This window comes from Chenopodium album, chromosome 13 (genome assembly GCF_948465745.1).
Source record: "Chenopodium album chromosome 13, dcCheAlbu1.1, whole genome shotgun sequence".
Taxonomy (NCBI): domain Eukaryota; kingdom Viridiplantae; phylum Streptophyta; class Magnoliopsida; order Caryophyllales; family Amaranthaceae; genus Chenopodium; species Chenopodium album.
This window is the reverse complement of record NC_137846.1, coordinates 15,884,287-15,956,375: the sequence shown is the minus strand read 5'-3', so window position 1 is coordinate 15,956,375 and position 72,089 is coordinate 15,884,287. Positions and strand designations below refer to the sequence as shown.

Sequence of the window (72,089 nt, the reverse complement as noted above, 5' to 3'; positions counted from 1 at the left end):
TAAAAAAAATTAACCTTTTATATCGATAATCGATCATTGGGATTGAAGAAAGTAAACACCACCTAAAGTTCGAATTATTTTACTACCTCCGTTTCATGTTTTTTGCAACTTTGAGCATTATTTGTGAGATATAAAATATTGCAAAGTTGCAAAAAACCTGAAACAGAGGTAGTAGATTTTTAGAATAATCCAAAGTTGGGGAGTATTTTAATATAAGCCAAAGTTTGATTTATTAAAAGAAAATTGAGCAAAGTTGAGATTAATAAAACCAATTTTTTCTTATTAAAACACGAGAGAGTTTTGCAATGGCTACAATAATCTTGTAGCCATTATAATATTTAAATATGAACCATTGATATGTAATATTAAATCATAGCCTTTCATTAATTTGACTACATAATTCTAGTAATAATAAAAAACTATTTATAAAAACATTAGTTTTGATTCCATAAAATAAATATATCTAACAGTACCAGTTAAAATTATATACTTCATCTTTCCTAGCGAGTCGAGCGAGATACTCCAATCTGTTAAATGCAGCTTTGTATGACTTGTAGTTTCAATTGTATGGGTAGAGTTCATCTTCCCAAGTAAGGTATTAGGCATCTAATATAAGTGAATCAAAAAACATAATACCTTTATTGACATTTTTCCATTTTTTGTTTATGATTTTTTTTTTTTTTAATATATAGATGAGGAAGATGATGATTCGTATTAATTTTGATGAAAATTGTAGACCTTAGATACTTCTATGGTTATTAATTATGAAACAACAATCAAGATTGATTCAAGATACGTTCTTCATAATTTGAAGGTTAAAACTTCACAACAATGGTGATTTTGCGATTGTAAATAGCAGTTTTTTTTGTTTTTTTTTTTTAATAACTGAGAACAGTGTTTTAATTTATATTTTGATAAATGTTTAAAGTCAATTGAATGGATGGACAAGATTGGTCTTTAAAAATAAACGATTAAAATTAAAAATAATTACAATGGCCACAATTTCTCTGTAGCCATTGAATAGTCTTCCTTAAAACACGGGGAGAGCAAGTTTTTTTTTTCTTTTCCAAAAAAGAAAGTGTAACATGTATTTAAAATAAACGGTCACTTTTAGTAAATGTAACACTTATTAAAACACAAAGAGGGTATCGAAATTTAATTATACTTTATACTCTACTGTTGAAGTAATCGAGACGAATCTAAAAAGACCTCGTACGGTTATATTTTTTACACCATTTAAATTACGAAAAATCAGTCGAAGGAGTTTGTATGAACAAAAACTCTCATATTTTTATTTTTTTTGGGTGTTTAGAGAGCAAGAAGGGCAGTTGATGATTATGAAAATTGATCCCACGATCCCATATAACTGGGAGGAAAGTTCTAACTACATGAGCTATCCCTTACCCTTGCAAAATCTCAAATGTTACGGTTAAAGCATGGAGGAAGTATGTTATAGTTTTATAGATAGATGTCTCGTGGAAAAGAGAGGGAAAAATAAAGATAAAGAGTAGATACTTACTTTTGCATAACGGGGCAAGGTGCAAAATATTGTATTGATTTCTATGTTGATGATCACGAAGTAGTTGAGTCCAACTGTGCCTATCTACGATCTCCAAAATCATTTTGGCAACTTCATGACACCCCAGCCTAATAGCCATGAACAAAACATTCCTCTTACATGTAACAATCGTATTTGCATCCAACGACAAGATATACAATGCTAATTGTTCAAACCCACGGGCTATGGCCGACGACAAAGGTGTTTCTTCAAGATCATTGTGCATTAACCAGGGATATTGATCTTCTGAAATTCCCGATTCTGGAGGTGATGCTTCTTGTTTGTAAGTTTGTACGAGCAATTCTGCTATTTTCATAGCATCTTTTTCAATAGGAGCCCATCTAACCAAGTAATGTAGTGTGTTGTAACCTTCTTTGTTCGTTGAAGAGACCAAGTCTGCTAAATCCCTTTTTACATTTGGGATAATATCTTGGGTTTCTAAAAGACATTTAAATGGCCATATTTTACCATCAAATGCCCAATAATGGCATGCCGAATTTCCTCCATCATTTGTTTGCTTATACAGCGCTGGGTCTCGTTGAAGCAACAATCGAAAAATTCTCTCTTTTTCCTCTGCAATTTAATACATTTGCCATTAAAATAATTTTTTAAATGGGATGTGTAAATGTTTAAACTAAGGAAATTTTGGAATTTGGTACCTCAAGATTGGGGAGTGTTGAATTTTGGTACTCGTTTAAAATTTTATTTTATTTTGGTACCCATCAAACATTAAAAATATAGCTTTTGGTACTTCCGTTCATGTTCCGTTAAGTTTTCCGTAGTGGAGCCCATTATCTAATTAATTGATAATTTATTTTTGTAAAAAAAAAGAAAAAACTTAAAAAAAAAAAAAAAAAAAAACAAAACCTAGCCACTGCCACCTATCGATCTCCCCTCCCCGTCAGCCACCTTTCCCCCTCCCCTTGCCGACTGCCGGTGCCCAAACGTTCCCCCAGCGCCGGCGACCTCACCCCCTCCTTTCCCCCGCCGATCTCCCTTCCCTTTCCCACTCTTGGTTGCCCCCGAAACCACCCCTTACCCCTTTCCCCCAAATCAATTTTTTAGGGTTTAGGGTTCAATTTATTTTCTCTCTCCTCAAATCATACAAGTTTCGGTGGTTTTGTAGGTTGTGTGTTGGTTTCGATGGTTTTGCAAGGTTGTAGTGGGCTACATTTCACATGGTTTTGTGTTGGTTTCGGCTGACAGCTTTAGCGTTCGTGGTGGTGGTTTCGGTGGTTTTGTAGGTTGATTGTGTGTTGCGGGGCTGCTGTGAATTGTGTGTTGTTGCTCGCCGACAGTCAGGTGGAGATGGGGAGAAGGGGAGATGGAGGGTGGTTTTGGTGGTTTTGTAGGTTATGATTAGTGGTATTTGCGGTGGCTTTGTGTATTGGAGTGGGTTGTAGTTTGTGGTGAGGTGGAGTAGCTAGAGCTGTGGTGTTGCTGCAATAAAGGGGCAGTGACAGGTGGTTGTTGATGCGGTTGTTGTTGTGGGTTGTATTTGTGGTAGGAGTCGGTGGTGCGTTTGGAGGTGAAGGGGTGGTTTTTGGGGTCGCCGGCAGCCAATACGGGGAGGGGGGCTGACAGTGTAGTGGTTAAGGAGGAGGAAGGGGTGGCTGGAAGGTGGCAAGACTATAGTTGAGCCCCACTAACGGAAAACTTAACAGAACATGAACGGAAGTACCAAAAGCTATATTTTTAAATTTTGATGGGTACCAAAATAAAATAAAATTTTAAACGGGTACCAAAATTCAACACCCCCTATTTTTGAGGTATCAAATTCCAAAATTTCCTTAAACTAATTATACATGCGACTAATTAGAAAATTACTTACATTAACTATTCATGTATTTATTTTTATTTTATTTTTTTGAAATAACTATTCATGTAATGCAATATAATTAAAGAAAATATATACTCTCTTGTAAAAAAAAAAAAAAAAAAAAAAAAAAAAAGAGAGAAAATATATACTCCATACTTGAAATTAAAAATTAGGTGAGAACAAACCGTAATTCAAGTGAGAACCAAGTGAGACTAAACCTTTTATCCTATTGCATGAAATCATTAGGGCTGTACACGGTTTGATTTGGTGCGGTTTGGGGGTAAAACCGCACCAAACCGCAATTATGTGGTTTGGATTTTTCCCAAACCGCACCAACTCATAATTTAAATTGCGGTTTGGTGCAGTGTGATTTGTGGTTTAACTGCAATTTTAAAAAGAAAAAAAAAACACCTCCTCAAATTTATTTGACTTATAGCTACTTATCAACTACAATAACAAACAACAATCAACAATGAATATAGCTTTCAACTTACACTTTTACAATCAAACACTCAAAATTTGATAATATAATACCACAGGTACACAACTAATTTCAAAAGCGTTTGAAAGTAAAACAAACGGTTATGATTATACAAAATCTAATCGAAAAAGGGTATAATCATACTATTAATTGAACTAATTAATTGATGATCTAACATACAATTAAACTAATAAGTTAAGAATCTAACATATAATTGAAGATCTTACGTTTCTACCATATGATATATCATTGTATTATACTTCGTATAAAAATGCGGTTTATATTTGCAGTTTGCAGTTTTGTGGTTTGCGGTTTAAACCACAAACCGTAAAATTGCGGTTTGCGATTTGGTTTGGTTATATTTTTTTGGAAACCTAAACCAAACCGCAATAATACGGTTTGGAAAAAATAAAAACCAAACCGCAAACCAGACCAAACCGCAAAATTGCGGTTCGGTTTGCGGTTTGGTGCAGTCCAAACCACACTCTGTACAGCCTTAGAGATCATCATTTGTCTTCTTCTAATTGATGAGCATTCTAATATATATTTGGTTCAGTGGAGGAAATACTGGTTGATCTTCATGATCAACAAAATTTGTCAATCATAAGGGTGTAAATGAGATTTCCATCATTTAATTAGGGATGGTATGGTAAATTTGTCATTGACAGTTGGCATTCTTGCCATATCACTACTCCAGCTCACAGTTACACAATTCACGCTGTTAACAAAACATTTCCATCTAACTTTCTCTCTCCCCACTCTTCTCAATCTCTCATGGAGGTAACTTCCAAGAGAAGAGGTCACTCAATCGGCGATCGACATCAAACGTGAAATAAAGCACTCCACCACCTTCACAACCACAACCATCATCACAACCACTGTCATATATATTCCATCCCCTCTCTTCGCCATCGACGACCTCACTTCTATCATTAGGGACCCATCTTTGAAAATCAAGCTTAATGGAGGGAGCTTGAATGGAGGACATGGTCACCCCTACCCTTAGGGGTTGACCATGTCATTAATTTCACCCTTTATTCATAGGGTTTTCGTTTAAGATTGGGGAAGGTGGGTGGATTTCGGGGAATCTTCGATGGTGGTAGGTGTCGGGAAAGCTTCAAAGGTGGTGGAGATGGGGAAGCTAGCTTCAATGGTGGAATGGAGGTTAATGAAGCTTTAATGGAGCAAGAAAGAGTAGGAAGCTTTTCAATGGTTAATGTCTAGTAAGTAGTAACCCAATTGCAGTTACGGTGTCAAATAAAATGATGCTTCATCTTGTTGATTCATCAAGTAGGGGTCACAAAAGCTGAGGTGGAGAATATGATTGACAAATTATGTCAATCATGAAGATTAACCGGGCAAGCCCCGGTTTAGTGTTCCTCTTGTACGTGACCCCCTTTTTTTTGTACTTTTCGTATTATGTTGTGATGATTTGCATGCAAATGATGTAATGTATGATAAACGTAAAAATTCTACAATGTCATTCTTTAAAAATGACACCACAATTTGCTGATGTGGCAAAATCTGATTGGGCCGTATTTTGTATTTTTATTATCATTTTGAATTATTTTTAATGTCCATAATGTATTAAAATTGTATTCTTTTTTGAATTCTTTTTAAGACATGTATTTTTTCTTAGAAATACATAATTATAAATTATGAAAAACTTTTTTTATAATAAAAATTAATTTTCGAATTTATTATTATAATTATAAATCATAAAATTAAATTCGTTCATCATCTACGTCAAAATTTTTCATCATCGTTTATCATTGTTCATCATCTACGTCAAATTGTTCATCATCGTTTATCATTGTTCATCATATCGTTCATAATCACTTATCATCGTTCATCATCGCACATCGTTCATCATTTTATCATTCATCATTGTTCAACAATCATACTATAGATTAGCCCCCCATTCCCAAATTCAATGTTAATTGTTGATAATTTCGCAAATAATTGCAAAAATCGTGATAAAATTTCGAAAACAATTGTGTTTTTGCAGTTTTTGATTTTAGGTTTTCATTCATAAAAAAATCTCAACAACAATCGCATTTTTAATTATTTTGCAAATGACGAATTCCACTTTAAATGGTTCGAAAATATGATTTATGTGGACTCAAATTGTGCAATTTTGTCAAAGAACAAAGAGTATCAAGTCTGTAGAAGAAGTGGTCGCATTTTTTTAACTATCGCAACCCCTGTTTGATCTGATAAATGTACTCAAGTTTTCTCGAAATCGTTTGTGCGTTAGGTAATGACCTAAACTATCTTTGGTCATTACATAAGAAAACAGTCTTTTTTATATTATGGTATTAACCTTATTATATTATGAACCTGACAGAAAATTAAATTATGATATACGGTTTCACTCTAATATAAGATACTTATACTTTGTCAAAAAAAAAAATAATATACTTATATATTTGTAATTAGACCAAAATTACAAAGAAATTTAGTCCATACTTTTTTTTTGGTACTCAAATTTAGTCCATATTTTTTTTTTTGGTGCTCAAATTTAGTCCATACTTACAATATACGCTCAACACTTCTCCTAGACCGTCGTCGTCTCCGAGATTGTGTTTGGGAAGAATATTAAGTGGAGGTTTATTTTTATTGGAAGGGGTTATTAAAATTTCTTTTGTTGTAATCATTCGTTCACTATTATATGATATATTTTCCACAAATACATATCTTATATTAGGGAATTTTTATTTAAAATTCTTTGTTAATCACTTGTTATTCACCTGTTTTTTTTTTTTTGACACTATCAAAGTTTAATTATTATTTATAATATATTGTGTATATTTTCCACAAATTAATACTCCTTAAATAATGCCTATAAATGGTTTCAAAATGCCTATAAAAGCGTCCAACATCTTTCCATTAATTTAGAAAAACTGTCTATTGTAACTGAAATCTTTGTAAATTATTTATATTTTCTTAAACTCATATTATACAAGATAATTGCCATATAAAATTTTTTACAATATTTTACCATATGCGGAGTATTATAATATTGTTTATAATATATTATATTATCAGAGTAATATTTTGGTAGAATGAACCTTTCAGTGAATTAGTGTTACGTACGAAGTGTTAGTAATAACTAGATTAGTGCCCGTGCGATGCACGGATTTAACCAAAAAAATTAATTTTGCATAAATTAAAGTTGTATATTATTATTGAAATAGTTTTAAAATCAATACATGACTTAGTACAACAATAATAATAATAATGTATGATACTCTAGTCCTTAATTCAATGGTACGTACGGAGTGAAAAAGAAAAACAAACAAAATAGGGAGGTGATATGGAAAAATGGGATTAATAGAGGAAATGGAGTTTAGCTGATAGTCAAAGTGATCTTGCAATTTTTTGGAGAAAAGAAAATAGTCACATTAGTTTAGTTTTCCCAGCACAATATAAAATGCATCTCATTATATAAAAAAGTATAATTACCCAAAAAAAATAACCAAATAGGAAATCGATTATATTATACAAATATTATTTTAAAAAATTTTGGCAAGAAAGATACGAATTATAATATTTAGAATAAAATTTGAGTTAATTGTGTATACATAGAAGGTATAAGAAAACCAATAACAAATCATATCATATAAATATTCTCTAAAGCATTTTTGGCAAGAGAAGATGAAGGATGATTTTGGAGGGAAAATGACATCACCAAGAAATAACACGTGTCATTCTTGGTGTCTGTTTTACTATTATGTTATTGATTCTCAAAAAAAAAAAAAAAAAAAAAAGGCAAAACAAGAGGACATAGATCTGAACCAACAGAAAATTATCATAGGCAATAACCAAATTATCAACAAGTCATAACCTAAATAATTCCAAATTAATAACCAAATTATTAACAGGCCAGAACCTAAAACAAAGTTAATACCATAAAAAACATCGAACCAAAGTAAACATACACACAATGGTTATAAAAATATTGTATTAATATATATTTATGCAAGACTTATTTCTATAAACTTGTATAAACGGTCACTTATAAGATTTGTGCATCAAAAGCATTCATAACAATGTTGTTAGGAGTACAAACCCTTTTTATTTTTTGTTATTACCTTTTGTCTATATCAAAAGGTTTTGCAAGAAAAGAAATATATCAAAAGGTTTACTAGGATAATATTTCAGGGGATTTTTCTTTTTTATTTGTTTTTCCAACCTACAATACTCTATTTATCAGGATTGGATCACTTTGTAGCTACAAAATATAATAGTTTGAGGTATCAAGGTAAGATAATTGAAATTGTACCTTACAATTTAAGATGATAATTTATTTTAAAAAAATTTAATTAGGAAGCATAGCCACTCTTTATCCTGAATATAGTCGTTTCAAAATTGAACAATAGTAAAAACCTTAAAATTGTAATGTGATATGGGACAAAAAAAAAAGTCTAGATCAAGACATTGCTAATCTTGCTCTTAGACACTCTATATGAAATTAATTTGTACACCCTCTATCCCCACATCTATTTCAACTAGGATAGATATACACAGGGAAAGCTAAGACCAACTCCAATAGTAACTAAGTTTTCAAGCTAATCTCTTTTGTATATAGGGCCTGTTAACTTAGCTTAATTTCAGTTTAGTTCAGTTCAGCTCCAATCTGTTCAACTTAGTTCAGCTCCTAATTTCCTTCTCTCATGAAATATTAATTTCAGCTATATTCAGTTCAGTTCAGCTCCTAATTTCCTTCTCTCATAAAATATTAATTTCAGCTATAATCAGTTTAGTTCAGCTCCTAATTTCCTTCTCTCATAAAATATTAATTTCACCTATATTCAGTTCAGTTCAGCTCAGCTCAATCCTAGTAAATGCGACCAAACCCTTAGTTAGTGTCTCATTGATTAGCTACTACCTTGTGACATGAATGAACATTAATTTTGTAACTAGAATTAAAAATTTGGTTTGCCAAGCCATTTTCATAACTGAGCTTCAATGGTCAAGCTAAAGTTAAGGCGAGAACCATTATTATTTTGACAGACTAATCAAAATACCAAAGCAAGGGTGTGTTCTATTCATATGGTTTTCACTGATCTAAACTTATTAGACCTTATTAAAACTTATTTTAGTTTAAATATTGTACAAAGGTAACCCTTAGCAAAACTTAGTTTATTTGAAGTGAACTGATTTGAACTAATCTGAACTTATTATACCTAAAATAAGTGAAAATAAGGTTAACATAATATATCCCAACTCACATACTCAATAACATCACCTTACATAATGAAATTAACTTTAGGTCACATAAATACTCTGATGAAGTAGATTGAAATATAGATCATAACAAAAAAAAAATGTGATCATTTATTGATGACCAAAATAATTATTACTCTAATCTACTTATGATTCTACAATTGAACCTGAAAAAAGAAAAATAAGTAAAACTCTACTTATGAACGTGGCGGGAATTGATAAAGAACAATATACTAATTTAGGAATATCCCAAAATTATAGCCACTAATTTATATGCCCAGGCCAAGATTTCAAAAATATTTTTTCCAAAATATAATAAGATAATAATCCCATAAATATTTTTTTGCTAAAATGATAAGATAAAATTTTCAAAAATATTTTTTTCAAACTATAATAAGATAATGATACCATAAATATTTTTTGCAAAAATGATAAGATAAAACTTCCTTAAATCAATTTTTTTATACAATTAGCTTAAAACTGTGATCACCTAATGCAATTGTTAGGTAATTCATATGAATGTCTTGAGAACGAGCAGATTCCAATTAAAACATAAAACTTAAGTTTTTAATTAATGACCAAAAGTAGTACGAGTACTAATGAATGCCTTACACACAAGCATATTCCAACTACAAGTAATAACCGAATTAAATATAACTAAAACTTTAAGGTAATGACCTAAATAAATACAGGTAATGACCTAACTAAATACAGGTAATTACCTAATAACAAACATATTACAAAAATCGTAAAACACATTTCTGGATCAAACAGTGCGAAAAAAAAACTCAAACTCTAAATTGAAGAGCAAGCCCTCGTTATCCATTGACGTTAAAAAAACTGAAAATTCTGCATTTTACATCATCATAATACACACTCCTAAGGCTTTTCCATTCTCAAAACTATTAAATAAAGTGATTTTTACATTAATCAAAATCATCAATCAAACCCTAAACGAAATTTGTACCCGAATTTGGATGGGGTTTGGACGGAATTTTGGTCTGAATTTGGTCAGAATTTTGGTCTGTGTTGTGAATAGATTATACATTAATCAAAACTATCATGAATGAAGAACAACAAAGAACAATTATGAATTTTTTTTTTCTAAATTGTAATTCTAATTTAATTTTTGAAAATGATTTTATTAAGATAAAAATAGATTTTAAAAAACTATAATTACATATTCTATAAAAAAAAAATACACGTATTCACAATTATACATACATGTATAGTATATTTAGGTATTTATAAATAAATAAAAAATGGATCAATCATAACATGACACCTCATCATGGTATGGTGTCATTTTTTAAAAAAATGGCACCATAAATAAAGGACGCATTTCCTTTATTGTTGTGCAAGATTGATAATTAATTTTTTTTTAAAAAAAAAACCTTTATTTGGGAAGGAAGAATTAAATAAGAATTGAAATAAAGTTCTTATTAGAAAAGTGATGGTTATGCATTTATATTGACTTTTTTTGGTTTAATACAAGACAATGGTGGATCTAGAAAAAATATTAAAAGGGGTCAAAATACATTTGATAAATTTTAATGAGGTTAAGTGGTGATTTTAATAAAAAAAATAAAAAAAATAAAAAAAAACTCATCAATAGTATTAGAGAGAGAGAGAGAAAAAAAAAAACCCTTAATTTTATAGGAATTTTTTTCATGCAAGTGTGGTCAAGGTATAAGGTGCATGAGCCATTAATACTAGAACATAGTAATGCAAATGCATGAGATATATTATTTGTGAAATAATTATTGAAAAATTAGTGGGATAAAAGCAATGGGATCTTGGAGGATTTTGGTGAAGTGTTGTTGTCAAAAACAACTCTAAAATTGTTATATCACAAATATAATTTTTATATGTGGCTGGCCACATCGTGCATGAGTTCGGGGTTACTCATTTGGTCAGGGGTAACTTAATCAGAGGTTACTCGTTTGGTCAGGGGTTACTTATTAAGGAGTTACTCGTTTGGTTAGGGGTTAATTATTCAGGGGTACGGTTACTCATTTGGTCAGGAGTTACTCGTTTGGTCAGGGGTTACTTATTCAAGGGTTTCTCAGTAGGTGAGAGGTTACTCTCACACAGAAAACGCGCTAACCGACTAAATAACCCCTAAATAATTAAGCTCGGAATAAGTAACCCCGACAACGCGTTACTATTAATTATTTTACATTAACAGAGTGAGTAGCCCCAGAATAAGTGACCTTTGACCGACTACGTAACCCCTAAATAAGTTACCCTTATATTTTTATTATAAAATATAGTAAAACTAATAATTAAAGAGAAATATATATATATATATATATATATATATATATATATATATATATATATATATATATATATATATATATATATATATATATATATATATATAAGGAGAAGGAGAAAATAAGGAGGTGAAATTAATGAAAGAACATGAGAGTTGGCGGTTACATAAGGAGGGAGAAGAGGAGCTGAGGAGATATGGTGCCTACTTGTTAAAATGGAAACCAGTGGAATTCCTTTAAAGTGAGAGAATGAGAAAGGTAAAGAGGAGATAGAAAAAATAGAAAATGTTGTATATGTACTACGTATTTATTTTGATTAATATTTGGATCTTTTAAGTTTTTATTTATTTCATTTTTATTGGGTTAAAATCATTACATTTATTACTTGGTATCAATGTATCATGTGTAATGTAATTGACTAACTGACTACCACATAATGCCTAATGTGTACTAATTCTCAAGTAATTAACTGACTACCACCTAATGCCTAATGTGTACTAATTCTCAATTTGATAATGTCTATGGTACTTTCACTTTTGATTTATTTGCTTAATGATAAATTAAATGAGAGTGTACCATTAAATAATACTTTATAATAGTCAATTTTATAACTCAACGATAAGTTTCTCACAATCTGATTAATTGAGTTTTTGCTTCGTTGTAATATTTAATTGAATATTGTTATTTATTAGGGTCTCTAATTTTTTATTTATTATTATTATTATTATTATTATTATTATTTTAATAATGTTTAATTTTCATATTTACACATTATTTGAAATTTCTTAATTTTAACCATACAATTTGGTAATAGATTCATGTTTTTCAATTTAATTACGAAATGTAAAAAAATTTCATCTAATTCGAATAAGTCTAAGTAATCGGAAAACAACCCAAAGTCTGACAATTCACGTTTAAAAGAATGAATAGAACCCCAAAGTTTATGCAATTATTTTTCATCTTACTTGTATGAGTTGTATTGTATGTCTAAGCATTTTAAATCTTTGGGATATGATGTTAAACTTTAAGTAATAAACATTATATACATATATAACTTTTGTACTCTGTCCCCTAGGTTGTAAATCCTGGCTCCGTCATTGCCTGACCGAGTAACCCCTCATCGAACCCCTTAAGTAATCCCTGACCGAGTAATTTGAGTAACCCTGCTACAAGGGTTGACTAGTCACATATAAAAATTTGTTTTAGTTTTCCTAGTTGGTTCATAACCCTTTTTTTTTTTTGACAAGAGTTGGTTTATAACTTAACCTATACCATTTTAAGCTAATTAACTTGGGTAATAAAAATGTGATAAGTAATTAATTTAAAATAAGGCAGATAAGGTATTTGATTATTTTTCAAAGTGTGTCAATGTAATAAAAAAACATTTCACACGATACTAATTGTTTTCAATTCATACATCAATGTATGTTGACAATATCTATTGGTTACGGACTTAGGGTGGTAAGTAAAACCGTACCTGAGCCTTCTAAGAAAGTTATCGCGTGGAATGGTGTGTAACTCTCAAACGCCGTACAAACATGAAAATAGGGAGACTTGAATTTGTCTAAACATTTATGTATAGCTCTAACAAGCAAGTCTTTTTTTTTTTTTTTTTTTTTTTTTTTTTTTATTTTTTTTTTTTTATCCATTTTTAACAATTCCAACGCACATTCTTGATGATGATAATAAACAGCTGCACCGCAAGCGTTAACTCCGTTGGAATCCTATTGTAACGAGGGTCGATCAGATGGTAATGTTGGTAAGCACCGATACACTTGTAGCAACATCTTTACTATCTCTACGTTACCATTTACGGATGCTAGACGAAGAGGATTGCTTTTTGTTGGATTATCCGATGGTTGGAGGAGGAGCTGCTGCACGGCTTCCGACGGTAAGATACTAATTGCTTCTTTGACAAAATCTTCCTTGTTATGAGACACCGTGCTGTGAAAGATATTATTGCCCACCGTATCTAGTATTCTAGTTGCAAGCAAGACAAGTAGTACTGGATAGGTTGATCGCGGCCAACATTGTTTCTAAGGAACTTCACATCTCCTCTAATTACTGCTAGCTTCAGATCTCGTCTTTGAAACGATGTCATGATTGTAGTTTTCAGTTTTGAATGAGGGGTATGTAAATTTTTATAGCACCTTCTTCACCTTATACTAGTACGAAATATTATTTATCAATGTCCACACACATTAAGTTTGTGGGTCAATGTTACTTTATTTCTTATCTTTTTTCATAATTTGTCCTAGCAAAGAAGTAATACGTATACCCATTGATTGTTCAAGTACTGACAAAAAAACATAATGAACCGATTTTTTCTTTAGATTTTTCAAAAGCTATGATAAAGTAAGAAATCAATTTTTTTAATTTTTTTTTTTTTTTTTGAAGGAAAAAGTAAGAAACCAATTTTGTTTTTCTTATTATTATTATTATTATTATTTTTTAACAAAATTGTATGGCCTTTAGAAATTTAAAAGGGGATGTTAGCTTACACTATACTTTTACGTAACTAAGGAGACTTGGGAGTCAACTCGAGTTTTGTAACATTCTCAAGATACAAAGGGGGCAAGTGGCTGGTGCTCATTGGATAGCTAACTCTTGTACGAATAGTTTAGTTACTTTCTTTAACTAGCCCGTTTTGTGTGCGATTAGTTATACCGTGTGATCACTTGTAAAAAAACAAAATAATCCCTATAACAATAATTGAGTAACCCTTGTAATATTGTCCGAGTAACCCCTCTAACACTGACCGACTAACCTATATAACATTGAGAAGTAACTCCTATAACACTGACTAAGTACCCCCTATGACGATTGGCCACACAGTGTGGTCATCCACATATAACTAAGTTCTTTCCTTTGACACCTAAATATGATACTACTTTTAACAAAATAGACAAGTACGTATTTTGTATAAAAAAAAAACAAAAAAAATCCTTTGTCCTACCTAGTCGCTCAAAACTATCCTAAAAAAGTAATCTCCTCCTAGAAAAATAACCCACAATTAACACGTATATCACTCGAAATTTCCAATAATATAATATGATTAAAATTTACTTAGCCTGAAACTTCGATTAAAATGTATATTTTACGCTTTAATAGTGATTAGAAATATCATAGATATAAAAGCCCCAAAGTAATTGTTCATTAAAACCCTAAAATCATAATTTTCAATAAGATATTTGTCATAAATTAAACTACTTATTAAAATAGGATTTTTTTTTTGGTTGGAAACTACCTATTATAACTCGCAAATGAACTAACAATACTAATTTTTTTTCCCGGTGCAACACACGGATTCATAATAATAAGACTTGAAAATTAAAATGAAGTTAGTTTAAATGAACTGACTTATATAACATTTTTTTTAATTTAAATTCATGTAATTTGATGTCTACCCTTAAAACTCTCTTGTTAGGTATATTATTTAAAATATTTTTATAAATTATTGTAAGTTTTATTCCTTAACTTTTTATCATGTTATTTTATTAGAAAAAAAGGGAAAAAATGAAAAAGTTTTTGGCGGGAAAATTTTTGTTGTGAATGCGACCCGTGTACTTTAGGATAACTCTGGTGATTACTTTAGTATATAGTAGTACTAGATAATACCCGAGTCATGCTCTGTTTTAATATTCGTAATTGAAATTAAATATAGAAATCGCTTGAAAATGTGATTCAAAAGTCCATCATAATAACAAATAATTAAAGTAAAAAGTTTCTATACACATTAATAAATGGGTATTTAAAAAAAATGAAAAATAAAAAAAAAATAAAAATAAAAACTCTAATACAATATAGGTATATAAATGGGCTTAGCATTTGAGCAAGAAAATTTTTCTTGAGATAGTGCCCCGTGTACAATTTTGGAAAAAAAATGACATTAATGGTTGCTATTTCAGTATTAGTTATAGATAGATTTTGACTAGCATGCATGTTCCAAATGAAAAATAAATTTTTTAATTTTTAAAATTGAAATCTTGAACTATAGTTTAGAGACCGTTATTTTGGGAAATTGATTTTTCTTAATAAGATTTGCCATTAAATGCGAGTAAAATATTTACTAATTTAAAATAGACGCTGATAAGTGTTTTATTTGTCCACTTATCATGGCATTTTTAACACAAATTTGTAACCGTTTTCCCTCCTTAACCCCTTTCTAACTCCTTTTTGTGCATGTTTATAGCTTTTGGCTTCCCCGTTCCTTTTTATGTGTGTGTTCGTGTTTGTAGGTGCAATGAGAAGTTGGTTAAGTTGCATGAACTTGAAGACTCTTTGGAGAAAGCATTCACCAGGCAGGAGCGGGCGTGCACCTCGAAGGGAATGGCCGCTCCTAATCCCAGTACCACAAACTGCCTCCCCTTTACATTACAAGGAGCGGGCGTGCACCTAAAGAGGAGCAGGCGCTCCTCCCTGAGTTCCAACAATCTGCTTTGTTTGTGCAGCTAGGAGCGGGCATGCATGAAGGCCAGGAGTGGGCGCTCCAGCCTGAAGAGCAGGCGCTCCTGTCAGTAGGAGCGGGCGCTCCGCTCCTACTGTTCTGAAGCCCGATTTTTTTACGGTTTTTACAATGTAATTTTTGGGCGTATAAATACAACCTTTGGCTTCATTTTTGAGGACCTTCTTCCCTTTAGTCTTCTTAGGCCCTTAGTTTCTTAGAACCCTCACTGATTACCTTAGATCATCTCAAACTCAATCATTTGTAAGGATTAATTGAAGATTATTCTCTTGATTTCAAGTATTTCTCAACTTTGAAGCATTTTAAGTAATCTCTTTCCTCTATCTCCTTTAATTTCTATTTTTATTTACTTTGAGTTGTTAATTTCTTCCTTAATCTTGCTTATTTGTTCTTGCATGTTTAATCCATCCTTGTTTTATCTCTTTCCTAGTTTATTTGAATTTATGTTTATTAACCTTAGATTTAATTGTTATATTGTTTTCCACCATGTTTAGTGAGTAGTTCCTTAGTTAGGGGTTGGGTGAAAACCCAACCAAGCCATGGTTGATTGACTTGGATTTATTCACCATGTTCTACTTTGAATTGATAGTTGTTTGTGCTTGAATTGATTGTTGCATGTGTATTTTGGTGGCCACTTTATCCTCATGTGTTCATTTCTCTATTTACATTGAAAGATGGGGCTTAGGAGAGAGTCCTTTCTTGTGCAATTAGATTATGCTACTTTCGTGATTATGGATGTTTGGTTCCATTGAATTGAATAGGATGCTTTAGTGTGGTAATTAGGTGAGAAATCCCAATTATTTGTGCTTCATGCTAGTTTGAAATTATCGAGAGACAAACTCGAGCTAGAAACCCAATTCCTATCCTTGAGGCTTAATCCTTGTCGTGTTACTATATTAGTGTTTGATCTAGGGAATACTTATATTGTGACTTTGAAAGATGACAATATCAAGTTCCTATTCTATCTATCACCCATGTATGCTCATGATTTATCCTTGTTATTGATTACTTGGTTTGGTTGGTGTTGAATCCCGCTTCCCCTAGCATTCATCTCTATAGAAGTTAACTAATCAAAACCCAATTAGTAACCGAATTAGCTTACAACCGTTTTATACTCTCGGTGTTCTTTACCCATTCTTTGTGGATACAATCCTCTACTTACCCTAAACTTGTCTTAGATTAGTTTAGGTAGAAATATTGTTTGGTTTAAGGTGATTGTCCAACGACCAATTATTCCTTTACCAATGCTAAGAAATTATCACGTTTGTTATATTTTAATAATATATTCTTCTTCTTTTTATTTTATTTTTTTTGTTTTTTTTTTGGAACGGATGTATATATGTATCATGAGCATGATATATATCCGCCTCCACGAAACACAGATTAAATATTTACTAACGTTAATTGTCTTCTTTTGTTAAAAACTTTTAAGAATAGTACATGTGTGGACAGTTATACCCCTAAAAATATTTGTTTAGATATTTTCCATCATTATGTTGCCAACAACTTAAAAAGTTTTCCAAATATAACTAGTTATATCGCACGCATCACCACCCTAGCTTGTCTAGATAAAATCATAAATTTACTCTTAATAGTCTGAAATGAGACACGGTCTCTTCAATGTCGTCTCCAATAATCCCCTTCAAGTGATGTGCTAATATCTCAATCAACTATCGTCATAAGTCTTTTTCATTATAATTTGTATAAACCTACTTCAACTAGTCAAAGTCATATATACCTTATTTAAACTACACAACTACTTATATATATATATATACGTTATTTATAAGTTAGATTCACCTCATTACATACTCACATCAAATTCCCTCTTCTCATATGATACCTCCCAAACTCTTGGCACTTTGAAAAGGCAACTTTATTTCATCCTTACAAAGTCATGGTAGACAACACAACCATAGTCCCAATAGCTTACAACATTAACAACTCAACCTCGGTACCGCCATGGCTAAACAAAGGCGACAACGCATGGCAAATGATCGCAGCCACCCTAGTCGGTCTCCAAAGCGTACCGGGCCTAGTAATCCTCTACGGAAGCATAGTAAAAAAGAAATGGGCAGTCAACTCCGCCTTCATGGCACTCTACGCCTTTGCAGCCGTAATAATATGTTGGGTCACATGGGCATACAAGATGTCATTTGGTAAACAGCTTCTTCCATTTTGGGGTACAGCCGGTCCTGCTCTAGGGCAGGACTTCCTCCTAAGCCAATCCGAAATCCCGGAATCAGTCCATCGGAATCATAAGCTCCTCAAGCAGATGTATCCGATGGCGGCCATGGTGTGGTACCAAGGGATGTTTGCAGCTATCACTATGATATTGCTAGCAGGGTCATTATTGGGTCGGATGAATATAAGGGCGTGGATGATGTTTGTGCCGCTATGGTTGACGTTTTCTTATACGGTGGGTGCGTTTAGCTTGTGGGGTGGAGGGTTCTTGTTTCGTTGGGGTGTCTTGGATTACTCCGGTGGTTATGTTATTCATGTTTCTTCTGGTATTGCTGGCTTGACTGCTGCTTATTGGGTAACCATTTTCTCTCCTTCCCTCAATTTCATTGTTTTTAATCATTATTTTTCTTGGCGAAAAATAATTGCTATTACGGAGTACAAACTTTAGAAGAAATAAATACAGAGTAACAGATTATAGAAGCTTCACAAACCGTTAATTCGATTCATTTTGTTTGCAATACTTGGTGTCTTGGTCATATTTCTATTATACACCTTATATTTGTCCAGGACTTTTTTTTAATGAAAGAATCTTGAGTTGACTAGTTGAGAATCTTAGGTGGCTAAAATGATTGAAAATTAAATTACACCACTATATTTAATTTGGTCAATTAAGCAATTACTTAGTAGATTCCAAAAATCAAAAAAATTATACTTTGTCTATATATTTCAAAACCTGGACTTTATTATATTATAAACTTAAATATAAATGTACAGAATTTTATATTAAAAGAACATATTAACAAAGACAGAAGGATTAATTAATGAGCTAGCGATATTATTCCTTTCGTTGTCAATGATTGTTTTATTTATATTTTCATTTTCAATTATATTTGATTTAGATTGTAAAATCATTGAACATTTGATTTTAAAAATAGATTTGATTGTATAATGTATATGTTAGTCAGTACAAGTGTAGAGCTGGAACATGTACATCATTGACTTGTAGTTGGTAGTTAAAGTAAGGAGGCGTTAAATATCTTGTCTTTCAATTGGTTTTTTTTTTTTGTTAGTACTCTATTAATTAGACTAGGCATGACCATCACCTAACTACAAACTATCGTTCCTTTATTATTCCTTATGTAGGATAAACATTAGACAATAGATTCACAAAATGTTTATGCAAATTTTAGAACATAATTTAATATAATTAATGGAAATGCATAGTTAATACTTATGTCATTGTCTGTTCTTTTAATTTACAGAAAGTTGTCATCGTACTATATTCATCAAAAAACCTAATAAGGTGTTAATGCACATAAATACAAGGAGTGCCCTACATCAGTTTTAGTTTGCGAGGCAAGTTGCACAACAAATGATACGGAGTACAAATGATGTTAACGACGGCACACTTGTTATTATGCAACTTTGACTAATAAAATCTTTAATTATTTATATGAATAAAATATTGATATTTGAAACGTATACATTAAGACAATTCTATCAAGTACCAATATATATGACCGTGTTTATTATTTATAACATAGATAGAGATTAATAGAGTGCATGTAAATAGTGTATAAGTTAAAGTGAAAAATTTATTTAAAAACGGAGGGAATAAGCAGGTACATACTCTATATAAAAGCAACTTACCATAAAACTTGTTCCCCTAGCAATGGTTCTTGTTTTTTAAGTATTAGACAATAGAAATTTGTTTGAACTAGATTCTTATTTTGTTGTATAATGATAGTTATGGCCGCCTTGATTGACTAAATTAATATAATTGGTAAAACATTAGTTGTACAAGGAAAATATTCCCATTGCATCCTAAACAATTGCATGACCCTTTCATGACAGTTACCTATCAATTCCAATATTTCTACTAGTCAGCTTATTTTTTGTATTTTTTTTTTATCTATTCTCTTTCTTCGATTAAAGATTTATAAATAATACTTAACTTTTAATATTCTAGAAGACGTGGAAGAGATAATTAGAATAAGAAGATTCAATACGTAAAAAATTGGACAGAGAATTTTCTTTATTTAGAAAAATACAAATATATATCTTTAAAAAAAAATGAAAAGACCAAGACTATTATTGGAGTCTTGATTTCTTGAAAATTAAGAGTTATGCTTGATAAAATTAGTAATAATTTTGATGATCTGCGTCATCATTTGATAACCACAAATATTTCAAGTAATACACTTTTAGAAATTTGTCTCCATCTATCAAAACTATATATGGATATGATAAAAGTAGTGTTTGATAATTACTTAATTAGTTGGGTCTTTTAAGATATTGATTTCCAAATATAAGTTAGATTTTTATGAAATTAAAGTTAGAAATACTTGTTATAGATAGCTTTTGGACTTTAAGGAAAATGTTATACATAGCCCTTAGGGCTACATATAAGCATTAAATTTACACTTTAAAATCGTAAAAAATTTAAAAAATCATCAAAATATAAACACTAATTACACTGATTTACGCGTGTTTTTGTCATGAATTTCTAATTTTATACAATTTTCAAGAGTGTATTTAATACATATATATAGACCTTAGGGCTACATATAGCATTACCCTAAATTAAAAATATAATTTCTGGCTAATGTATTGATTGTCAAAAACTATTAATTAGAGCTAAATGTTTTAACTTTATTGTAACATGAAATAACAAAAACAATTTCGTCAAAAGATATACTCTTGAAGTATTGAACACACTTGGTATATATGTCTATAGAGAAGCCAATATAGTTTAAGCCACGTTTCTACCCCTAATTGGAGTAACCTACTACACCCGTTTCATATTTTTTTTCAATTTTAAAATATTTTATATCTCACAAATAACACCCCAAAGTTGCAAAAAATATGAAACGGAGATAGTACATTATTTCTCAAGACTAAACAATTTTGTACTTGATAAGAACAAGAAAGCAAAATATCAAATCTAATTTTTAATATATACTACCATACATTGATAAATATTTTGAATAAGAGGTCAGTTTTGACTTAAGATGAACTAACTTGAAATACTTATAACATGATCAGTATTTGATTGTTCGCATCCCTCCGTTCTTTATTTATCTGCTCATTTTTCGTTTTGATATGTTATTTTTATTCCTTTATTTGTTTTATCTTCTCAAATCTAATTTTAATATATACTACTTTTGTTTTATTCCTTTATTTGTAAAGAAAATTTTCACTTTTCTCACTTCTAATCCCACCACATGCATGATCCACATAAAACTATATACCTAGAAAGTAAATCGGGATGCATGATCCATTTTATATGAGCATTGTTGAAAGATAAAAAAAAAATTAAAAAAATGAAAGAAATACATCATAAATTTTTTTTTTTTAAAAAAAAAACCCTAAATATGAAAATATGATCCGATTGAAATTGGACCTAATTCGGCTTTATGAATACGAATAATATATTCCGAAAGGAAATACGGATTACATTCAATTTGGTCAACCTTTCCATGTTATGTAGCTTGATGTCTTGTGTAGTTGTGTGTGATCTAAGTTAGAAGATAATGCATGCATGCATTATCTAAATGGACAAAATATACGTAAGATTATATTGAGTGTACTTGGAAAAAATTGTATGTAGGTGGGTCCAAGATTGAAGAAAGATAGAGAAAGGTTTCCTCCAAACAGCATATTATTGATGTTGGCAGGTGCAGGACTACTATGGTTGGGATGGTCAGGTTTTAATGGCGGAGGCACATTTAGTGCTAACATTGAATCTTCCTTGGCTATCATTAACACCAATGTTTGTGCTGCCACTAGCTTGCTCATGTGGACGTTACTTGATGTCCTCTATTTCAAAAAACCTTCCGTTATCGGTGCTGTTCAAGGCATGATGACTGGCCTCGTCTGTATTACTCCTGGTGCTGGTAATTTGTTACCCCCTCTGTCTCATATTACTTTAGATGCAGCTAGTTTGACTTTAATAGTCAAACATGACAAACTTTGACCACATTCAATGTGACATATAGTTAGTGCTTAAATGGTTAATAAAAACGTGTTCACTTGTATGTATGTATAGGTCTTGTCCAAGGATGGTCAGCAATTGTGATGGGCATATTATCAGGAAGCATACCATGGTTCACAATGATGATTGTCCACAAAAAATGGAAACCAATGCAAGCCATCGACGACACACTAGGAGTTTTCCACACACACGCGGTGGCTGGACTCCTAGGAGGTCTACTCACCGGCATCTTTGCCAACCCTAGACTAACAAGGGTGTTCTTAGGTGAGGAAGGCGTCTCCAAAGACGAACGAGGCGTAATCTATGGTGGTGGAGGAGGAACCCAAGTACTTAAGCAAATAGTAGGAGGGTTATTTGTCATAGGGTGGAACCTTGTGTCAACATCTATAATTTGTGTGCTAATTAGATTGGTAATTCCACTAAGAATGTCCGAAGAAGAGTTGTTGATTGGAGATGATGCCGCGCATGGTGAAGAGGCGTATGCATTGTGGGGTGATGGGGAGAAGTATGACTCTACGGTGCATGCTAGTCAACATGATGATTATGTGCGTAACACTAGGTCTATTGGTGCTACTCAAGTTGTATAATATAAGCTAAGCTACTATAATATGGTTCATTTTACTATTTTAGATTGGGGGCACCCTAGTTTCTCTTCTTGAGAAACAAAGTTGTATCTCTAATGACATTTCTGAAATTTTTTTGCATTGGAAATTGATAAATAATAATATTTTAATGCATCAAATTGCTGACTGTAATATTTACTGAAATAGCTGATGTGTACCGTTAGTCACGACATTAAGTGTCGAATTCAACAACAATGAAAGTCATTTTTCCAAATCTAAATTCTCTGTTACAACGTAGATGTCTTCAAATCAACACAACAAACCTTTCTCGTCGACGACATATGTGCTCAAACAACACCACGGTCGGCAGCCTAACAATACAATCACGCTATTCTTCTTCTTCCTCCTTTACTCAAATCAAGCTCCATTAATGGAGCTTGAGCTTTCATCCTTACCCATCCCCCACCAACACCGCCATTTTCGGCGGCGAAGCCGCCGAATTGAAATAAACGAAAACCCTAATATAAAGGGGAGAAAAAAAAGGGCAAGATCAACCCCTAAGGGTAAGGGTGTCATCTTCCTCCATTGAAGTAGCCTTTGAGCTTTAGAAACTCCATTGAAGATGCTCTTCAAATGGGCAGGATTCAGGAATAAATGAGACTATGGGCAGCTGTAAAAGAGTGAAGGAGGATAACGCACTCCGTCAATGTGTCGTTAATGTCTATGAAGTTGAAATTAGACAAATATCTCAAAAAGACGCTTTTACCCTTAATTTCCTACGCGAAAGTACAAAATTATCCCCATGAGATACATACTTTGTTTCTCAAGAAGAGATACTGAGAATTACCCATTTTAGATTTGAGTGGGAGTGTAACATAACTGAGCTTGGGTAACATGTTAGAGTTCGAATGTGCGATGTGTGCTTCAATTCAAATTTGACGATTATTCTAATTTATTCACTTACGGAGATTTTTTATTTTAAAATAAAAAAACCTATATATTTTTTTGTCAAAATTAGCTGTTGTAGATTGTGCCATTGTGGTAGCTATTAATAAAATGTACTAGCTATCAATAAAATGTACTCGAAGTGATTTAGTTGATTAGTTCTAGATTTACTTAAAACGTTTGCTGTAAACAAATTAAAGTAGACAATAGTTTTTCTAGAATTGATCATGCATGCATGTGAAAGTCAAGCTATATATACATTCACTAATAAATTAAAACCACTAGGGCTAGCTCATAAATCTAGTGCTTCAATTTATAGGTTCTTTAACTTTTTACAAGTTAACAAGTGGACGCTCATTCAGTGATGTAAAGCTATCAAACAAGTCGTTTCAAGTCATTGATCAAATTTGTATTCATATTATTTGTTGATAAAGCTGTCGAAACTCACGTGATTCTGTTGGGATATGGGTCCCTTCCTATGTGGAGGAAGCCCATTAATGTTGTGTTAGTTTTGGGGCAAGGAGTGTAACTAAGGTCCATATGTGAAGTCTTCTCAAGGAAGCTTCCTTTACTTGACTTTGTGTGTGTGTCTTCCCATGGAAGCTTTTGGTGCAACAAAGTCTTTTAGACACTTTACACTTGCTGCCAGCCAGAGGGAGTTAATGAGGGAAGTAATTAGTTGAGAGTAAGAGAAGAATACAGAGAGTTCAAGTGAGCAGTCCTGTTCATAGTCTTCACAGCACAGCTTCAGAAATCACCCCCGATCGAAGCTCATCCGTGATCCGATTTGGCTCAATTTTGATAGCTTGTCCGGGACATCTAGGGCTTCGTTTTCAATGGTCGGATTGTCATTTGCAGCTACTGTTCGTGAGTTACGGCCTCTGGAAAGAAGCTTCGTTTTCTGATTTTATCTCTCAATTTCTTCCTCAATTGTTTTGTTCTTATTATTGTTGTTGTTGGGTAATTGAGTACCCATCTTTTAGACTTGGAATTGTGTTTGTGTAACATTCCTTTGATCATAATAAGAACAATTTGGATTGACTCCTAAAGTCCTGTGGTTTTTACTCTTCACATCGAAGAGGTTTTCCACGTAAAAATCGTGTGTCTTTTGCTTGGTTGTTTATGCTCGTCCTTTGCTTAAGTTGCTGCATTATATGTGTTGATATTGCTGCTTGTTTGTTGATCTTGGAGAATATTTCATATAGCTTGGGTTAAGTGTGACCTTTGAACAAACTAGTAGTTTGTGTGTGCTTGTGGTTTGTTTGTTTGGTCGATTGATTATTCCGCAAGAGGTGTGTATATCCTCAACATCTAGTATCAGAGCCACGGCTTTACTATTGAGTTTTCGGGATGGAATCCGATAATATTAACACTAGTAGAATGGTTAGTTTGAATGGAACTAACTATCATCTTTGGAAGAGAAAGATGAGAGATTTGTTGTATGTCAAGAGTTGGCATTTACCTGTGTTTAGTATTGAAAAACCAGAAGGTAAAAGTGATGAGCAATGGCAATTTGAACATGAGCAAGTTTGTGGGTTCATTCGCCAATGGGTTGATGATAATGTCTTGAATCACATAAATGATGATGTGCATGCAAAGTTGCTTTGGGAGAAGCTTGAATCCTTGTATGCTAGTAAATCTGGCAACAATAAACTGTACTTTATTAAGCAATTGATGGGCTTGAAGTACAGAGAAAGTAAGACACTTTCAGATCACTTGAATGATTTTCATGGCATTCTCCAACAGTTGTCAGCCATGGGAATCAAGTTTGGTGATGAAATTCAGGGACTTATATTTCTTGGTACTCTTCCTGATTCATGAGACACTTTCAGAATGACACTTTGTAATTCTGCACCACAAGGCAAAATCACGTTGGATCTTGCTAAGGTTGGTATCTTGAATGAGGAGATGAGAAAGAAATCTCATGGTGTGTCATCTTCGTCCGAGAAAACATATGTTGCTGATAACAGGGGAAGAAGCAAGAGCAAGGCTCAGAGTGGCAAAGATAAAAGCAGGAGCAAGTCCCGTGGGAGATACAAAAACATGAAATGCAACTATTGTGATAAAATGGGTCACATTCATAAATACTGCTACAAGTGGAAGAAAGATAACAACAGGGGTGGTAATGGAAAACAAGAAAAGAAGCATGATCAGAAAGATCAAGATGGTGATGATCGAGTTGCAACAGCAACAGATGATGATCTTATCATTGTTCTGTAGGAGTTTATAGGTACGAATGTGGAAAACATGAATCATATTCATATAGCACCTAATCCCAAGATCATGCATAACACTTAAAGAATTAGAATAAATACCTTTGTAGCGTGATTCCACGTGTGATCGAACAAGAACAAGGGAGACAAAGAACCTCAAACGTGATTCCTCTACTTGGTCCACGGGCACGGATTAAGACCTCCACTAATGCTAGTTAGTTGCAATTGAACCCTTCAATTGACCTTCTAAGGAGAAGAACGAGCAACGAACTAACCACGAACCACCACACGTGCCACTAGGGGTGGCCGGCCATGAGTCCAAGGGGGAGGAGAGAGAGAGTCGTGGGTTAGAGAGTGAGTGTGAGGGTTTTGGGATTTCTGGTTGCTTGATTCACAATCAACTGTTAATTGTTCTGTCAATTGTTATGTCATACAACCATAGGCATGGATCTTATTTATAGATCTCATCTCTAAATAAGAGTCCATGACAAAGCCCAAATCCTAACTCTAATCTAACTATGCTAGCCCAATCCAATTCATGATTAGTTACTTGTTCATGAGGCCCATAAATGGGCCTCTAACATGTTTAACCCAATACCCTTGTGTGTGACCTTATAGGATCCATTCTAGTGGGCTTTGGACTATTTGACTAGCCCAAAGATCATTGATCATAGTCTAGCAACAGATAATGACGACCCAAAAGAACGAACTTATTATCTCCATAATAGTGATCCTTGATATATCTAGTAATTGCACTTATCGAAGACATAATTCCTTCAATCTCCCACTTGTCTGAGACAAGTGCGCAATATTCAAATTCCTTAAGTCAATGTGTGTTGATTTGATAATATGATTGCATCTCATATCGTGATCATAATAATCTACAAATCTTTTCTTGAAAATTGAGTTAGAATTACAAAATAAATGATTACCATGTAATCCATTTGAGCACGACCATGCATTTTCTGAATTCTCTCTCTTCAAGGGGCCAAGACACATTCTAAATTAAATAGGTAGACTCAATCCAATCTTTTGGCAACCAAGGCTCCCACTCAAATCATGAGGTAACTAAGAAACACCCTTTATAATTTCCAGTTACGGGAAGACGTTTGAATGTACACAGTTACATCAATCATTGAATGAAATCAATGTTCCACTCATGTCAAAGGAATCCACTAATATATCCGGAAGCTCTATACTTGAGATTCAAAGTAGGTCTATAGTTCGATCATGCATCATTCATGCATATCCATGTGATTGACCGAGCTTCACTACGCTCCTATAGCCCATGAAACTGCGCTATCCAATCAATCTTACATGCTAGTCCATTTATTGAAATCATTTATGTCCAATTTAATGATTTCGAACTAGGAACTTGAATAATGTATGAATTTAGTTCACCTATGGGGTTTCATTTACCAGGTCATTAACAAATTAACCTGATGAGCCCATCAATCCATAATTATTTTGGACATTTTATTTAATATTGAAACCACGATTAAATAAGAGAAATGATAAACTTCTGATTAAACATAATTTTGCCAATGAATGTATTACATATGTAATAAGTTTTTTCCAAAAACAAATACAACTTAAATTACATCATTAGCCTCAATCCAGTTGCATTAGCATGTTTCTCATGCTTAGGCAATGGAAGGGGTTTAGTAAGTGGATCAACGATATTCTCATCCGTATGAATTTTGCACATCTTGACATCTCCTCTGCCAACGATTTCTCGAATGAGATGGTACTTCCTCTCAACATGTTTGGATTTGAAGTGTGACCTTGGCTCTTTTGATTGAGCAATGGTGCCATTGTTGTCACAATACAACTCAATCCCTTTTTGAGCACTTAGTACAACGTCCATCTCAATAAGGAATTTCTTAATCCAAACTGCTTCCTTAGCTGCTGTTCTTCAACAGCAGCTAAATACTCTAATTCTGTTGTAGAGTCTGCGATAGTGCTTTGCTTCGAACTCTTCCAGCTCACTGCTCCTCCATTCAGACAGAAGATGTATCTAGACTGGGATTTAAAATCATCTCTGTCTGTTTGGAAACTCGCATCCGTGTAACCTTTGACAATCAACTCATCTTCGCCTCCATATACTAGAAACATTCCTTTAGTCCTTCTCAAGTACTTAAGGATGTTCTTGGCAGCTGTCCAGTGTGCTTCACCTGGATTTGCCTGAAATCTGCTACACATTCTTAAAGCATATGAAACATCCGTCCTTGTACAAATCATGGCATACATTATTGACCCTACTGCCGAAGCATAAGGTATAATCGCCATACGTCTCATCTCATCTGGCATAACCGGACATTGAGATTTACTGAGCGTAATGCCATGAGACATGGGGAGAAATCCTCTCTTGGATTTTGCCATCTCGAACCTATCAAGAATCTTATTAATATAAGTCTACATGGGGAGAAATCCTCTCTTGGATTTTGCCATCTCGAACCTATCAAGAATCTTATCAATATAAGTCTCTTGACTCAGTCCAATCATCCTTCGAGACCTATCCCAATGGATCTTGATTCCCAAGATGTACTCGGCGTCACCCAAGTCTTTCATGGAGAAACAACTCTTCAACCACTCCTTGACTGACTCAAGCATTGGTATGTCGTTCCCCATGAGTAGTATGTCATCTACATACAAGACTAAGAAAACTATGCTGCTTCCACTGGACTTCTTGTATACACAAGGTTCCTCTTCGCTTTTGACAAAACCAAACTGTTTGATTACTTCATCAAAACGAAGGTTCCAACTCCTTGATGCTTGCTTCAATCCATAAATGGATTTCTGAAGTTTGCATACCTTTCCAGGATTTTCTGGATTTTCAAAACCCTCGGGTTGTGTCATATACACTTCCTCCATCAAGAACTCATTTAAGAAAGCGATTTTGACATCCATCTGCCAAATTTCGTAATCGAAAAATGCAGCAATCGCTAGAAGAATCCGAATGGACTTAAGAATTGCTACTGGGGAAAAGGTTTCATCATAGTCAGTACCATGAATTTGTCTATACCCTTTCGCAACCAGTCTTGCTTTATAGATGTAGGCATTTCCATCCTTGTTTGTTTTAATCTTGTAAACCCACTTGCAACCAATAGGCTTTACCCCATTAGGCAAGTCCACCAGGTTCCACACAGCATTTTTAGACATCGATTCCATTTCGGATTTCATGGCCTCAAGTCATTCTTTTGAGTTGGGGCTCATCAAAGCTTGCTTGTAGGTTGTAGGTTCCTTATTCTCCAATAAGAAGATTTCAGAATTCTCAGTTAACAGAACTTCAACAAACTTTTTGTTTCTGATTCTGGCAGACTTACGTGGGGTAGGAGCAACAATAGAAATGTTCTCTTCAACTCTTTGAAGATTTTCGCAAGAATTAGATTCAAGTGGGACGATAGGAGTCTCGCTAGTTGAATTAGCTTGCTCCGACGCATGATTATGCGCCCACGCCTCTGATGTGGTGTTATCCACATCCATTTGTTGCTCGTCTCGAATTTCTTCGAGAACTACTTTACTCCCACTTGTCTTTCTAGAGAGGAATTCATTTTCTAGAAAGACACCATCGCGAGCAACAAACACTTTGTCATCGTCGCGATTGTAGAAGTAATACTGTAGGGAATATTTCAAGCATTACGATAACCCCAAACTTGAACCCCACTGTGATCATACACTAAAGTACGGTGGCGTTCCAAAGGGAAAGACAAAGAGCAAAAAGAGTCGCCAACAAGTTTTAGGAACTTGTAAACCCAAAAGACAATCCAAAAGGACCATCAACTACTCCATAAGGTCTTGAACCAAACAGGGTCCGGGGATGAAGGTACGAATCCAATCTACAAAAGAAAGGACCCGCCCTATAAAATAGGCCTCTACTTTGTTCTGCTCGTATTCATGTGCGCTTTTCGAATAACATACAAACATTATATTAATCCTACCCTGTTTAATCTATGTTGGTTGAATATTAATGCACAAATAAGACTATTATTGGCGATCACTTGAATTAAAATCACATTAGCCTAAACCAAATTAATAATTATCTTATTAAGCGTGATTTCAAGTACAAATTCCCTTTAAACCTGCATAAAAGGCGTGATCAAGCAATAACAATAAAATATAATCAATATCAAGCAACATAATAATAAATCAATAATGATGATAATAGCATGATAAGGCATAATAAAGCTTAATAATAATAGCAAGATCCTAGGCATGATACTAACAAGATTAATAACAACTCCTAGCATGTCACTAAGCAACAAAGATCAAAGCTTTAACCTAACATGGTACTAACATGATAACATAATATTAGAAATAATAAGCGGCAACCTAAACATGATACTAGAAAGCAATAAAATAACATCCTAACATGATACTAGGAATCATAAAACAATAATAAGCATGCTTTCTACATTGAAAGAGAGTAATAAGATTACATACTTTGAAGCCTCGTACCTCTTTCTAATAACAAAATACACAAGTTAGTAAACTTCAATGAAAATAATAAAGAATAATTAAAGAATTAAAGAATTAAATTGAAATCAAATTAAATAAAGTTTTGACTAGTTTTGGACCAAACCCTCAGAAATTATCAACCTTTCACGTCTAGGGCGAAGGCAACTTCGAACTTGGCTAAGAGACTCTAAGTCTTGTGAATGCGGAATATTGTATGTAAAAAGGTAGTTTAGAAAGAGAGAAAGAAAAGAATAAGCTATATTTCTTAGAGAGAGAATAGAGAGAATTGATGAGAATTGATAGTTGATGAATTGATAGAAAGAATTGATGATTGTGAATGATTTTGAAAACAGAGATTCGGACCCTATTTATAATGAAAATAATCCGGAAAAACATAGAATTTGATAAGGAATAAAACTCCACGCTGTCGCCAGGAACTAACTCTGTCGCGACGCGACAATGTCTGTCGCGCGGCGACAGACTTGTCGTTTGGCGACAACCTGTATTAGCGCGTTTTTCTTCACGCGGAATCCGATGTTTAATCAACTTGATCTACAGAATCCGTACAGAAGATAAAATACGTATTTAAGATAACAAAACAATATTTTATTCCAAATAAAAATCTTTTAAAGATAATTAATCATTAAATCTAACAATATTAGAATTAAAAGGAACTTTCTAGAAACTTCTAGAAAACTATAATTAATCCTAATAATTTTAGGAATAATAATTAATATTGGGCCCTCCTCTAGATCATTGGGCCGTATTAAAATAAATAACTGGGCCCAGTTTAGTATTTTGGCCATAACTTCCTCAATATTCATCGGAATCGGGCTTATAATATATCGTTGGAAAGGTCTCTTCGAGCCCCATCCATCTACACCATTATTGGACCCTTATTATGGACCAAAATAAACTGAAATGGACGTTTTCAAATAAATAAGGTCGTTTTCAAAAACAGAGAGAGAAGAATTTAATTAAAACTAAACCGCAACACTTGGCTTTCAAATCACTTTCGCCTAATTCGATAATAACACAACGTGCAAGGCATTCATCACTGGGTTTGGTTTTGGGGAGACACAAATGGGTGTCTACAGAAGCCCCCACTTTGACTGAGTTTGAAGAAACTTATGTTTCGAAAAACGAGAGTCAAAGTATCGATAGGGACGGAGAATGATTCAAAATGTTCTGCAATTCCAAATCATTCTTATAACGCCGATACCTGCAAAACAATCATTAGTTAAAACAGATAAGAGAGTTAAGAAACGCGTATCTTGCACCGTCGAGCACACGTCTCTGAACGTAACCATTTTGTTGTTGCATCATTTGTTGTTTGTGACAACCCCCACAATATTTCGTGAACGCCATCGTTGAAGATAACCATATGTCGTCGCCTTCAATATTCTTGGTGAAAATCCTCCACAGTATTTCGGGAACATCATCGAAAATAACTGTATGTCGTCATTCCTAGGGTGTGGCAATACATCGCCACAGCAGTATGTCGCCGCTATAGACAATCTCTTCTTTACCTTGAGGGACCGCCGAAGGTGGCCTTGCTTCGCCATCTCCACTATTTGTGACACTACCTCGTTACGACCGTACTTCGCCGCTAAACAATTTCCCTTTATGTTGAGACATTGCCAAAGAATCACTTTACCTATTGACCCTTAATACCATTATTTATCATTGTTTTTTTATATTTGTGCCGGTACTTTGGTGCTTTTGTCTTTGTAAACCATTACTTTGGCGCGTTTACTGAACCAATATTTCGATGCCTTGAACCATTATTTCGGTGCCTCTATTGAACCATTATTTCGGTGCCTTATTACGAGCCAATACGTAGGCGCTTTAAGCTAAAGTGAGACGATCTTTCATCAAGTCGATACTCAGTGCATTTTGATCAAGCTGACTAAATCATGTCAATTGCTCAAAGGGGCTAACTGGCGTACCAAGGAACCCAAATTACTAAACTGGACCCACAAAACCATAAGGAAGAGCCCAGCACTCTGCAGAGTAAGACATTTTTCGATACATTCGGCATCCCTCGCGACTTGCGACCTCCGGCGCCATAGTTGTACCTGTGTTTATTTATTTTTGACTTTTGTAGGACTTTGTCTATTTTATTCATATGATCTATATACTAGACACTTGTATATATATATGCTTTATTATTTATTGAACATTTTATTTACTTAGTTTGTTACTTTATAATGAATGCATTGTGTATGTAAGTGTGTGAGAAAGTGTAATATTTGCGCAAAATTTTTCCGTCATTTTTAATATTAATGGAGGGTACCGACTCTCTCCCCCAAAAAAAGAAAAAAGAAAATGAAGGCAAGCTTAAAATTAAGCTTTACTATAATAATAATAATAATAATAATAATAATAATAATAATAATAATAATAATAATAATAATAATAATAATAATAATAATAATAATAATAATAATCAAAATATTGAGGGTATGAGAAAAGGAATAGAACAGTAAGTCAAGTCAAAGTCGAAATCAAATACGTAAACACACGGTTTCCTACACGCAATAGGTGACGCTGCAAAGGAAACAACTGGCGCCGCGTAAACCATCCTGTCGCCACGCGACAGGCTCTGTCGCCACGCGACAGACGCGCTTTCCTGTTTCCTACAGGAATTGAAGTCTGTCGTGCAAAAAAAGTTATAAATAGCCCCCGAATCATCCGTTTACTGCATAATTTAACCAGCTTATTAAATAGTTAATTAACTAGTAATCATGCCTTTAGCTAAAAGAACCTTTTGTGGGTACATGGATGAGTGGTGTCGTCACCTAACTACTAAAGATAAAAAAGCATTAGATCTTTCTCATATGGGGGGTATGTTTGGAGTCAAGGGGATGAGTCTTGATATTGACTTTATTTATTCTGCCATAGACTATTGGAATATTGATACTCATTGTTTTAGATTTTTTCATGATGAAATATGTCCTTTACCGGAAGAATTTGGGGCCATCATAGGTTATTATTCCACAGACCTTGCGGTAATGCCTAGAATCAATGAATATTACTATAAAGATTTCGAACACTTTTTTGATTTGAGGGGGACGGCTTTGAAACACATAGTGCATGGTAACATAGTTAATTTGACAGAATTTGCACATTATTTTTATGATAATCCCAATCCCGATTTCCGTGTCTATAAAAGAAGGGCTTTCCTTTATTGTTTATTTAACCAATTGCTCTTAGTGAGTGGTAAAGATAATGAAGGGCAATCGATAATTATATCTGTTATAGAACAAGTTGAATCTGGGAGAAATCCAATGCCATTAATTGTTGGAGAGACTATGCTGTGGTTAGATGCACTAAGAAAGAATTCAAGAGCACCTTTAAGAGGTTCTCCAATTTTATTACAGGTATAAAATAATGTTATTATTAATTTATCAAGAACTAAAGAATATTATTTTTACACTGTAATGTTAATTTGAATACATATTTGCAGATATGGCTCATGGAGAGGCTGAAGCTTATTAATCCTCCTGATGATATTCACATATATGTTCCAAATTGCATAGTCCGCCGAAAGAAACGATTTTTGAAAATCGGTCGCCATGAGTGGAGCAAGGTGTTCGCTGCCGGTGACTTTACCATAAACTGGATTGTTCCTTGGTGGAGGATTGAGGCGATGATTGGTTGTAGTAACCAAGCGTATTGTCGTCTCCCGAGCTTGTCGAGACTAACCTTTTACTTTCCTTGTAGAGTCATGAGACAATATGGTCTCGCACAAACCATCCCTACAGGAGATCTTCGCCGTCCTTATGAATTTCCTGTGTCACAAGAGATTGAGCGCTTTGATGGATACTGGAGTGGTAGGCCCTTACGGGAGGTGATTAACCATAAGGAACCATCTTGCTTGTCAAATAAAGTGAAGCAATGGCTTGATGGAAGATTCCAAAAACCTCAAGTTACAATTGAAAAGACCAATGTGAAGGATCGTCTAGGTGACAAGAAGGTCCCTGCTAAAGAACGCCTAGGGGAAAGAATTGAATTCAAGACTCCTATTATGCCTAGAAAGAAGAGTGCCAAGAAGAATCAAGGAAAAAGAAAAGTCGACTCTACTAAGAAGGAAGCTTGGATAGAGAAGAAACATGGAGTCCTAGCGGAAGGAGAAACTATCTATACGAAAATAGAGTGTAGATCTTCTAACGGTTGTCTCCTAGCGAAGGTTATGGATCAAGAGGAAGAGAATGAAGACACAAATTGGAAAAGAATGAAGAAGGAGAAAAAAGATTAGAACATTGCTTTTCTTTTGATTTATTAGACAAAGTTAATTTGTTTTAGTTAATTTTTCAGCTTTTATTTTGTCAATAATGTACTTTCTTTATTAATCAATAAAATTTCAGCTTTTAATTTAATTAACTTTCAATTAGAGCAATGAAAACAATTACAACATTTATTTTTCGGAGAATTAATTCGAGTACGGAAGTCGAATAAATTTCCAGAATACGTGAAACTTGTCTAGACACTCGCAGAAAACTGGCGCTGCTATCTGATGCACTGTCGCTGACGATTTAGCTCTGTCGCCTGGCGACAAAATTGTCGTCTGGCGACAGAATCCATTTTCTGGCGCCAGTCTTGAAATTTTGCGGACGTGCATTTTTTAATTCGGGGATACAGAATTTGAAGGAATTAAAGTGGCCGCACCCTGTATGGGTTGCCTACGTATCCTTTATTTAAGGAATCAGGCCGAACGTAGCTCTCTTGAGTGTTTCACTCAAGTACTTATGGGTAGTATTTCTTAAGTTGGTCAAGGTTTGTCATGTTTGAAAATTCATTGCCATCCATATCAGTTAATTTAGCCGCGCCTCCTGACAGGATTGTTTTGACAATATATGGTCCAGACCAATTAGGCCGGAATTTGCCTCTTGGATCTAAGACATTTTTCCTTAATGCTTTTAATACCAAGTCCCCAACCTTGATATTTCTAGTTTTGACCTTTTTGTTGAAATGTCTAGCCATGCGGGTTTGATAACATTGGGTATGATGTAGAGCTTCTAGTCGTTTTTCATCGAGTAGGATTAGCTCTTCATATCGTGCTCTAGTCCACTCAACTTCATCGAGTTTACTTTCTAACGCAATGCGTAAAGAAGGTATTTCTAACTCTACAGGTTGTACGGCATCCATTCCATATACTAAATTAAATGGCGTATTTCCTGTTGATGTTCGGATTGACGTGCGATAACCCCACAGTGCGAAGTGAAGTTTGTCAGGCCAATCTTTATAATTTTCAGTCATTTTCTCAATGATCGTTTTCAAATTCTTATTAGCGGCCTCAACTGCTCCATTTGCTTGAGGTCTATACGGGGAAGAATGGTGATGTTGAATACCATACTTTTGTAGCAATTCTTTACATTCTGCTTGAAAGTGAGTTCCATTGTCACTTATCATTTCATGTGGGACTCCGTATCGACAAATTACGTTTCTTTCGATAAAGAGTGCTACATGCTTGGCGGTGAGTTTAGCATATGATTGTGCTTCCACCCATTTTGTGAAGTAATCTATTGCAACCAAGATGTATTCATGGCCTCCTGTTTCGGGAGGTGTAATCTTTCCAATTATGTCTATTCCCCATGTAGAGAAAGGCCATGGTGAAGTGTAGGTGTAGAGAAGAGATGGTGGAATATGTTGCAAATTTGCGTAAATTTGACATTTTGGGCATCTTTTTACATATTGATGACAATCTTTATTCATGGTAGTCCAGTAATATCCTTCTCGCATTATCTTTTGGACTAGCATTTTGCCGTTCACATGTGTTCCGCATATACCCTCATGGATTACTCTCATAGCCCTTTGAGCATCTTTTTTGCCTACACATAATAGAGCTCGTCCCTTAGGTACCCTTTTGTGTAGTTCATTTCCTATGAGTACAAACTGGGAAGCTAAGAGTCTTAATGCTCTTTTCGCTCTTTTGTCAACATGAGGAGGATATTCTCCTTTGGTGACATAATTCAATATATCTACGAACCATGGTTCCTCCTCTGGTTCTTCTTCTTGAATTACTTCGTCGTCTTCTATGGCTTGAATGTATGCTGGTTTATGCCTTTTTTCTATGGTTAAAGGCATTTGCTCAATTTCCTTAGGTATTCTAACCATTGAGGCTAGCCTCGCCAAGGCGTCGGCGAATTGGTTTTCCTCTCTAGGTAGGTAAGTGTATTCCACTTTTTCCAATTGATCGGTGAGAGTTTCCAAATATGTTTGGTAAGGAGCTAAACTTTCACTCCTAACCTTCCATCTTTTGGAGATTTGATTAATAATTAGGGATGAATCTCCAAATATCCGGAGTTTCTTTACACCTAGGGCTAAAGCGGTTTCGAGGCCTACCACGCATGCTTCATATTCAGCTGCGTTGTTGGTGACGTCGAAATCTAATTTGATGGATATAGGGACATGTTCTTCCTTAGGTGATACTAATAAGACTCCTACGCCGCACCCCTTTTGGTTTGAGGCTCCATCAAAATATAGAGTCCATGTATCATCCTCTGTCATCATTAAATTTTCGTCCGGGAATTCATTCTCTTCTAAGGGTGTTGAATCTTCTATTGGGAAATCTGCTAGAAAATCCGAGACCACTGATCCTTTAATTGCTTTTTGAGGCATAAACCTTATGTCAAATTGGGCCAAATTTACTATCCATCTTGAGATTCGTCCATTAAGTGTAGATCTTTCGAATAGGTATTTTAGGGGATCCATTCGTGAGACTACGTAAACGGTATGCACGAGCATGTAATGTCTCAATTTAGTTGTGGCCCACACCAACGCGAGGCACAGCTTTTCCAATGGTGTGTAGCGTGTTTCATACTCGAGCATTTTTTTACTTAAGTAGTAAATAGCATTTTCTTTGCTTTCTACCTCTTGTGCGAGCATAGCTCCCATTGTTTCTTTTGTGACGGTTAAGTATAGTCTTAAGGGTATTCCGGGGAGTGTTGGGGCTAATACGGGAGGATTCGCAAGATAGGCTTTGATCTTCTCAAAGGCTTTTTGACACTCATCGTCCCATATGATTGGTACATTTTTCTTAAGCTTTTTGAATATTGGTTCGCATATCGTGGTTAACTTGGATATGTACCTACTTATGTATTGCAACCGGCCAATAAATCCTCGAATTTGCTTTTCGGTTTTGGGCGGTGGCATGGACATGATTGCTTTAATTTTGGTGGGATCTATCTCTATTCCTCTAGAGCTTATGACATAACCCAAGAGTTTCCCTGAGGTAACTCCAAAAGCACATTTAGAGGGGTTTAACCTCATGTTGTATTTTCTTAATCTTTCAAAGAATTTCTTTAAGGCTATTGGGTGTCCTTGGCGGTCTTTTGATTTTACAATCATGTCATCCACATAGACCTCCACTTCTTTATGCATCATATCATGGAGTAGGGCAAGTGCTGCTCGTTGGTAAGTAGCACCCGCGTTTTTTAACCCGAATGGCATTACCGTATAGCAATAAGTACCCCAAGGTGTTATGAATGTTGTTTTTTCCATATCTTCTTCGGCCATGAGGATTTGATTGTATCCTGCGTATCCATCCATAAATGAGAGAAGTGCATGGTTTGCTGTGTTATCTACCAAAATATCGATGTGTGGCAAAGGGAAGTCGTCCTTTGGACTAGCCTTATTTAAATCTCGATAGTCGACACACATTCGAACTCTACCATCTTTTTTTGGAACCGGGACAACATTGGCGACCCATTCGGGGTATTTGGATACCCGGATAAAACATGCAGTTATTTGTTTTTGTACTTCTTCTTTTATTTTAAGGGCCACGTCGGGTTTCATTCGACGTAACTTTTGTTTTACAGGTTTCATTCCTGGAATTAAGGGTGTAGTGTGTTGAGCTATTTTTCTATTAATGCCTGGCATATCTTTGTATGACCAAGCAAATACATCGATAAATTCTTTAAGTAGATTAATTAAATCGGTTCTTTCTTCTTTGTTTAGTGTCAGTCCGATTTTAACTTCTCTTTTAATGGTTGAATCTTTTGAGATATCAACCGTTTCTGTATCCTCAATTATTGGTGTCTTATTTTCAAGTGTTTCCATTGCTTTAATTATTTCTTTGTCATTTTCATCATTAGTTAAGCAATGCTCGTCATCTTTAGATAAAGAAAAACAAGAGGAATAAGGGGAAGAAGACATATTATTAAACTCAGAAATCATTACATCAAATAAAGAGATGTCCGTCGGGACTTGATTTCTAACTATCCTAGGGGTAGAAAAAGAAGGTGAGGGTGCTACAACTAAAGACTTAGAAGACTCGATGGGGGAAGACTCTAACTCTGACTCAGACGACTCTTCGAATATTGGTCCTTGCCCTGTAGTTATTGAAATCTTCTTTCCATTTATAGTAACTATCTTCACTGTCTTGCGCCATCCACGCTCTTGATCTTCTATTGGAGTGATAAGTTCGGAGGGATCGAAATTTTCGCTTTGGAGAACTGCTTGGATAAGTGAAGAATCATCTTCCGCATATCTTGATTCGTTCTTTTCCCTTCCAAAGAGGAGTCCCATGACATTAAAGTCGAAACAAGGGGGTGCCTTTTCCTTATATGTTGGGGCTGGGATCTCGTCTAGGAAACAACAATCCGAAAAGATTTCGAATCCAGGCTGCCTTATACCATTTACAGCAAAAGGTTCAGGAAATTCGTGACAAGGGTAATCCTCTCCTTCTCTTATAAATTGCCCGTTTAAAGTGAGAGGATATTGATCCATGAGTATTTCCTTTTTTTGTATGCGGGCATTTCTTCGTGCTTTTGATTTTTCCTGGGCTCGTTTAAGGTCTTCGTGGGTTGGTTCAAAACCAAGTCCGAAAGTATCCAATTTAGGGAGGCCAGGTAAGCCCATGTGTTTAGCTACTCCTTTCTTCTTTCCTAGAGTCATTCCAGGAAAGTGTCCTTGTTTTCTTAGGATAGCATTTGTTATCATGTTTGAGTGGAGGTCATAATGAAGAGGGGTCCTTTCATCTTCCTCTATTAAGGAGACCTCTTCGCTAAAGCCCCACAAACCTTCATCGTTTTCGTCGTGTTCCACATTAATTAGTGGATTTTCTACTGTTTTAATCCTCATAGATGAAGCATCAATGGTTATTGGAACGCCTCCAACTATAGCCTTTACTTGTTGATGGAGAGACGAAGGGACGACCTTTAAATCATGAAGCCAAGGGCGTCCTAATAGCAAGTTAAAAGATGCTTTGATATCTACTACTTGAAATGTAGTAGCATGTTCAATTGCGCCTGCAGTTATATTCATAGTGATCGTCCCTAATGCTTGACGACGTGAATTATCATAGGCTCTTATTCCTTGGGTTGACGGGGATAAATCCTCATCTCTTATTCCTAACATTCTTGCGGTTCTAAGTGGGCACACATTAATTGCTGAACCGTTATCCACAAGAGTCATAGGGACATTCATTCTTTTGCATATGACTGTGAGGTTTAGAGCTTTATTGTGTTTGTCACCTTCCGGTGGTAGATCTTTATCCGAAAAAGTGACCAAATTAATTGGACTTGGGAGATCGCTCGTGAGGAAGTTTGCAAGTCCCTCGGGAGTGGTGTCCGAATCTATGCCTACCTTAGCCAGTGCATCCATGACTGCGACTCTATGTTCTCGAGATGTGGCTAAAAGTTTCCATACATTCATTTCTACTTTAGTCTTTTTTTAGCTGTTTGACAACATCGTTGTCTTCTATAATAGGCACGGGAATTTGCTGAATAGAAGGTATGGGTTGTGTTGAAATGGGAGGTTGTATTCTCCCGGACCTAGTGAGGACATCTATGGGTGAGTCCTCCTCGTCCCAAATGTCACTTACTGGGTATATTGTTGATAGAGGAGTTTCTTCAATGTCTTTGAGGTAAACATCCTCATCATCACTGTCCCATACTCTATTAATCATGGCATCTTGTGGAAGTCGAACTAACTTTTTCTCATCAATCAAACGTTGAACCAAGTCCTTAAACTTGAAGCATTGCTCTATTGTATGTCCTCCTGATTGATGATATGCACAATAATATTTGTCTGTCCTTTTCAGTGATTCAAATGGTCTTGGTTCGAGAGGTTGAACTTTTCCATTCTCGAAGAGCATTTTGAACATGTTTGTGTATGATGTCCCAATTGGAGTATATTTCCTATTGTTCTTTTTGAGAGTGTCAATTACTTGGAGAGAAAATGGTTTCTTTTGCTTAAGAGGAGGTTTATTTTTAAGCAACTCATTTTTTTCTTTTATGGCCTCGAAGGTTTGTGAGATTAATTCTTTCAATTCCGAAAGTATTAATGTCAATGCCAATACTTCTTGCTTAGTTGCGGGTTCCTGACCGGAGAATTCGAGAGCATCTTCGAAGATTTCTTCTTCGATGGTCTCGATAGGTTTTATGAGCCTAGATGGATCGTCTTGGTTTTCTTCGTCGGAAATAGCCAAAGAATCCGATAGCGGTGCAGTATTGATACTTGGCTTCTTACTTGCAGGAGGTAATGGGAGCTTGTTACTATCAATCAAATCTTGAATGGCTTCCTTTAATCTCCAACAATTCTCTGTAGGATGACCCCTACCTTGGTGATATTTGCAATGTGCATTTGGGTTTCAGCTAGCCGTTCTCCTTTCGACAGGTGGGTCCCCAAATGGTCCAATAGGAGTTATAAGACCTTTTGCATGTAAGCGATCAAATGCGGTGTCATAACTCATACCAATAGGAGTATAATTCTTCCTAAATGGTTTCTTTTGTCCTTGATTATTATTCATTGCCAATACTTCATTAAGAGGAAAAGTGCTAACGTTATTTGAGTGGGTAGATTTGGATGAAGAAGGATTGTCGTTCTTCTTATTTTTCCAGCCACTACTTGAGTTGTTATTAGCAATTTTCTGTTTAGCAAGGTCATCTTCAATGTTAATTCCAATGTCATATACTGCTTTGAAAGTATTTAAGTTGCTTTGATATTTGAGATGCTTAGAATATTTTTCTTGGAGGTTTTTAATGAACATCCTAACGGATTCCTTTTCACTAGGCACTTCAACCATTTTTGCAGTGGTTTCCCTCCATTTATTGAAGAAGGAAGTGAAACCCTCGTTTTCTTTTTGTTTCAGCATTTCTAATTCTCTATGATCGGTTTCAACTTGTATATTGCATTTATATCTTTCAATGAAAGCGCTCACAATAGATTCCCAACTAGAGGTCTTTTCTTTATCAAGTGAAAAATACCACTGTTGACATACAGCTTCTAAGGATAATGAAAATACAGAATGAAATGCCTTTCTATCTATCCCCTTAATACCCATTACAGTTTCAAAAGCTCTTAAATGAAAATAGGGGTTATCCATGGCCTTGAACTTAGGGATGTCATTGGGATTGAACTTTTGTGGAAGAAGGTCCTTATCCACCGAGACCCCTTGGGAGCTAATCTCTTGAAATCTAAAGTCGCTGGACAATTTGCCCAAGCTTTCCTGGATTAGGTCCATTTGTTTTTGTTTTTCAGGATTACTTATTTGCAGCGATAGGTTTTGCAGCATTTCAGCCAAGTTGGCTACCTGTCCCTTGACTTCATTAAGTTCTTCTTGACTAGCCATTGCCTTCTTAGCTTTCCTTTTCCTACCGATTGGTTTGTCGAAAAGTAAAGTTTGAACAAAAGTGTTGTCTTTGATTAAACGCCCTTCCTTTCTTGACCACGCGCTGTAATTTAAACCATATTTGTTTTAATATTTGACTCTAATTGACTTGACTTTATGTTTAAAAGACTTAAAAGAAAAAAAAGTGAAAAAATGGGGTATATATTTTAAGGGAATTTAAAAATTGGAGGATTAATATCCGACTTACCCCCCTAAAAAAATGACGGAAAACACGCATTCAAGACTCTCTAGACATGGTCATAACGTGAAAAACATGTTATGTGTGTGCTTTATGTGTATGTGAGTGACATGCTTTGACTACTAGTGTATGACCATGGGACTTTAAGTGCCTAAACTCAATTAAAGACTTAAACATGGTTTGAACTATTAACAAACTGATTAATCCGATTAGTAGACTGTTAATTAGACTCGTCGTGATGACTCGAGCAAAAGAACTGGACTGTCGCTAAAACAACAGGACTGTCGCTACGGTTTAGAGCCTGTCGCCAGACGACAAAATTGTCGCCAGGCGACAGACACTAGACTGCAGCGCCACAGTCCAAATTCCTGCGCCATTGCTGGAACATTAATCTGGACTGTTTCCAGTAATTTTACTCTAAATGGACATGCCTAAAGTCGTACTAAGTCAAATTGATTAAATTATTAGCCTTTAATTAATTAATTAATTAGACAAAGTCCTTTTAGTCATTAGTCAATTTATTTAGTTTTGATCACAGGTCAAACAAACGGTTAGCACATATATAATAAATACAAGCAAGGGTGCACAAGTAGTTCACATAGTCACAAGATGAGTTTGCAACCTAACCATGGCTCTAGTTCTCTAAAGTTCGAGGATATGGGTTAAGTCAAAAAGGTCCATGGTTAAGAATCCATATGCATTGCACACAAGCCTACCAGGAGGGTTGGAGCGAATGGACAGGATTCCGCGAGTGCGAGATGAAATCGGACTCGACTCCATGGTTTGGTGGATTCACAAACATTACACGTACCCAAATCTGAACTTTGCACATGATCGTGGGATATTCCATTGGGCAGGTGAAGCAGGAACCCCCAGAGGGTTATTTCCATATGTAGAACACATATGGGTTCAGAAAAGTGAGAAAATGACTCAATCAATAAGCAAAATCGAGCCAACAACACTAGAAATGGTCAAAGCAAGAAGACAGACCCCTGGCTCGGTATTGGAAGAACTTGGCGCCAGACTACAGGGACTGTCGCCGCAAAAAAGCTTCTGTCGCCAGGCGACAGAAACTTTTTACAGGCGACAAGCCCTGTTTTCTAGACGCTAGTTCCTACATGCCTTGGCAAGTTTTTGTGTTCTTCGAATTTTCCAGATTTCGCATCATCTTTTCGATTCTAGTCATGAAAGATATTTCCCAAATTTCCTACGTGTAAAAATTCCTATGGATTGACTCATGGGGTACTCCCATGAGGACCTTTTAATGCATATGACAATAATGTTAATCAAATCGCGCACATGAAATACTTAGAATTTTTCGAGTCTCATCCGCTCATTCTAAATAATTGCCAAAATAAATAATAAATTTCAGGAATATAAATAGAAATCCTCCCCAGTGGAGTCGCCAAAAATTGTAGGGAATATTTCAAGCATTACGATAACCCCAAACTTGAACCCCACTATGATCATACACTAAAGTACGGTGGCGTTCGAAAGGGAAAGACAAAGAGCAAAAAGAGTCGCCAACAAGTTTTAGGAACTTGTAAACCCAAAAGACAATCCAAAAGGACCATCAACTACTCCATAAGGTCTTGAACCAAACAGGGTCCGGGGATGAAGGTACGAATCCAATCTACAAAAGAAAGGACCCGCCCTATAAAATAGGCCTCTACTTTGTTCTGCTCGTATTCATGTGCGCTTTTCGAATAACATACAAACATTATATTAATCCTACCCTGTTTAATCTATGTTGGTTGAATATTAATGCACAAATAAGACTATTATTGGCGATCACTTGAATTAAAATCACATTAGCCTAAACCAAATTAATAATTATCTTATTAAGCGTGATTTCAAGTACAAATTCCCTTTAAACCTGCATAAAAGGCGTGATCAAGCAATAACAATAAAATATAATCAATATCAAGCAACATAATAATAAATCAATAATGATGATAATAGCATGATAAGGCATAATAAAGCTTAATAATAATAGCAAGATCCTAGGCATGATACTAACAAGATTAATAACAACTCCTAGCATGTCACTAAACAACAAAGATCAAAGCTTTAACCTAACATGGTACTAACATGATAACATAATATTAGAAATAATAAGCGGCAACCTAAACATGATACTAGAAAGCAATAAAATAACATCCTAACATGATACTAGGAATCATAAAACAATAATAAGCATGCTTTCTACATTGAAAGAGAGTAATAAGATTACATACTTTGAAGCCTCGTACCTCTTTCTAATAACAAAATACACAAGTTAGTAAACTTCAATGAAAATAATAAAGAATAATTAAAGAATTAAAGAATTAAATTGAAATCAAATTAAATAAAGTTTTGACTAGTTTTGGACCAAACCCTCAGAAATTATCAACCTTTCACGTCTAGGGCGAAGGCAACTTCGAACTTGGCTAAGAGACTCTAAGTCTTGTGAATGCGGAATATTGTATGTAAAAAGGTAGTTTAGAAAGAGAGAAAGAAAAGAATAAGCTATATTGCTTAGAGAGAGAATAGAGAGAATTGATGAGAATTGATAGTTGATGAATTGATAGAAAGAATTGATGATTGTGAATGATTTTGAAAACAGAGATTCGGACCCTATTTATAATGAAAATAATCCGGAAAAACATAGAATTTGATAAGGAATAAAACTCCACGCTGTCGCCAGGAACTAACTCTGTCGCGACGCGACAATGTCTGTCGCGAGGCGACAAGGTCTGTCGCGCGGCGACAGAGTCTGTCGCGTGGCGACAGACTTGTCGTTTGGCGACAGCCTGTATTAGCGCGTTTTTCTTCACGCGGAATCCGATGTTTAATCAACTTGATCTACAGAATCCATACAGAAGATAAAATACGTATTTAAGATAACAAAACAATATTTTATTCCAAATAAAAATCTTTTAAAGATAATTAATCATTAAATCTAACAATATTAGAATTAAAAGGAACTTTCTAGAAACTTCTAGAAAACTATAATTAATCCTAATAATTTTAGGAATAATAATTAATATTGGGCCCTCCTCTAGATCATTGGGCCGTATTAAAATAAATAACTGGGCCCAGTTTAGTATTTTGGCCATAACTTCCTCAATATTCATCGGAATCGGGCTTATAATATATCGTTGGAAAGGTCTCTTCGAGCCCCATCCATCTACACCATTATTGGACCCTTATTATGGACCAAAATAAACTGAAATGGACGTTTTCAAATAAATAAGGTCGTTTTCAAAAACAGAGAGAGAAGAATTTAATTAAAACTAAACCGCAACACTTGGCTTTCAAATCACTTTCGCCTAATTCGATAATAACACAACGTGCAAGGCATTCATCACTGGGTTTGGTTTTGGGGAGACACAAATGGGTGTCTACAAATACCCTTTTGTTTCTTTGGGATAACCCACAAAGAAACATTTGTCTGATTTAAGGCCGAGTTTGTCACTTTGTAAACATTTTACATAAACTTCACAACCCCAAACCTTGAGATAAGACAACTTTGGAACTTTTCCAGTCCATAATTCATATGGTGTCTTCTCAACTGCTTTGGATGGGCTTCTGTTTAGTATGTTCGCAGCTGCTCCTAATGCATATCCCCAGAATGATATGTGAATATCAGTAAAGCTCATCATGGACCGAACCATATCTAGTAAGGTCCTATTCCTCCTTTCTGACACACCATTCAATTGTGGTGTCCCTGGAGGAGTTAACTGTGAAAGAATTCCACAATTTATCAGATGTTCATCAAATTCTTGAGTCAAATATTCACTACCACGATCAGATCGTAATGCTTTAATTGTTTTCCCAAGTTGGTTTTGTACCTCATTCTGGAATTCTTTGAACTTTTCAAAGGCTTCCAACTTCTGCTTCATTAAGTAAACATAACCAAATCTACTTAAATCATCAGTAAAAGTAATGAAGTATCTATATTGACCCCTAGCTTTTAAACTCATTGGTCCACACACATCCGTATGTATGAGACCCAAAAGGTCACTTGCTCTTTCACCTACACCCGTAAAGGGTGACTTAGTCATTTTACCAAGCAAGCATGACTCACAATTTTCAAATGATTCATAATCAAATGTTGAAAGGAGTCCATCCTTATGTAATTTCTGGATGCGCTTTTGGTTAATATGTCCAAGCCTACATGCTATAGGTAAGTTGGGTATGATCCATCTGTTCTTTGCTTTTTATGATCTATGTTGTAGACATGAGTTGTATAATCTAAGAGATACAAACCATTAATTAATTTAGCGTTAGCATATAACATATTCTCTTTAGAAATAAAACAACATTTGTCTCTTGTTTCAAAAGAAAAACCTTCATTATCTAAAACAGGAACTGAAATAATGTTTTTGGTAATAGTTGGAACATAATAACATTTATTAAGCACCAAGATAAGACCAGATGGAAGTCTCAAATGATAGTTTCCAATAGCAAGTGCAACAACTTTTGCTCCATTTCCTACTCGAAGTGTGACTTCCCCTTTTTCTAACGTCTTACTCCCTCTAAGGCCCTGCATGTTATTAACAATGTGAGAACCACAATCGGTATCGAATACCCAAGTTTAAGAAGAAGTAAGATTAATTTCTACAACAAAAACATCAAGAAACTCCTTACCTTCTGTTTTCACTGGTGTATAATGGGGACACCCTGGTGTATGGCGAAGCCAATCACCACAATAGAAGCATTCACTTTGTCTCCTTTTCAGGTACTCCTCAGCATGGTTGAGTAAAAGGTTGACTAATGTCACAATCGAGCCCTCATCATTATGAGTGAGCCTGACTATATCAAATCCATCGTGGAGTGAGAACAAGATTATGTCATGCGCGGAGTCATCATCAAACAGTTTCCCAAGGACGTCCATTTGATTGAATAAATCAATCATTTCAGTGACATGGGTCCTTACTGACTGACCAGGCATGAGTTTCTTAGCCAATATCTTACAATGAACATTGTAAGCCTCATACCTTATGCTGTCAGTCCAGGAATAGTAAATCTGAGGGATCGAATTAACGACCTCTCTTACATTGTGGTCGTTGATGTTTCCACCTCCACTTCCTAATGCCCCAATGCCACCTCGACAGATGGCACGAAGACATTCACACAAGTTGGTTAACTCATATTGCCTGAACCTTCTTTTCCAACAATTTGGAATAGATTCTAAAATGAGATTCCTGACTTTCTCTGCATCCGAAACAATTTTCGCATGCCTTTCAGGATCATAACCTTTAGTATATTTGCCCTCAACGGGTATATATAAACGAGATTCAAGCTTTTGGCTTATGAGAACATTTCTCAGCTCGTTCTCCCATTCCCTGAAGTTTCTGAGATTCAACCATTTTTTTAGTTTCGTTAGAAAAATAGTGTTGTCATTATAGTTATTCATCTACAAACAAAAACAAAACGAGGCAAAGTTCATTAATTATGTTTAATAATTTTAAAGTACCATAAACGATTTAAATTGGTAACTTTAAAGCATTTATTCAATATTAAAATGATCCCTATTGAATTAAATGATTCCAAGACCCTTTATTTGTGTAATAATTGACTGGACTTTGGCCCTACCATCAACCATTACATTTTCAAGGTGAGTAAACTCTTTACTGATTACAACTCTTGTAATTCTTGGTTGAATAATTACTCATCACATGTTTAATTATTACCCTTGCTTCAAGGTTCTAAACTCTTTAGGTAACCTTGTTGAGTATAACCAATTAAAAATGTAAAACTTGATTTACCCCAACTTTCCCAAGATATAATATGACACCCAGCTTTGGCATGACCCATCATAAATATCAAAGGTTTCATCGGGTTTTCAATTGGAAAATCAACCTCAATATTACCGGGACCTAGATTTATTATGTTGTGATTATTTAGTGAACTCTAACGCATCATCAATCAACATAAAATAAATCTAACATGCATAATCTACTAATGCATAAGTAAAACATGACATAGTATGTCCCCTTAATCCTAAGAAAACTAATAAAGCAGAAAAATGCTCTCACTTGAATCTTCATGGATCTCATCCATCTTATTCCTTTGGGCCTCCACTCCATTGGCTTCTTGGATCAACTGCAACCTATAATACTATTCTATTCTATCTACTACTTAAATAAAATAAAATAAAATTACAAAAATACTTAACGGTACGCAGACTGTATTTAGATTACAAAAATACGAAACGATGCGCAAATCGTATTTAGAATCTATGGGCCATACTAGTCTATATATAGCAATAAATAATATCATATATTATAAAGTGCCACATAATAAATCACTCATCATGCTTTCCTAAATTACAAAATCGAATGATCATAATTAAGGAAACATGGCACAAAATATCTCATATTTTCAATTAATTAATTACTGCAATTAGATAATATCATATATTATTTCTAACCAATCATAAAATATCATATATTTTATTTAAGGTAAGAGATAGAATCAAATCATATTTTAATTATGGAAGATAAATCATATTTATTTTCCATGGTTATCCTAACTAATTTAGGAGATTCTATCCTAATTGCTAGCCAATCACATAATTTTAAATCAATTATTATCCAAAATAGTTATGGGATAATCTCATTAAATCAATCATTATCCAAATAGAATCTTTTGCTCCATAATTATCCAAACTTAACAAAAATAACAACTTTAATTTGGTTAATTATTTTTTCAAAATCAAAACTTATATTTTTAGTTTTAATTTCGAAATCTGATTTTTATTTAAAATAAAAAAAAAATTTGAAAACCGTGCACCAGCCACCGTGGTGTGGCCAGCCGAAGCCGGCTACGGTGGCCGTACACCATGAGGTGTACACTACTTGCAGCGGTGCACAGCAGCAGCAGCAGTGCCGCACAGCCCTTGCACGGTGCTGATGTTGCCGCCCCTCCCTGACCCGCCTGCTGCCCCGCCCCGCCCTCCCTCCGGACCACCTGCAGCCGTCGTGGCTGCGCCACTTTGCCGCGGTTGCCGCTGCTTTAAAACCTTTTTTTATTTTAATTTAAATAAAAACAAAACAATTTTGTAAAAAATTAAATTAATCTTAATGTGGTCCAGTTAATTTCAAAATTAAATCATATTCAATCTTGAAATTAGGGTTCTTCATGAAATTAATCCCCAATTTAATTTAACTCTTAAATTAAATAATTTGATCATGAAAAATTCATAATTTAGCATGAAATCAAATAGATTAAATTCTATAAACACATAACAATCGAATTAAATCAAAACCAAAACATAAATTTCACAAATTTGGGTTTAGGGTTTTGAATTTTCAAAAAATTAGAGTGGGGGGTTCGAATTTTTCGAGTGATTAAGGGGCAAAACTCGGATCTTTGATGGGTAATTTGGAGCAAATTAAACAACTTTTAATGATTCTATATTGTTAAATCACATTTAAAATAATAATTGACCCATAATTAAATTATTCTCCCTCCTAATTGAATTAAAATTGTAGACTATCAAAGAATTAATATTCAATACATGTACATGCATAGGCTAACTGATACCACTGTAGGAGTTTATAGGTTCGAATGCGGAAAACATGAATCATATTCATATAGCACCTAATCCCAAGATCATGCATAATACATAAAGAATTAGAATTAATACCTTTGTAGCGTGATTCCACGTGTGATCGAACAAGAACAAGGGAGACAAAGAACCTCAAACGTGATTCCTCTACTTGGTCCACGGGCATGGATTAAGACCTCCACTAATGCTAGTTAGTTGCAATTGAACCCTTCAATTGACCTTCTAAGGAGAAGAACGAGCAACGAACTAACCACGAACCACCACACGTGCCACTAGGGGTGGCCGACCATGAGTCCAAGGGGGAGGAGAGAGAGAGCCGTGGGTTAGAGAGAGAGTGTAAGGGTTTTGGGATTTCTGGTTGCTTGATTCACAATCAACTGTTAATTGTTATGTCATACAACCATAGGCATGGATCTTATTTATAGATCTCATCTCTAAATAAGAGTCCATGACAAAGCCCAAATCCTAACTCTAATCTAACTATGCTAGCCCAATCCAATTCATGATTAGTTACTTGTTCATGAGGCCCATAAATAGGCCTCTAACTTGCTTAACCCAATACCCTTGTGTGTGACCTCATATGATCCATTCTAGTGGGCTTTGGACTATTTGACTAGCCCAAAGATCATTGATCATAGTCTAGCAACAGATAATGACGACCTTAAAGAACGAACTTATTATCTCCATAATAGTGATCCTTGATATATCTAGTAATTGCACTTATCGAAGACATAATTCCTTCATGTTCATGATGAGAGCTCTGTGAATCTTGCTAGATATGAGACAAGTTGGGTTATTGACAGTGCGTGGAGCCTCACTACATGTGACATCAAGGAAGGAATTCTTCACATCTTATACACCTGGTGACTTCAGGGTATTAAAGATGGGTAATGATGGTTTTGGCTCAAGTTGTTGGTGTTGGTGATGTTTGCTTGGTAACTGACATTGGAGCAAAGTTAGTGCTCAAGAATGTTAGGCATGTTCTAGACATCCGTTTAAACTTGATCTCCACAGGAAAGCTCGATGATGAAGGCTATTGTAACACCTTTCATAGTGGCCAGTGGAAGCTCACTAAGGGAAATTTGGTGTTAGCTCGTGGGAAGAAGCACACAAGCCTGTATTTGCTACAAGCCACAATTTCCACAGATAGTGTAAATGTAGATGATGATCCAGCAAAGTTGTGGCATAGAAGACTTGGCCATATGAGTGAAAAAGGGCTAAGTTGTTTGATGAAGAAAAATGCACTTCCAGATTTGAAGAGTGCAAAGTTGGACAAGTGTCCACATTGTTTCGCAGGCAAGCAAAACAGAGTCTCTTTCAAGAGACACCCTCCTTCCAGAAAGTCAGGTTTGCTTGACCTTGTTCATTCTGATGTTTGTGGTCCTTTCAAGGTCAAAAGTTTTAGTGGTGCACTTTACTTTGTTACCTTTATTGATGATTGTTCAAGAAAGCTGTGGGTTTATGCTTTGAAAAACAAAGACCAGGTGCTTGATACTGTTAAGCAATTTCAAGCTTTGGTTGAAAGGCAAACAGGTAGAAAGTTGAAGTGCCTCCGTAATGAAAATGGTGGTGAATACATTGAACCACTTGATGACTATTGCAAGTCACAGGGTATACAGCATCAGTTCACGCCAAAGAAGACTCCACAGCTGAATGGCGTGGCAGAGAGAATGAACAAAACTTTGTTAGAGAGGATACGGTGCATGCTTTCAGAGGCAAAATTACCGAGACACTTTTGGGGTGAAGCTTTGTTTACAGCTACACATGTGATTAATTTGTCTCCTTGTGTTCCTTTAGATGGTGATGTTCCAGATAAAGTTTGGCTAGACAAGGCGGATTCCTAATAATCATTTGCGTGTCTTCGGGTGCAAGGCATTTGTGCATGTTCCAAGTGATGAAAGATCAAAACTGGATTCAAAGACTCGCTAATGCATCTTTGTGGGCTATGGTTTGGACCAGTTTGGTTACAGGTTTTATGATCTTGTAGAGAAGAAATTGATTCTAAGCAGGGATGTGGTATTTATCGAGGATCAAACAATTGAAGACATCCAAAAGGCTGAAGAATCTACATCTCACAGTAACGACGATTTGGTTGATTTGGATCTACCTCCTTTGACTCCTGCACCTACTCCAGCTGAATAGGTGCAAGATAATGATAATGGAGATGATGTTCTCGAGGTAGATGATGATGTTGATAATGATGATGGTGATGCAATTGAGCTTGATGACCAGGGTTCAACTGAAGAGCAACCAGATCCTGTGAGACGGTCTACTAGAGACCGACGCCCTTCCACGAGGTATCCTTCTTCTGATTATGTTCTCCTAACTGATGGGGGAGAACCTAAGTCCTATGAGGAAGCCATGGATAGTGATGACAAGCAGCATTGGTTAGATGCAATGAAAGATGAAATGAAATCATTGTATGATAACCATACTTTTGATCTTGTGAAGTTACCGAAGGGTAAGAGAGCTTTGAGGAATCGTTGGGTTTACAAGAAGAAACAAGATGAGAATGCTAAGAAACCACGATACAAAGCAAGACTGTTGTCAAAGGCTACAACCAGAAGAAGGGAATAGACTTTGAAGAGATTTTTGCACCGGTTGTCAAGATGTCCTCCATTAGAGTTGTTTTAGGTCTTGCTGCAAGCTTGAATTTGGAGATTGAGCAGTTGGATGTGAAGACCGCATTTCTTCACTATGACCTTGAGGAAGACATATACATGGAACAACCAGAAGGTTTCAAAGTCAAGGGGAAGGAAGAGTATGTGTGCAAATTAAAGAAGTGCTTGTATGGCCTAAAACAAGCTCCAAGGCAATGGTATCGCAAGTTTGATTCCTTTATGGGGGAGCAAGGCTACAAGAAGACTTCTTGTGATCATTGTGTCTTCTTGAAGAAATTTTCTGACAATGACTTTATCATTTTGCTACTTTATGTTGATGACATGCTTATTGTAGGGCAAAATGTGGATAGAATTGTCAGCTTGAAGCAACAGTTGAGTAAGACTTTCTCTATGAAGGAACTCCGGCCAGTAAAGAACATTTTAGGCATGAGGATCATCCGTGATCATAAGACTCGAAGGTTGTGGCTGTCACAGGAAGCATATATTCAAAAGGTGCTTCAAAGGTTCAACATGGAGAAAGCAAAACCAGTGAGTACTCCTCTTGCTTTGCATTTTAAGTTGAGTTCTCAACAATGTCCTTCTACATCGGAAGAGAAGGAAAGTATGATGCATATTCCATATGCTTCAGCCGTGGGTAGCTTGATGTATGCAATGGTTTGCACTAGGCCCGATTTAGCTCATGCAGTTGGTTTGGTTAGTCGTTTTCTCTCTGATCCGGGAAAGGAGCATTGGAATGCTGTGAAAATGGATTATGAGATATCTACAAGGTACTGCAGATATGAAGCTATGTTTTGGGAGTGATAAGCCTATTCTTGTTGGTTACTCATATTCTGATATGGCAGGTGATATAGACTCGAGGAAGTCTACTTCGGGTTATTTGATCACTTTTGCAGGGGGAGCAGTTTCTTGGCAATCTAGATTACAGAAATGTGTGGCATTGTCCACAACTGAGTCAGAGTTCATTGCAGCGACAGAGGCATGTAAGGAGTTGTTATGGATGAAGCGGTTTGTTCGTCAACTTGGATTTACACAAAAGAGGTATGTGTTGTATTGTGACAGTCAGAGTGCTATTCATCTTGGTAAGAATTCTACCTTTCATGCAAAGTTGAAACACATTGATGTGAGGTATCATTGGATACGGGATGTTCTTGATGCTAAGTTCCTTGAGCTTGAGAAAATCCATACCGATGACAATGGCTCCGACATGATGACTAAGGCATTGCCAAGAGGCAAGTTTGATACTTGTCGTTCGATTACCGGAATGGAAACCACCTCCACATAGTCGGGAGGGGGATATTTGTTGGGCTATGGGTCCCTTCCTATGTGGAGAAAGCCCATTAATGTTGTGTTAGTTTTGGGGCATGTAGTATAACTAAGGTCCATATGTGAAGTCTTCTCAAGGAAGCTTCCTTTACTTGACTCTATGTGTGTCTCTTCCCGTGAAAGCTTTTGGTGCAACAAAGTCTTTGAGACACTTTACACTTGCTTCCAGCCAAAGGGAGTTAATGAGGGAAGTAATTAGTTGAGAGCAAGAGAAGAATACAAAGAGTTCAAGTGAGAAGCCCTGTTCACGGTCTTCACAGCACAGCTTCAGAAATCATCCCCGATCGAAGCTCATCCGTGGTCCGATTTGGCTCAAATTTTGATAGCTTGTCCGGGACATCTAGGGCTTCGTTTTCAATGGCCGGATTGTCATTTACAGCTACTTTTCGTGAGTTACGGCCTCTGGACAGAAGCTCCGTTTTCTGGTTTTATCTCTCAATTTCTTCCTCAATTGTTTTGTTCTTATGATTGTTGCTGTTGGGTAATTGAGTACCCATCTTTTAGACTTGGAATTGTGTTTGTGTAACATTCCTTTGATCATAATAAGAACAATTTGGGTGGACTCCTAAAGTCCCGTGGTTTTTACTCTTCACATCGAAGAGGTTTTCCACGTAAAAATTGTGTGTCTTTTGCTTGGTTGTTTATGCTCGTCCTTTGCTTAAGTTGCTGCATTATATGTGTTGATATTGCTGGTTGTTTGTTGATCTTGGAGAATATTTCATATAGCTTGGGTTAAGTGTGACCTTTGAACAAACTAGTAGCTTGTGTGTGCTTGTGGTTTGTTTGTTTGGTCGATTAATTATTCCGCAAGAGGTGTGTTTATCCTCAACAGATTCATTAAATCAATTGTATTAACTCTCAAAACTAATGCAACACGTAGAATTAAATGATTGGATGTATCGACCCAATGACTCATTACCTTGTTTGAATTAAAGTTGTTAAGAAACTTTTAATAAACTAGCTAGATAAATCTGGTATTCCCAATTAGATCGGTAATTTCACTAAGAGCATGTTCTCTTCAACTTAAATTCAATTCTGTTCAGCTCCAATCACCTTAATTCAGTTCCTAATTTTCTTCTCTTATAAAATATTCATTTTAACTCTATTTAGTTCAGTTCATGTCATCTCTAATCAGTTCAATTTAATTAAGCTCAGTTCATTAAATCAGAACAGACCTTAAGAATGTCCAATTGAAAGTAGATATTCAATAGAGAATAGAGATTAGTGTTTAATATCCACCTATCTTTTGACCGCATTAAATTTTACCTATCTTGACAACATTGTACAATTCTTTTAATGCGTACAATAATGTAACTATACATACAAGTGATACAATAGTTTCAATTCAAGCTTAAATTACAAAATAAATATAAGGTGCTTGCCCACGTACGGCACGACACTTGACCATTAAAGGTGAGAGCATTAGACCGCAAGTACTCATTAGTCATTACTATCATTTTTCAATCAGACTCGTGAAGTTGCATGATCATGACCCGAATGTTAAGAAATGTTAATCCATTCAATTAGAAAATATTGAACTCAAAAGTGAACCCATTGGATTATGTATGTTGATGACCCTAACCAATATATATGGTATTGCCAAATAGATAACTCACTCAACATGAAACCAAACTAACCTCGAATATGTCATAACACAATAATGATATACCCTGTCCAACTACAACTAACCTCGAATTTGTCATAACACAATAATGATATACAGGAGTACAAGAATAGATCGTTGGTTATTTGGTAACTCTAAAATGAAAATACGTTAATTTTTTTCATTTATTAAAAACAAGCTAAGAAACACACGCAATATAATGCGTGCTTGTGCAATATAAGAAACCTATTAAGCTCTATCCTCCTCATTATCTATTAACTATTATTAAAATAGAAGATGTTGATGTCACTATCCACGTGTCGCTCTTTTAATAAAAAATTTCCCGCCTAAATGCAATGCTGATGTCATTTTTTTTTGTTTTTGTTTTTTGTAGAGCTATCATACTTGTATTTAACATTTTTGAAATTTAAATACTACGTATTAGAAGGTTCCACACTACAACTAAAATCTATCAATTTATCGTAGGAAATTGAAGCAATTTTAAATAGCACACTAATCAATGACTTTCTACACTAAACTATGAATTAGACAATGTTAAACATATACTATATCATAATTTTGATGAAAATGAAAAAAATTTAAATCACAAAATGTATGTAATTCCTATTTATATTCATGTATAATAGCAATTTATTTTTAAAATGTACAAATTAAAAATAGGTTTTATATAAACCGTGAATCGCATAAGTTCTACCCTAGTTATAATAATAATAGAAACAAAAAAGAAATATTAATGGACGTATTCAAAATCGGTTGATAAAAAAGCAACAAATATAAGGTAAAAAAAAATTGTTGAGAAAGGGTAATTTGGAAAATTAAAATTTAGATTGATAGGCAAAAAGCAAACAATTGGATGGAGATGCGGGGGATCGAACCCCGTGCCTCTCGCATGCAAAGCGAGCGCTCTACCATTTGAGCTACATCCCCATTTTGTTAATCTTGACACTAAAACTACATTTAACCCTTAATCTACCTACTAATTGCTTGTCTTCCTTATTCCCGCCCAAAAACAACAAAAACCCAGTCAAAGCAAAAACAACTCCACCAATGGCGGACGTAAGAGAATGGATAACCACCGACGAGACGGCGGAAACCTACTTTTCTAGGGTTTCAACCTCCCGTCCTCCGCTTCTTCTTCCTCCGCTTCACCGCCTTCCTCTTCGCCCCGGCAACGTCGTCGAAATCGTCGGCCCTTCTCCCTCCGCCAAAACTCACATCCTTCTTCAGGTCCTCTTTTCTCATTTTCCATCAATTTTCTCCCGAATTTCAAATTTGTTGCTTAAAATTTTTACAATTATATCATTGTTTTTTTTTTCATTTTAGGTTGCGATTGATTGTATTTTGCCCAATGAGTGGAAGGGTGTGAGTTATGGAGGGCTTGAGCAATCGGTGATGTTTATTGATTTGGATTGTCGGCTTGATGTTTTGCGTCTTCTTCAGCTTCTTAAACTCAGGATTTATAGTTTTCATCGTACGTTTTTTTCTTATTTAATTTTGATTGTTTTGGTGTTTTGAGTTGATTTTTGGAGTAAGATTGTGTGGGTTAATTTGTGTTGTTGCATTTTTATGCCGTTAATTGAAAAAAAAAGGCAGAATGTTATATGAGACGGACTTATAATTTGATATTCGAAGTTGTTTATTGTGAAGCCGAGATGATTTTTCTGTTTTTAGGGCTTACTTGGATTGGGGATAAGTTTTATCCATCATCTTTCTAGGATAATGTATAATTCCCCCTTTCATTGTTTCTCCTTGTGGTGCCGTCTCATCATCCCTTCCATTGCCACCTAAACTTATCTTCGTTCTCTTTAACTTATGTTCGGTTTCCTCAGTTTAAGCATGTCCTAAGTAGTGACTTGATTTCTTACTATGTTAGACACACTTAAGCGTCAGTGTCAGTTTTCAATTACATCCATGGACATTGGTTTAAGCAAGTATGAGAATAGAATGGTTAAAGAGGACAAAGATTTAGGTAATAGCCTAAGGATTGGTATTTACGAGACTTACCTATTTTGTTTCTAATTACTGTATAATTGACACTTTAGAGGTTGCCTTATTCTTTTTTTGAAGTAGAGGGAGTATTTAGAATTGATGACTTCTAATTTGAGGCATTAGTGCTTAACTTTAATACTAAATATATTGTTCTTGTGTAAATGTGCCATTATAAGCTTTGCTGATTGTTTATAGGAATCCTTTTCTGCTCTTTTGTTAATGCGTTATGGGTGAAGGTCTGGAAAGGGGGAGGCATTTAAAGTTGTAAACTGCTTTATCGAATGAAAAGCCTCACGGCTAATTTTGGATACTTCTACCCCCGACTTTTCTTTCCTTAAACAAAGTCTTATGGAATGATAGAGATGATATGAGGCCACTATGAATGTGCTTTTGTGCCTACACATCATGACAGCCAAATGTCTAGCATGAGCCATGAGCCCATCAGCCCATGATGCTCGGACCATTTGAGAATTGAGATCAACTGATGGAGGTCTGGACTTTCGTTGATTTTTAGTTGGGTGCTGGATAAATTTTTTAAAATTTGGCACTCTTTAATAATGTTGCCTGACCACCAGAATATTCTGCATCTAAATTTATAAGTTAAAGGTGACCTCAGTGTATGACATTGTAAACTATGTTAGGCTACTGAGTTGTTGAAATTTTTCTTTGACTTTGTGAGAATGATGTACAGAAGTGAATAATGAGCTACACTCTGCCAGAGATTGGACCTGTGATGAGGAACTAATTCACAACTGTTTGGAGCGCTTCCTATATGTTCGTTGTTATGATAGTTTGGAGTTTCTTGCTACGCTGAAGGTGATGAATGTTAATCTCTTCAAGAGTCAGTAGCTAGATCTGCTTTAGAATGGCCATTTTGGCTAGATGAATTTGAAGATTTGCTAATAGTCTTTTGTTATCAATTACCTGATTAATATGCTGAAACTGAAAAACTATATATTTTCCATTTGTTGCAGCTGCGTCAGCCATTAATATCTTTTATCTGTTACTGAATTTATAGTGATCTTGGAAGATTGGAATCATCATCTGATAAACTTCTCCATGTGTTATCTCATTTAAGTTTGTCATTTACTCATTATAGATAACTGTTATTTCATATTAATTGGCATGGCCTTATTATCTGATCTTTAGACATTGAGTTTAGTTCTTTTTATTGCCTTGTAGACATTAAATTATCAACTTCAGACCAAAAGGAAGAAGCTTGCTTCAAGGGTTTGCTTCTTGATGATTGACAGGTTTGCCTAAGATTATAACTGAAATTTTAGTCCTGCTTCTTTTGATTTGAAAGTACTTTCCTATGTTTGTATTTGTTTTTATTAATGTCAGTACAATTATTGTCAATATTACTTATATAACTATATCACTATGTAGTTTTTATTGGTTGGTTATATTTTATTTCTTTTAATTTTGAAGTTGGATCTTTCTACTCAAGTTGAAAGGATAAAACAAACAAAGTAAAATCAATAGGCGGCATATACTTTAAATTAGGATGTCTACAGGAATTAGTATTTTTTGTCCATATTTAATTAGTGGGAGGGTTGATTTGGTTGATTTATTTTTCTGAATTAATGATTAAATCAAGAGATAGTGAGTTGAACTTGCAACTCTTTATGGTTATTATTTAGTCCACATTAGCAAAAACTTAAGACAATAATTTTAGATCTCACGCTAAGCCTGTAGGTTAATAGTTCTTTTGAATTGGAAGAGTAGTATCACAATGAATTTTCTTTGATAAAATTCTCAGGCTCTATTTTCTGTCAGTATAGGAGCTTACTATTGGGTTGACCGTGCTTCAACATCCATGCCTCTTGGGTCAAACAATAGGTACCTTCTTTCCCAAGTTATAAGTGTATTTTTGCCTTTTTGTTAATGTTCTTTTTTGATGTTCTGTGCTGAGTCATGTCTGCTGTTTTTGAACTTTCATGATTATACTTTGAATGTTCCCTGTTTCTTTTTCTCTTCTCCAAACATTTTTATTTCGTACATTTGAGAGAAGAATAAATTTTTGGAGCTGAGATCTTACCTGATAAGTTTATTGCTATCCCTAAGAACCTTTTGTTATCTTAAGCTGTAAAGCTTTCTTCTCTTTCTACATGCCCATTCTGGGGATCAAAGTGTGAACACTGCCTGTTATTTTGCATTTTGCGCTGAAGCCTGGAGGTCGTAAAGTGGTTTTGAGGTTTTCAAATTATAGGGGAAGCAAGTGATGCATTGTTGATCTTATTGTCATTGTTTTGAATTCAAGTGTATGACTGGAATTAGAGCGACTGATGTTGGTGATTTTAGATTTAGACATGACCACTTTCAAAGTGTTTATAATCTTTATATAATAGTTATGCGGTTATGTCACTTAGGTACTTTATGTCAGCATGTTGAAGAGAGTTTCCATCTCTCTCTTTCATTTTTCCTGCTGCGAATGTGTCAGTCATATTGATCCTGTCAAGTGTGACTCATAAGAAGTATTTAGAAATCATAACTACTTTGTCAAAAAATTTCAGGAAATTATTCTCTCTTCAAAGTGTGATAGAAGCTGTAGTCTGTGAGATGAAAAATTGTCTGCAGGTGCAACCAGTGCTTGTTTTGGCTACAAAAGCTACAATATTTGGTGATAAGTCTGTAACCAATGACATCAAAAGGTAATATGTACTCTGTATTGCAGCTGTTAATGAAATCCTTGTTGTTTAGAATTGGATAACTATTTCCACTCTAAGCAATAAAATATTTCCATTTAAGATTTTAAGCAAGACATGAAGTGTTATGTTTAGCTGAAGGAATAAAATTCATTAAACCTTCATCCATTAGCCCAAACTCATTAATGTACCGTAGTCTGTTGTCACTTGTCTTCTCCTGAAAGCATGTAGATGAGAGTAACAATAATTATTTTTCTGTAGGTCCATAATTTATGTTCTTATAGAATCAGATAAACATAAATTACCAAAGGATACAGTATTTTACAAAATGATGTACTACTAGCCTTTGTTTCCTACTAGTTGCAAGTTTGCAACATACCATCTTGGCAAGCATTCTAAGAAGCTAACTTTTCTAAATACTCCTTAAAATTTAAATATTAAGTTAAAACCTAAAAACCCAACCCTACCCTCTAACTGGCGTTTAAGTTATTCAATCAAGTTGTTCGTTGACTTTATTTAATCTGTTCTTTAAACTGCATAGTGCATTCCCAAAGATTTGTGTTGCATGTATAAAGAAACAAAGGATCATGATGATAATTATGATAATCTAAAATTTCCAATAGACCAAACTTTAAATAAAGAGACCAAATCACACCAGCCTTAAATATATATAGGCCAGATTCCCTGTTTTTTTTTTTTTTTTTTTAATTATTTTTTTATTTTTTATTAATTTTATTTGAGGTGAATGGAATGTTATCACTAATAATATATTTTCACCGTCAAGGTAATTGGCCTTGGGTAAGCAATCTTTAAAGAGTACTACTTATTATTTATACATGATTTCTTATTCAATTTTGTTTACTGTACTTGCTGTTAGTAAAATTCAAAATCATTTTGGTATATAATGGATTAAAAGTCTGGTGACTGTATGCAATCTCAACATAAGTGATAAGCACCTTAGCTTGGTTTTAGTTGCCATTTGAACAGGCCTTTCAGAAAGTGGTCTTCACAAGATGCATCTGGTCAACACACTATAGAAAGCAGTTCTGAGAATCTATTGCACCGTGAATATATGCCTTCTGCCTGGCCGGTAAATTATTTGTATAATAAAATTTGCAGATGTGCTGATGCTTATAGCTTTCTTGTTTTTCCCTTTTTCTTTTCGTATTATTATATATTCCATTTTGGGTAATAAGATATGTATTTGCTATGCACTATGAGCTTTGAATTTGTCCTTCATGATCAACTTTACCAAAGGAGATGAATTTGAGGATAGTTCTATTTGGTGAATGGGTTAAACCTAGTTTAACTGAAATTAGTATCAACATGATCAGATGCCATTTGGGTTATCTTGAAGGGGCTTCACTAAATGGCCAATCTCGGAGTTACTGTATTTTTAGTTGGCACACTTATGGCCTGTTCAGTACATAACATTGTCTGTGTAGAAAGAAGTGAGGTGCTCACTCTCTTATGTATGACCTATGGTGTTCATGTTATTAACAGAAATCAGGTTATTATTGTTTGTACATTTGTTTACATCTAAGGGCCACACCCAGCAACTTTCTGGTTGCTTATTTATGCTCATATGTTTATCACTATGCGAATGGAAATTGAGCTTAAAATATGCTATAAACTCATTGCTCCTTTGTGAGTGGTCTTGCATTTACTTCAGAGTATTTATTCTAACTTTAAGCTAACCCAACTATTCTCCCCTCCCCCCTCTTCCTAGGTCTGTTCCTCTTGCACACAGCAACTTGTATGCCTACTTGTTAAAGTTCATGAAATCTCTGGAGAAAAAAAAAAAAAAAAAAAAAAAGGAAGCTGTGACTGACATTAGGTTGACATTTCTGCTTTCTATTTCAGAGAAACTTGAAGACTTCCACATGCTTTACCCATAATGTAACAAACATTTGATCAGCAGCCATTTGACATTGTTGTTTTTTCCATCTAAGATGGTCAATTTTTTTTAAAAAAAAAAAAAAAAAATTTATTGGGCAGTAGTACAGCGGAATCAGTAGTATGTATTTAAAAAACCCCTTGTGTTCCTCCACCCTCTTGGACTGTTATAATCAATATTATTAGAATCCTGTCACTGTATTGGCTTTAATTATCATTATACTTCTCGTGCTTAATTAACACTTTTTCTAATTGATCTTGCAGTCCTTTGTTACACAGAGGATATCGGTTCGACCATCAAGTTCAGAATACTGTGCCAGTAATTGTAATTTATGAGTACTCTTCTTTTCCTTTTTTCTTTATGTCGTTATAAGTAAAATAATGCAGTACTATGCATAATCATGGTCTTTAGGGAGCAAACCCATGTCCCTGCCTGTTAAATGCAAGGCTGCAAGTATCATGAAATCTGTAGAAAGTTAGAAACTACCAGTGGCTGGGTCTCCTGAATGTTTTTTTCTTTTTGGTTGCTATCTCTGCATACTTACACCAAATTTGTAATTCACTTTTGGTGCAGATGACACTACTGATGAGCAAGTTTACTTAGCACAATGGTTGCTGCCGCCACTAGGCTTCAAAGACAAGTTTGTGGTTAAAGATGTAAGGATAAAGATTTGATGTGCTTACCGAACTTGCTGAAGTTTCCTTTTTGGGTCAATCTAATTACAAGGGTCAATATATATAACTCTTGCTATGTCATGCTTATCTGTTGTCTACAAAGTCATTTGTGCTTGTCTACAAAGTGCAGCCATGATTTTGCTAAAGTTTCTTCTTTAACCAACAGCCAAATTAACATTTTAGTTGTTTGTATCATTATATGTGATGCTGGAGTAAAAAGAACCTGACAGTGTATTGTTTACATCCTAGAATTTCTAAAACAGTAGTATTTTCTCTACTTTTACACGGAATAATCAAATTTGGCTCATGTAGCCGACCCCACTTATGGGATTAAGGCTTTGTTGATTGATTGATTGATTTAATCTCTACTTCCCCATGCTATACTTTTGTTATGTGTTTTTCCTTAGAAGGGTTGTGCAATTTGAAGTTTGATGGTATTGTCACACAATGCAGTCTTCTTGCATTTTAATGAGAAGCGAAAGATAAGGGCGATGTTATAAATAAATAAATAAACTCATATTTGTGCCTTGGTACCTTGTGCTAATTTAGTTGTCTACGTGCAGGCTGGCATATCAGCTGTTCATTGATATTGATGTACAAAGGCCAAAGCCATGGAAGTTTTTGAAGGACCTCATGGTATATTTTTTGATCTCGACCTTGAATGGCTTGCTAGATATACTTCGGATCATATTCAATTAGTTCACTTAGCTCATTTAAAATATTTTATCATTGATAGTCTCGTGGTTATTGGATTTAGAATTAAGAGTCAATCAGAAAGAACCTCTCTGTTATTGCATTGCAAATATAAATCCAGATTTATTCAAATTCCCTTCTCCCTTATAGAGGTTGTTGGGTTGTGTTTATGATAATGACTGAAGAATGTCGAGCTGTGGAAGATTTTCTTTCATTTTAAAACATATGTATAGAATTGAACGAAATGTTAGTAATTTAACCAGTATTAGTAATAATATGCTCAGTGCTTCATTGTCGCTCTCCCAAAAAATAAAAATGCTTTACCTAAGCTGCATCATCTTGTATTATTCATGAATCATCAAGCACTTTTAATGGGTGGTTATTTTATAACTTGTAACTGCAGATCATGGGATATAAAGTGCGCTTTGGACATTGCTAGTTTTGTGACTTATTGATTCAGAGAAAGAAACTAGCCTTTGTATGAGACGCCGAGTTTTCTGACATCGGGGCTGTTCTAACCTTTGTTTGCTAGAGCATGGGAATTGGGCAAATTCAACACGTCAAGCAAAAGCAGGATTGTCAAAACTCATGGGAAAGACTCAAAACATATGAATTGTAAAGTTACGATCTATGATCCTTTTGTGTATTATCTTATGTAAATACAGACACTTTGACCAGACATAATCCCAAAATTGAGTTTTGTATCACCCAAGGGACCGGTAGCTTGCAAGTAATGTTCTTTGAATATTCTTCGAGGATCGGAAACGAAAAAGTCTCATCTTACTGCTTGAAAATACTTGAGATTCTCGATTGATTCATTTAGATATTGGTCAAATAGGAACATTTTCGTCCCAAACCCTTCAAATTAGTTTTTAGTAACGGGAGTTAGAATTTAATCCTGTCTATTTAACCATAGCTTATCAACGTAGGCGGGAATTATGATGGATCTTTTCATTTGGGGCAAGTATAAGGAGTAAGCTATCTCTCTTTGCAGTTCCTTGTGTACCAAGAACAGAATAAAAGGGAATATGTTTTGAAATTGTAAACGTGTATTGTAGTACTTCTTCTAAAAGAGGTTGGCCAACAGAAGCAACTTTTCTTCTGTAAAGTTATATAATTGCTTTCCTTCAGGTTTTGCTGCTTGTTTGATCCTCGTACAATACATCCTTCGAAATCTAAAGCTGCAATATTACAATTTCTGTGATACAAAGGTAGACGTTTTGTCAGAAGATATTAAGGAAGAATAAAATGGAGAACAATGACCAGCAGGCAAAGCAGCAGCTGCAGCAGTCACAACGGCAGCAGCAGCAGGCATCGAAACAGCTTCCGTTGAATCAGTTGCAACAGGATTCAGATCATGCTTTTGCTATCGCGTTGCAAGAACAGGTTTTCATCTCTTTGCTCCTCTGAATTCTTCCCTCTCAAATTTAGCCATAATATTACATGGTATAAGTGGTCCACCCTAATCAGTTTTATTAAAAGCTTGGATGAGATAGGCCTATTGGGTTAGTCTAGCACTGCTCCAAAATAGCCGGGTGCAACCAGTGTCGTTTGGGTTCGGGTCCCTGCCAATAGCCATATTGTACTTGAGGCATGGCACGAGCCGGAGTTGATTTCAGTCAGCTAGGCTCATGGATGAATAGGATCTTCCTGGTTTCAAGGACTAGAATCTACTCAAACTAGAGTTGTAGTTAATACTTAAATAGGGATCTTTATTCTTTTGTTTTAAGCATGTTATTTCAGAAAGTTAACTTTTTGATAGTAACTTCTCTTACAAAGTTTGATTGTTTTTGTGATTAGGAAAGTACATTTACATTTCTGGAGACTATTAGGAGTGACTCAGATGACGAAAGTGAGGACGAAGAAGAGGATGAGGAAACTGGAAGTTCATCATCTCATGACTTTGCTGGATTTGATACCCAAGAATTTTATGGTAAATTTTTTCTCCACACAATTTGATTGTATCTTACAACTTGCAAGGCACAACCAAGACCATTCTTTGGCATGTACTCAAAAGATATAAGCATATGGACGAAAAAATAACCTTGATTGCACCGTATAAATAATACAACTGATTATACATAAAAAAAATTGTCATAGATAAATTATACTCCGTACTTTTTTTAAAGGAAAATAGATAAATTATACTTCGTAGAAGGAAAGTCCAAATTAATTGTTTTATCTTCTATTTTTTTTATTTATAATATTTAAATTGGATTATGACTTTATGTTGTTGGTAGATGAATTAGAATTTCTCGAGGAGGATGAAGAAGGTAGCTACACCGACGAGGTTATTCCTATTGCTTTTATTATTGTACCAACAATTTTTGCTCTCTTTTCATATACTTCCTCCGTTTTTATTTTATTGCACCATTAGAACTGTTACACTATTAAGTTAATCTTCTTTGACCAATATTTGTGATTTATACATTAGGAAAAATATAGTCATGTGGTATCTAGTTAGATTCGTATCGAACTCTACTTTTCAAATATCAAATTTTTATAATTTTTACAAAATTATAATTGAAGATATTGATAGCTAAAGTGTTGCATTGGCAAGCGTGGAATCCCTTATGGTGCAATAAAAAAAGAACAGAGGAAGTAGTAACCATTTCTGTCCAAAAAAAGAAAAAAAAAATCAAAATAATATGAAAATTTGTACACTTGGTAATACTTGCATAAGTAATATTGCATTGGCAACTCAGCATATATTTTATATATCATCTCTGATTCTTATTATTTGCAACAAAGGAGTATCATTTGTAAGACATAAAATATTTCTTTATTGCGAGTAGTAAAACCCGGAGGTAATATAAATATTTAACTTGATATGAAAAATTTAATGTACACCTGATTGATAACGCCTAAAATTATATATATTATGAAGTTGAACCAAATCGAAATCAAATAATGTTGTTTTTAATATCTTGATTGACAACTCAAATACGCAAACCTACTTTTTTTTTTTTTTTTTTCCTTTTCAGATTGAGGAAGATGAGATTGATCCAGACGAAATGTCTTATGAAGTAAGTCACATCCATAGATTTGGTTTACATTTTATGATCCAAACTCAAAATATTCTAAAATAATTGTGATCAAATATCTTATATTACTCGGCTTTTATGCATTTTCATGCACTAAGAATTAATAAAATGTTTTCATGAGATAAAATGACTAACAAATTTCAAAAAAAAAAAAAAAAAAAAAAAAAAGATAAAATGACTAACAACGAGGCTGAGATATTAGCAAAACTGTAAAATTTCATTACCAATTATTACTTTCAGGAATTATTGGCATTGGGAGAAGTTGTTGGAGAGGAGAGTCGTGGATTATCTACTGAAGAAATTACTTCATCACTGTCATCATGTGTTCACAAATTTGTTGAATGCAAAACCACAATTGATAGGTGAGCTTTGTTAATTGTATTTTCTTTATTTAATTATAATTTATACGAATTATTTTCTTCAATGTTTGTTTATTATGTTGCTATTTGCATTATGTTCGTTCAAAGTTAGACTTGATTGTTGATGGGGCGGACTAATTAATAAAAAAACAACATAATTTGATGGGACGGACTAATAAAAGGCTACATAATTTTACTTGGCAACTTATAAGGGCACTTCCGCACTTGGGCCTCTAGGGGAGGGGAATGATGTACTTGGGCTTCACAATGTCTTGCTTACTGAAACTTATATGCTAATTTTAGAGATCATCTTATTTTGTAGGTGTGTAATATGTCAAATCGAGTACGAAGAAGGGGAACAGTTGGCTGCCTTGCATTGCCAACATCCATTTCATACGGATTGCATAAATCATTGGCTTCAAATAAAGAAGGTAAATCTTCATTCAACACATTTAAAATATGGTCTATCCATTCGTACATATTTCGTATATTATTAATGAGTATCGAGCAAAAAGTTACTCATGCCCTAGATTATATTGTGATAATGGTAGTAGCATATACGGAGTACATGATAATACAAATTGAATACTCGTAGTAGAAATTGTATGCCAATTGGAATTCTATTGTTCTGATGAAGTTTCATTACTATGTATTTATCTTTGATTGCAGGTTTGTCCCATATGCGCTGTAGAGATTACGCCACGATGCAAATCTTGACAAGATATAACACGTACATCGTTATCATTTTCCTCAACATAGCCCATTCTTAATTGTTTCGATTCAATTCGAATTTGCACATTTATTCTATGGGAATTCCATAAAGATTTGAAGTTCACTATGTAAATATACATAATTCCCTAAAAATGTAAATATACATTATTCCCTAAAAAAATGTAAGAAACACTATATAATAAACACTATATATATTTGAAGGGTATTAAACTAATAAACTTAACTTTAAATCATACTTATTACGTTTCTTTTTAGTTCACACGAATCTTTAGTCACGTTTGTCAATGTATAAATTCAACCATTAATATCTTTAATTACCTATTAGTAAAAATTATGAAAAGTTGATATTTTAAAAATGTATATCGTGACGAATCTAACAAGATCTCATATTTTTTTTTTTTTTGAAACCAATAACAAGATCCCACATAATTATATTTTTCATCGTGTATAAAGCACAAAACACGGTCAAAGGAGAGTGTGAATAATGCTAAACACAAAACGTGTCAATTTTTTTTTTTTTTTAAAAAAAAAAAATGGAGGTAGTATATAGGTTTTCTCAAAGACCTATATAGTCCACTATTCAAAGATAAAATTAAATACCTACTCTTCTTCTAATATTAGTAAGAAAATCTCAGTTAAGGTGTGACCTAATATAGACAAATGTCAATCTTAATCTATACTAATCTATTAAAAAACGTCATAATGTCTATTTTTCACATAGACCCCTCATTACACAATGTGACCACTCAACTTCTCATTATACCACGTGGCTCTCCCTTTCATGTGTTTCTCATTGTATGCCATGTACTTATAATTTTTTTTTCCCACAAGATTTGAGAATTGAGTGTCTTACTACCAAGTTATGTTACACTTTATGTTAATATGTTATCTTTTGAATAAAAAGTATTAATATGTAGCCAATGACAATTCGAATAACAAATTTAATTACAATATAAAGTCATAAAGGAAAAGGTAAATTTGATCTACCCCATGTAATAACTCGGAGCATCGCCGGACCCAAATACTAGATTACATTGCGTTCTTCAAATGTTTGGATTGGATTTAGACTCAAAGTTAGAGTTTAAATAATTTGATTTGGTTTGTATTGGCAATATATTATACAATTAATTCAATGTACAAACTAAACTGTCTAATACAATATCAACAATACCATAATAAAGTACCAAGATCACCATCAACTAAAGCTAAGTGTATAAACATCACAAACAACTAACATTGGATCTGCTCAATGACTCATGGTGCAGACTATCGAATTCCGATAGTCTTTTTTTTTTTTTCCTTCTTCTTCTTCTTCAAAGATGGTTGGAGGTGAAAGTTTTGGCAATGGTTGGATAAGTAAGGGAGTGAGATCACAATCAACTACAAAAGTTAATAGAAAGACCCTTAAAAAACAATGAAACCACGATAAATTTCAAGTTTCTCCTGTTGATTAACAAAACATGTTTCTCAAAGGCAAAATTGTAATTAAATGCAACTTTTTTAAAGTGTAACCACTACTTGAAGTAACGGTTGTGCCCGAAACCACTATTTGAGGTAGATTTATAATTACTTTTTGGTTGGGAGGAATTGGGAGGAAAAGAAAAGAAAGGAAAGGAAAGGAAAAATCATTATCTCTTTGATTAATGAGTTTTGTTTCTCAATATGAGAAATTGGGGCGCCCTCGGAAACCACTCCCCTCCCATCCACCCCCCAATAAAGAAATACAACGATGCTAAGAAGGCGACTTAAAAGTCGCCTTCTTTTCCTAAGAAGGCGAAACTTGGCTCTAAGAGGGCGATTAAAGTTGCCCTCTTTGATCTTATTTCTTGTAGTGCAAAGGCCATTTTAACGCAAAATCATTAACATGGTTGTAATCTAAATCTTATTTTACTGACTATAAATACGAAAACATCTCCAATTCCTTGAAACCAAAGATAGTAGAGGGTAGAGCATCTATTAAATGCAAACTTTTTTTTGGGGCACTCGTTATTGAGATAAATAGTCTATTTCACTAGTTTAAAGGAGATTCCATCTCAAAATCATATAGCAATAGGAGGATTGAAGTAAACCCTTATATTTTATGAATTGTGACACTCACATAGTCACATGTATTGTTTGAAAAGGTCATGCTTCAATACTCCCTCTCACATGTGATACCATTTTTACTTTGGTCACATCACTTACATGTGATGTTTATGAGGTCAAAGTGCGATTTCAACTGTTTTCACCCTCAAATGGATCCAAATTCAATTTGGCCCACAATATATTATAATCATTAAAGTACCTAATCGTGGGCTAGACTTTGATACTAAGTTAAATAAAGGCTTGGGCTACAACAATCATAAGAAAGAGACTTCACAAGGCTTAAGAAAGTTAAGTCCCAAAAAGATAATAGGAGAATTAGTCTCTTAGCCTTATAAAACATTTAACACTTTTTTATTTTTTTTATAAATGTAAGACAAATCACATGTATTGTTGTAACACTTCAATAATTCTCTCTTTCCCAAACCACTTATTCTAAATAAAATAAAGGTGAACTATTGGCATGTTATCGCCACGTGTTAAAACGTTAATACTTCATCAGAATATCGCAGCGAAAAAACCAAACTTAAGTCTTTAAAATAGTATAGTTTAAACTAATAAGTCAAAGCTTACAAACTGGAACCATATAAGACCCTTAAAACTAAACCAAATCCAAAGCATGAACGAAATAGAAAAGCAAAAATAAGTTCAACACGAGAATCGAATACTCTCTATCACACCAAACCCTTGACAATGTGTATGACAAATCCCTAAACTTTACATCATTAAGCTAACATGTGCAATACTGCTCCCCAATATTACAAGTGTAATAATTGGATCATCACAGGGTCATTGAAAGTAGAAGGTCATGAGCAAAAGAAAACATACACAAAAGCACGCAATCAGCAAAGCTGAGTACAAACAATCTACAACGCATTAAACCTAGCATGCTCAACTAATTAAAGTAATTAAACATGCAACATGAATTCATCAATCAAGACTCCCCACTAAAATAGTTTAATCAACTCAACATAATCACTAACCAATTCCAATCACTTGACACTTTATGAATAATTTAATAAATTTAATTTAATTTAGAGTAAGCAATAGATGAGGTTGTCCAATCTACCAAATTATTTTGGTCTCAAATGACCATTTAAAATAAAAATTTGGGCGATGCAAGAATGGACGAGACTCCATTCTCACAAAGTTAGTCTATGATCCCATGTAACTTTAATTATAAAATGAAAATGTAAATACCAAAAGAAAAGAGGAAATATTGAAACCCTCAAGCTTTCCCCTACTCAAAATTTAGGCCCTATTCTTTTGAGCTTCTATGCAGAGCAGAGTAGGGGTCAGCAGAACAAATTTCAGGATAGTAGAGCAGAGCCGAGCCAAGCAGAGCAGATTTCAACATTATTATTAATACTATTATTAATGTTGTTGTTATTATTATTATTATTATTATTATTATTAAGTGCATATACCATTGATTTAGGTGAGTGAAAACATAAAAAAAATGTGTACCATATTTAACATATGTTAATAATAGAAAGATAAAAGACAATAGTTTACTTATATTCATTTCACAAAAATTTTAAAATTAAATGATTTAATGAGTAATAATGATTTTACTTATAAATATGTCTTAATCATATATTTTTAACCCTCAAAATAAAAATATACAAAGTACTACTTGAAAAGAACCATTTTTTTTAATTCATAAATTGTATGGAAAGATTTGAAAAATAATTCAAGTCAATGAACTAACAATCAATACCCACATTAAATGTTTCTATACATTGTGATTCTAATATCAAATGTTTATAAAAAGAAATTGTTATTATTATTTATTTATTTATTGAAAGAATTGTTATAATTATTAGAAATTATTAATTAATAATATTATTAAATATTAATTCTTAATAGTTTGAATTATTAAATATTAGATGAAGCCCGTGCAATGCATAGTTTGTTTGAACTTTTTAAATTTTTTTTTATTTTTTTTTATGTATGTGCTAAAATTTGTTATATATTTAGATAAAATTCATAATATCAAAAGATAATATTTTACATTTAATTAATTTAAACTTAAAAATCTCATTTGATAATTTTGCTTACATGGAATTTGAATTATTTTATTTTAAAAGAAATTAATAATCTCTTATTGGCTACAATTATAAATTATAATCCTACGTGGCGCGTTAAGAAAATTAAATACTATATGGCTCTCTAAAAACTCAGGAAAAAGCTCACCTTTATATATATATTAGATTATTATTGATAATTATTATTATGATTAATAAATATTAATTATTATTAATATTAATAATTATTATTAGTATTAATAATTATTTAAAATAATAAATTATTATCATCAATACAATATTAATTATTATTATTGAATATTAATTATTATTGTTATTATTGATTATTGTTTGAAAATAGAGCAGAGCAGAGAAAAGCAGAACAGAGCAGAGCAGATTTCTTTTGAGCAGAGCAGAGCAGATTTGATCTGAGCAGAGCAGGCTCAACAGCAGAGCAAAGTAGTTCTAAAGAACGGGCCTTATTCTTTTCTACTACCCTCCTCCCTCAATTCTCGTGACAAAAACAAATAAATAAATAAAATAAAATCTGCTGCCGCCAGTTTCAGCCCACCACCGCGCCGCCTCCAGCCACCACCGGCGTCCCTCAGTCACTGGTTTCGGACTCTCTTCTCTTCTTCCTTCTTCTTTTCTTTTGTTAAATTGATTAAAGTTTCAATCTTTATATAAATTTTTCATTTGATTATTAAATATTATGGTTTGATTATGTATATTAATTATAAAAGATTATAAATTTATGAAGTATACTATGTTTTATTTATGACACAAAATTTCAGATTTATGTATGTATAAAATT

At 34.3% G+C, this 72,089-nt stretch overlaps 3 protein-coding genes and 1 non-coding gene across 4 annotated transcripts; 3 read left to right on the top strand and 1 right to left on the bottom strand.

The window, feature by feature from the left end:
• The first annotated feature begins 17,626 nt into the window (after positions 1-17,626).
• Positions 17,627-22,751, top strand: LOC145576403 (ammonium transporter 3 member 3-like). Its single transcript, XM_081634172.1, has 3 exons — positions 17,627-18,370; positions 21,626-21,911; positions 22,064-22,751. The coding sequence occupies exons 1-3, from the start codon at positions 17,729-17,731 to the stop codon at positions 22,594-22,596; spliced, it is 1,461 nt and encodes a 486-aa protein (XP_081490298.1). The 5' UTR covers positions 17,627-17,728; the 3' UTR covers positions 22,597-22,751.
• Positions 22,752-55,930: 33,179 nt separating this feature from the next.
• Positions 55,931-64,161, top strand: LOC145576401 (DNA repair protein XRCC2 homolog). Its single transcript, XM_081634170.1, has 11 exons — positions 55,931-56,357; positions 56,454-56,601; positions 57,811-57,935; positions 58,302-58,372; positions 58,899-58,961; positions 59,636-59,773; positions 60,755-60,857; positions 61,928-61,988; positions 62,238-62,320; positions 62,902-62,974; positions 63,435-64,161. The coding sequence occupies exons 1-10, from the start codon at positions 56,178-56,180 to the stop codon at positions 62,923-62,925; spliced, it is 996 nt and encodes a 331-aa protein (XP_081490296.1). The 5' UTR covers positions 55,931-56,177; the 3' UTR covers positions 62,926-62,974; positions 63,435-64,161.
• TRNAA-UGC (transfer RNA alanine (anticodon UGC)) lies at positions 55,985-56,057 on the bottom strand. The gene has a single exon. It is a non-coding gene; the product is annotated as a tRNA-Ala (tRNA).
• On the top strand, positions 64,158-67,358 carry LOC145576402 (E3 ubiquitin ligase BIG BROTHER-related-like). Its single transcript, XM_081634171.1, has 7 exons — positions 64,158-64,417; positions 64,832-64,964; positions 65,272-65,321; positions 66,016-66,057; positions 66,316-66,437; positions 66,757-66,865; positions 67,104-67,358. Exons 1-7 carry the CDS (start codon positions 64,280-64,282, stop codon positions 67,149-67,151), a joined length of 642 nt encoding a protein of 213 aa, XP_081490297.1. The 5' UTR covers positions 64,158-64,279; the 3' UTR covers positions 67,152-67,358.
• Positions 67,359-72,089: the final 4,731 nt, after the last annotated feature.

What these genes read in the sequence shown, in the direction of transcription:
- LOC145576403 (XM_081634172.1), top strand. Translation starts at nt 17,729, where the DNA reads ATGGTAGACAACACAACCATAGTCCCAATAGCTTACAACATTAACAAC. An exon ending in GCTTGACTGCTGCTTATTGG is followed by an intron (nt 18,371 to 21,625) that starts GTAACCATTTTC and finishes AATTGTATGTAG; the next exon opens with GTGGGTCCAAGATTGAAGAA. An exon ending in CTGTATTACTCCTGGTGCTG is followed by an intron (nt 21,912 to 22,063) that starts GTAATTTGTTAC and finishes ATGTATGTATAG; the next exon opens with GTCTTGTCCAAGGATGGTCA.
- LOC145576401 (XM_081634170.1), top strand. Translation starts at nt 56,178, where the DNA reads ATGGCGGACGTAAGAGAATGGATAACCACCGACGAGACGGCGGAAACC. An exon ending in GTAACCAATGACATCAAAAG is followed by an intron (nt 59,774 to 60,754) that starts GTAATATGTACT and finishes CCATTTGAACAG; the next exon opens with GCCTTTCAGAAAGTGGTCTT. An exon ending in AGAATACTGTGCCAGTAATT is followed by an intron (nt 61,989 to 62,237) that starts GTAATTTATGAG and finishes CTTTTGGTGCAG; the next exon opens with ATGACACTACTGATGAGCAA.
- LOC145576402 (XM_081634171.1), top strand. Translation starts at nt 64,280, where the DNA reads ATGGAGAACAATGACCAGCAGGCAAAGCAGCAGCTGCAGCAGTCACAA. An exon ending in CTATCGCGTTGCAAGAACAG is followed by an intron (nt 64,418 to 64,831) that starts GTTTTCATCTCT and finishes TTTTGTGATTAG; the next exon opens with GAAAGTACATTTACATTTCT. An exon ending in TGATACCCAAGAATTTTATG is followed by an intron (nt 64,965 to 65,271) that starts GTAAATTTTTTC and finishes TGTTGTTGGTAG; the next exon opens with ATGAATTAGAATTTCTCGAG.